Genomic DNA, 72,089 nt, shown 5'->3' with positions numbered 1-72,089 from the left:
AACCTATTTACTAAGTGACCGCTATCTGAGTGATCTCCCAGATTAGGCCTAGCCAGGGACATCATCTGCAGCCAAAGCTGCTGATGGATCCGATCCCATTGAAGAGACAGATACAGGGCAGCCCTCATCCGAAATTCCTGGTCATATTGCAGCCAGGCTGGTCCACTAAAGGCAGTATAGCCTTTATAGATAATATCCAGGTACTGCTGTGCCTTGGCAATCACCCCGGCATAAATACAGAACCCAGGAAGCCAATTCGCCTAGGTCCTGTCCACCTTCCTCTTCCTCTTCTTCAACTTCTCCTTCTCCTTATCATCTAATTCTTCCTTATCCTTTTTCTCTAGCTCACAATACAGAAAAGAAAATATGTCTACATATTCCCCTTTTAAAATCTTTTCCCTGGTGGCCGGTAGCAGATAATCCCCCAGCGGCAAAGCAACCTCCCCAAAGGGCAAGGCTACAAAAGGCACCATCCCATACGGAGAAGGTGCCCCCATAACAGGACCTGCCAAATTCATCTGCCCTGTAGCTGGACACGCCCAAGGTATACCCTGCCCACCTGGCCACGCCCAATTTAGCGGTAATCCCGCTCCAGAAGATGCAGGCACCCCTGAAGTACCCTGCCCGGACGCTGAAGCAGGCCCCCATGTCCCCCATGGCCAACCCTGTCCGGACCCAATTTGCAAGGTATCACCAAACCTACCTCCAAATCCAGCAAGCACCAATGGCAAACCGCCGCCAGATGTTCCAGCCGCCGCCACCGAACTCGCATCAGGACCACAGGGACCGACATCCCAGCCAGGCATGAGAAGCTGACAAGGAGGAGAAGCTGACAAGAGCCTCAAAATGGGATCTTCAGGGTCTCAAGCTGAGGTTTCTCACACCTATCCGCCTTATAGTTGGAGATATACTAGATCTCAGATAACAGAGATGATCCCAGCAGGTTTTGACCGCTCACGAAGCCCTGCCACCTCCCTGTCGACATCCACCTCCCTGGGAAGGGTCAGAGCCGCCCACCCAAGCTGCCCCTCGACTCCCCAAGCCTGCGCCCACTTAGAGCTCCTAAATCTCGAGCCTAACCAGCCCACATCCAAAGCCCCAAAACACTCATCCGGCTCTGCAAAATGATCAAGGTCCCACGATGCTTCCAAAGCCACCGCAGAAGCCCCCGACACGCCGCAGAAGCCACCGTCGCATCGCCAATCCCTTGACCCCAGCAAATCCTTTCAAAAAAGCCCCCCAGAGCCGGCCAGCAACAACCGCCGCACCCGATCATCGTCGAAGTGTCTAAAGGGAGCATAGAGCTAGCCATTAACACAGCTATGCTCCGCCCCTCAAATTGCGCGCCCAAACGGGCGAACTCCTCCTCCTCCTCCCAGGGAGGCAAACGGAGTGAAAGCAGCCTAGCAGCTATGCTGCAGGCTGCACGCTCTAGATTACTACTGGGAATACCATTGTTTTGACTATACGGACTTTGTTGGCAGGGTGATGTCTTCAGTTTTTATTATACTGCCTAGGTTTGCCATAGCTGTCCTCCCATGTATCCTTTAGGTAAGGCTTTAAAAAAACTGCAAGGATGGATTCAAACACAAGCAAAGTATCTAAGGAATTTCAAATAAATATAAAACATATTCTAACAAGACAAATGATTTTTCCTGAAATGCATAACAATGTTTCCTTCCTCTTCTGTTCTGGTATTAGGATACAAGCTTCCCTCTTAAAGAACATAACCTCCAGGCAGACAGGTACATTTGTTTTAGTTTTCTAAAACAAATTAAGCACAGTAGTTCATATTTAGACTAGTTGGTATTGAGTAATTTGTGGCTCAGAATACTTATGCTATGCAAGTCACCTCATATCCTCAGGCCTCGAAATCAGCTGTTCAGAGTTCAGCATCTGTTTTGCCACCTTATTGTGGGAAAAAATGTGCAAAAAGCCTGATTGAAGAGGGCCATATATCGGAAAAATTCATTGAGAGAGAAGGCAGGAAATATTGCCCTTACCCTTAGGTTCTGTGATGTCATATTGTCACATATGATTGACTGTGTGCACTGTGTCATCATCAGTTATACAGTGTGATCACCACTGGCTGACTATCACCAATGTGGTTATATTCAGATAGATACCCCATTCCAGCCCTAGCAGAAAATGGCACAGAATAAATGTTAGCTCAGAGAAATGATGTTAAAACTGAAATCTCATCAACTTTATATATTACAACTTGAAGAGATGGGAAACCAATTGGGTATGCATTCTTAATTTTCAGTATTCCAACTGTGGGCTCACTTTGGTCCCACATGCTACAAGCAAACATTTGTCTACATTACTTTCTGATGGATTACAGAGTTATATAGTAGCATAATATTCCCATCTGTTCCTTTGATCTAGTTTAAGGGAGATCCATCTTTTGGTTTGTACACATCCATGACTATCTGCAATCTTACTTCAAATACAGTTTTCAAGTTTTTATACCTGAACATCTGGTGAGCGCACACACACATCTGCCTTTGTACTGCTGTTCTCTCACTGAGAATAATAATCCTGACTGCTAAGGATTAGTGGGATAATTTATGTGAAGTACTTTGAATGCTTGAAATGCGCAATATAAATACATCAACATCATAAATAATGAGTCATTTAGGATCGATTAATGTTTCCTGATTGCTGTGCTATTCAGACTTGCACTTTAGCATGGACTTGAGCAGCTCATGACCTCAGCGAGCCATATGCAATCTGATACTGTGTATAGCAGTCAGCCACAGGCCTCCTCTTTTTGATTCCTACCTGAGACTGCATCAAGCACCTGACAGCCAGAAATACTGCAAGTTGTGTCACTTTGTTGTAGGGAGCAATCCTAAGCAGAAACACTGCAGATGTTAGCTCCATTTCATTCAATGAAGCTTACTCCTGGGAAATTGTTCTCAGGCTTGTAGCCTCGTTTCCTCTGTTTCCTACAAAAGGTGTTCAATAACCTTGCAGCCATGGACTGATTAAGGATTACTTTTAGTTGATTAAAGAGCCCCATGGCGCAGTGTTAAAGCTGCAGTACTGCAGTCCTAAACTCTGCTCATGACCTGAGTTCGATCCCTGGTGGAAGCTGGGTTTTCAGGTAGCCAGCTCGAGGTTGATTCAGCCTTCCATCCTTCCGAGGTCGGTAAAATGAGTATCCAGCTTGCTGGGGGGGGGGGGAGTGTAGATGACTGGGGAAGGCATTGGCAAATCACCCCATAAAAAGTCTGTCGTGAAAACGTTGTGAAAGCAACATCACCGTAGGGTCAGAAACAACTGGTGCTTGCACAGGGGACCTTTCCTTTCCTTAGTTGATTAGTCGCTTGGCCTTTCAAAAATGTGATTAAATATAAACAAATGTGCATATCAACTAAGTCTCATTATACATTACTTTTTGAGGATAAGATATACAATTTACTAAAAACTGCCCATCACTGTTTGAAGGAAGGACCATTTTAACTATTCTTTTCCTTTTACATGGAAATGCATACCTAAACAGACTTAACAGATAAGGAACTTTACACTTTTAACCTCACTAACAAAAATTCTCCTCAACAAAGCTTTAATTAATCTGTTGCTCAAATCTCAGCCCCATGAGATAATTCCTGTTCATTGTGTAGATAATTTCATCATGCTATGCCTCACCTTAATAATGCATGGTATCCTTCCATTGGGTTATAGAGCTATCTAGTCCCTACAATCTGCACTGAGCCCATTCTTGGGAATATCAATCCACAAAATAAATAAATAAATAACAACTGCTACATTTGCCAGGTACTGAAGAGAGCAATCCTAAACAGGTCTACTCATAATCCCACTCAACTGGGCTTTCTCTCAGGAAAAGTGTTTTTATTATAATTATTATTGCACTGTAATGACCATACATGATCAGAGCTATACTGAAAGGATTACCTGCAGCTGTACAGCTTTTGGGAATGGAAATGAACTAGCACACAGGGCTGGCCTTCTCTTTTTTCCTCTTCCTCTTATTCCCTTCTTTTTGTTTAGAGATGATGTCATCACTAAGTGCTAACCAATGGCCTAACATTGACTGCTCCCCATTTTGTGGCACTTCCACTGCCCACACTGTGCTCACTCTGCACTTACCAAGCTCCTATTGGTCACTTTGGGAAAGCATAAAATGGAGTGTTGTAAGCAACTTGCAGTGTAATTGCTTACATTTTGCTCAGGAAATGCAAAGGTGACAAGAACTGCTTGAAAGAACGCCAATATTATTCTTAACATTATTCATCTCCAGAATAATTGATAGCTCTTCTTTCTTTCATCTTAGATGTAATTCCTACTGCTGTTTTTCTTTTCATAAACTTCACAGCACAAGCAACTAATTTGTGATGTGGTGATTTATTATGCCAACCACTTTTTTTAAAAACAACAACAACAACAACCATTATTTAAAATTCAATGTAAAACAACATTTAAAAAATAAGTTTCTCTTGGTATTTTAGGCATTCCCTCATTCATGATTAAGCTGTTTTAGAAAGAAAGGTAAATCTATAGGAGGAATTGGTGGTTGAGGAATATCTGGATATTGCTTGTCACTATATTTAAAGGGGACAAGACCATTCTACAACCCAATAGACTGAGAGGTTCCAAAGATATGCATCCCAATAGGCTGCATAATTCAAACTGGCCAATTGAAAGGCAGTATCAGAGAATCCTAGGATCTGCCAATGAGTAAGCATATTCTAATGAAGGATCCAAAAATGGTGCAATGAAAGGGTGATTTCTGCCTCGTAGAAATTGCATATATTGCTGCATGTTCTGAGTGCTGTTGGAGTCACTAAATAAAGATGCTGAATCACTATGCTGGCTGAATTCACTACTTAACACTGGCGATGAGGATGGGATATTAGCCAGCTGAAGGCTGATGAAGAGGCTGCCCAGCCTGGAGTGGCTGAGGCTGCTGCCGCTGCCACCATGGCTACTCAGGGTCACATGGCAGAGTTTGACCCTGCATTTCTCAAGAAGTGGGAGACCTACACAGAGCACATTGACTGCTACCTGCAGGCGAATGCCATCACAGACAACAGCCAGAAAGGAGACATGCAGCTTAGTTTCTGTGGCAACGCCACATTTGAGATTGCCAAGGGTCTTGCAGCACCTGAGAGGGTCACTGCAAAGACCTACCAGGAGGTCATCTCGCTCCCGACTGGGCACTTCTCACCCCTGCTGTCCACCACTGCCTGCCACTTCCTGTTCCACAAGAGAGATCAGGGAGCTGAGGAGACAGCCACTGTGTACCTGGCCACACTCCTCCAAATTGCCAGCAACTGTGAGTTTGACAAATTGGAGGGGAAACTGTGGGACCGATTTGTCTGGGATATCCAGGATGAGAAACTACAACAGAAGCTCTTTGCAAGGGAAGGGCTGACCCTCCAGATTGCCTTCAATGAAGCCACAGTCTACAAGAGAGCAGCTAGAGGCCACACCACACACAGATGGAGGCCATCCACCACGAGAATGTGGCATCAGAGGAGGATGAGCATGAGGTCTTGCACAACCACCGAGTTCCTCCCAAGCAGGCAAGCCAGCCAAGCACAGCAACTGCCAACAGTTCTGGACAACAGGCCCCCAAACCACATTGCTAGGCCCTCTGCATGAGCTGCGGGGCCCCCCATTAGCGCTGGACATGCCACTTCTGTGATGCAAAGTGCTGGAGTTATAGGAGGATGGGCCACATCGCTCAAGCTTGCTGGGCCAACCCAAATTACAAGTGAATTGCAAGTTTTACAAGCCTGCCCTGATCTTGTCAGAGCTTAGAAGCTAAGCAGGGTGATTTGGATGGCTATTCTTTGGATGGGATAACTCCAAGAAATACAAGGGTTGCAATGTGAAGACAAGCCATGGCAAACCACCTCTAAATGTCTCTTGCCTTAAAAACTCTACAGGGTCACCATAAATCAGCTGTGACTTGATGGCAAAGTTGTGTCACAAGAGAGAGGGCTAGAGAACAAATTCTGAGGGAGGGCACTCACTGTGAGGTAACTCCTCACCCTGGAGTTGGAAAAGTCAACATTTTTGCTTTTATATTGGGAGCTGGTTCTGGATGTTGTGAGAGTGAGCCCATAGGGAATATTTGACAGGAGACATTTGGTAGTTATTGGCAGTCTTTAGTTCCTTTTAACATTTCACAATATAAATAGGGACATTGCCTCCCTACTACTGCTGAAGGCTCTACTCTACCTGCTATATGCTGTATGATGTTCCATTTATTGGGGAACAGCTGTCTCTCCACTGAGTTGAAAGCCAAGAGAATATTTGCCCTTTTGGTTTACGATTTGAAAAAAAAAATCATAGATGTACAGCAATAAGTCAACAGTAGTTCAAAACATTCTTTGGCAGTTACGACGGCTGCTTGCTTAGCTTGCACCAAACTATTTATATGCATTAATTTTATGAGTGTACATTAGAGACAAAATGCATCTTATTTCCACTCAGGAATTATTATATAAAGAACCAGGGGAGATAGAAAGAACCTGAGGAATATTTTCACAATTTGCACTAATAGTTTAAAATAAAATATTTTTTAAAAAAATAAAATGAGGATAGTAATCTACTACGATCAAAAACCTGAAATTCTTGCAGTTGGAGACTATGAGAGATAGACTAATGATGCACAGTCCCTGAGCTAGACACAATAAATTAACAAATCATCCAAGCACCAGGTAGGTCGGCTTGCAAATTCAACCATCTTTTCTCTGTAAATTGTCAACTTTCTATGCCACAGACATGGTGGTTCTAAGTGCCAGTTGCCTGTGAAAGCTTGATCTTTCTCTCTTAATTTAGGGGAGGGATGGTGGCTCAGCGGTAGAGCATCTGCTTGGTGAGCAGAAGGTTCCAGGTTCAATCCCTGGCATCTCCAACTAAAAAGGGTCCAGGCAAATAGGTGTGAAAAACCTCAGCTTGAGACCCTGGAGAGCTGCGGCCAGTCTGAGTAGACAATACTGACTTTGATGGACCGAGGGTCTGATTCAGTATAAGGCAGCTTCATACATTCATATTTGTCCAGTCAGCTCTGTGAAAAACTGTAAAAACCTGTTCTACCAGACAAATCAGTAATTTAGGATGTTTAATACAGAAGACAATGGGTTTATTCATACATATTCACACACACACACGCACACACACACACACACACACACACACAAATACGATGACAATGGAAAACTGTGAGACTGGAAGAAGACATTAAATGGAATTGCACCACATAATGATTCTGGGAAAACTTGAGAAGGAATGAAAAGACTTCAGGGTCTTAGCCTATTGAATATGATACAATACCAAATAGCTACAGACATTTTAAGATGTACTTATTGAACTCATTTTCATTAATGAGTCTGTTCTGTCTTTCATTAAAAAAAAAATACAGGTCCCATTTTCAACTTCCCTTGTAATCTTAGCAGAGCAGTTATTTTATGCTATCAGAAGTACTATGCAAAGTAGACATGCTGTGCATCAATGGTACTATCCTGACCTATAGGTCCAGGCCCTTCCCACTAATGTACCAGGAAATCTAGTTGCCATGGTAATAATTATCATAATTTTACACCTATTAACGTTTACTGTGGAATTAATGTCCAAAGTCTATGGTTTGAAACAAAAACACCAGGTTTGTTTCCTTGCTGGAAGAAGCAGGATTACTGCAGAATTTGTAAATGCCCCACCAGATATGTGTCCCTGTACGTGTCTGTGTGCTTCAACATTTCCCTTCCTATTAATATTCAAGCAGCTGTGAAATGGTCAGCTGGCATGAAGATTGCAAGTGAAAGTGAAGCGTCCTTCATCCAAGCTGAACAAATAGAATATTATACACAGACTTTCCAGCTGAAGCCACACAAAGCAAATTAAGAAATACCTTGGGGTATAATTTAGTACAAAAAAATGCTTCTTAAATTTCTGACACTTTCATTTAACTGACTAATTAAATTTGCTCATGGGCATTTTACTCATGAATTGTAATAACTGCACTGTCACTTGGAAAGAAAATGAAAATTACATTCGTTGTAGTATATGTGTAAATAGGCGCTGGTTTCCTTCTGTATCTCTGACCAGCATCTTTGAACCAGTTCACAAATTCAAAGTCAATACCATATGATATATCTTTTATCATCTGAGAAATGTGATATCTGTAGAGGTTAACGCCTTTGGCTGGCTTTGCTAGAAAGCCCATTACTTGTGATTGTGGGTACTGACTCTTCTCCTCCCCTGCTACTTTGGCAAATGTGGAGGGAACCCCTTCTTCAAGCCAGGGAAAAGTGCAGCCTGTTCAGAAGAAGCCCTGCTTTCCTGTCCTACTGCAAGTGAGAAGGTGATTCTATTCATTGGAAGAGTCATTCCTCTCATGGTCAGGAAATGCTAAGGCCTGGTCTTTGCACACAGCAGAATGAGGTGGAGAAATAATAATAATTATTATTATCAGGGCTTTTCTTTGTAGCAGGAACTCCTTTGCATATTAGGCCACACATCCCTGATGTAGCCAATCCTCCAAGAGCTTACAGGGTTCTTCTTACAGGGCCTACTGTAAGCTCTTAGAGGATTGACTACATCAGGGGTGTGTGGCCCAATATGCAAAGGAGTTCCTACTACAAAAAAAGGCCCAGATTATTATTGTATGGCTGTGTGGATAGTATAGCCAGGAGATCCTAAGATTGTCTGGCAGCTAGAAGTTCTAGCTCTTTTAGCATTGACAGATGTGCTGTTTGGATGGGTGGCACGAAGAATACTTTGTCCATCAGCAATTGTTATGGTTGACTCACATCAGTTCCTTTGCCTTTGGTTGGGCAGCTGACATCTGCATAATTAAAGCTAAGGCAAGGGCTCTTGAATGCAGTATATGGTGAAGACATAGCCTCTTCATGATGGCTGCAGGAAAATAGTGTGTTGTTTTGAAATCTCCACGAACATGGTTTCCCCCAGGTCTGCTGCCGGTCTTGTCTCTGTGAAGACATGAATGCAGTTATCTGCAACAAGGTGGCTGGGCAGCTGAGGGGTGAGGCACAGTCTTCAGTCCTTGCGGTTCCTATAGGAGAGGCAACCTACAGTATAATAGTCCCAGTGAGGGGTTTCTTATGCCAGGCTTGGCTCAGAACCATGGTAGTCTGAGAGAGTCAAGTGCCCCAAAAGCTGGTCTGGCATAAATGCCAGTACATGTACAGGCCATTAGAGTCCACGGCCAAGTGTGAGGGTTGCTAGAAATCATTGCTCTTTGGCAACAATCCAAATCTGGATGAATGCGCTTGGTAGATCCAAATCTGGATCAATGCACTTGGTAGCTTTATATGCAGAACTATTAGTTCTATCATCTTGTCTGGTTTGGGAAAATAGTAAATTAGTGAGTAAATGAGTAAATGAGTAAAGACTCTGGGGTCATCACAAGCAGATGTGGGTTTAGCACCCACCCCACTGATACTGTCAAGTGTCATTCCCCATTTATCCCATTTATCAGTTGTTGCTGTTCTCTTCTCTGAGAGACATAGACGTTGTAATAGCAACAGAACTGATCCAGCACCTGCACTGCATATGTCTATTTTCCTTTTGGAAAGAAAAAAGGTATTTTAATAAAGAAAAGTCATGAGTGGTGGTTATATACTTATTTTACTTCAACAGATCTGAGTTGTAGAAGCAATGCTCCATTGGCAAAGCAGTTTGTTTGCACGGGAGTGGTGAAAATGCATGTATCACTTCTGAATTCTGTGTAAATGCTTGGCTTCTATTCTAGCCATCCACAAAATTAACATATCCCAAGCCAAGCTTCACTCAAGCAATAAATATGTAGCCATGAAAAATTTCTATGACAAAACATAGTCAAGGTAGAATAACTTGGCCCTTAGTAGGAAAGAGGAGAGAGGTGGTGAGCAGGCAGTACTCTCTACTCAAATCGCCCAAACAGAAATGCATAAGAGGTTGTTTTTCAGGTAACCAACAAGCAAAGAATGCAGCTTATAAAAAAAAAAGTGTTGAAAGGAAACCAATAGCTTGCCTAAAAAAACAGATTGCAAAATGGGAAAGAGACATGGAAGTAAATGTCAATCACAAATGTGGCTATGTATACCAATTGGAGGGAGAACATCAAGAATTCTTCTATTTCTTAAAAATAAAGAATAACATACCCATTTCCTAAAGCAAGATTTTTGACTGAATGTCTAATACTGGCAAGGAAGCTTTGAAAAATGCGATCTTTTGCTTCTGTTAAAACAGGTTTTCACAAGGCATTCAACTAAGTCTCACCAATATTTGCATTAGAGATCTACTGAAGCCCATTGAGATATGTTCCAAATAATACAGATAAGTATTAGGTTCTTCTATCATATCATTTTTCAAAGGGATTAGGAACTGTCCAGTACTTAAAATTATTAACTTGCAGAACTTTTACTTAAACTAACTAAATGGGTTTTACACTTACATAGAGTTTCCAGCCTCAAATTGAATTATTCTGGAATTACAACTATTCTTCAGACTAAAGAGATGAATTTACCCACAGGAATTAAGCAAATCAGCTGTATGGGATTGCTTCTCTAATGAGCTCCTATTCCTCCCCAAACATTAACTCCAAATCTCCAAGATTTTTCCAAACTAGAGTTGGCTACCATATACCAACCTGGGGGTATGTACTACAGTTATAATAGGTCCTTATCATACACTCATCGAACTGCATGGAGGATGCCTCTTTAAAACTACCATCCTGTTGATCTCTGAAGAAGTCCTCGGGTTCTCCACAAGGAAGAACAAGGACTGGTTTGACGAGAACAATCAAGAGATCCAAGAATTACTAGCGAAAAAGAGATCTGCCTACCAAGCACATCTTGCTCAGCCCTCCTGTCCCGGGAAAAAAGCAATCTTTCGCAACCTCCAGTGCAAGCTTCGAGACATTCAGAACGAGTGGGTGGACCAAGCTTGCAGAGAAAACCCAGCTGTGTGCAGACACTGGTGATTTAAGAGGGTTCTACGAAGCCCTGAAGGCAGTATATGGCCCATCATATCAGGCTCAGAGTCCCTTGCGTAGCGCAGACGGCCAAGTGCTCCTCACAGACAAGGCATCCATACTAAACCAGTGGTCGGAGTATTTTCAGGCTCTCTTCAGTGCCAACCACATAGACTGCTGTTCTTTTGAGGGGTTATAGAGTGTTTCGAGCCCGTCCCTGTGGCATCGGTCCCATCGTTGTGGGACCCAGGGGGCCGGCGCAGCGGCCCGCCGAAGCAGCCTGTCACTAATAACACAGGTCGAGATGCAGGACAGGAACCCAGAAGTGACCGACAGGCTGCTTCAGCGGGCCGCTGCGCCGGCCCCCTGGGTCCCACAATGATGGGACCAATGCCACAGGGACAGGCTCGAAACACTCTATAACCCCTCAAAAGAACAGCAGTCTAGCTCGCTTCCCCCGAGCCCTGCCGCCATAAGCCTCAAGGGGGCTCATTTTGCAGCATCTCCCGGCGGGAGGGTGGCACCTGCACGGGACACATATCAAATGAAAGAGGGGGTGCAGGGCTATCAGAAACAGCCGGCGGAGGGAGTCGGGAGACCACCCCACTGGGGGATCCACACCCCGAAAGTGATGAAGGTGGCGCAGATAGAGCCAACAGAGCAAACAGGACAAAATAAATAGGCTGCATTATGCAGCACAGTTGAGAAAGTGCCTTATCCATATACTGATGAAGTAAATACAGAATTTGAGAACAAAATTGCACCAGAAGACACAAACACAAAGCTCTCTTACACTGAATCAGTGCTTGGGTCCACCAAAGTCAGTATTGTCTACTCCAGGGGTGGCCAGAGTTGCTTAACAAAAGAGCAACACAGAATAAAGGTCAGATGTTTGAGAGCCGCAAGACATAAACATCAGATATTTGAGAGGGAGGGAGGGAGGGAGGGAGGGAGGGAAGGAAGGAAGGAAGGAAGGAAGGAAGGAAGGAAGGAAGGAAGGAAGGAAGGAAGGAAGGAAGGAAGGAAGGAAGGAAGGAAGGAAGGAAGGAAGGAAGGAAGGAAGGAGGGAGGGAGGGAGGAAAGAAGGAGGGAGGTAGGGAAGGAAGGGAGGAGGGAGGGAAGGAGGGAAGGAAGGAAGGAAGGAGGGAGGGAGGGAGGGAGGAAGGAAGGAAGGGAGGAGGGAGGGAGGGAAGGAGGGAAGGAAGGAAGGAGGGAGGGAGGGAAGGAAGGAAGGAAGGAAGGAAGGAAGGAAGGAAGGAAGGAAGGAAGGAAGGAAGGAAGGAAGGAAGGAAGGAAGGAAGGAAGGAAGGAAGGAAGGAAGGAAGGAAGGAAGGAAGGCTGCCCCCCCGCCAGCTACCCCCCCGCTTTCGGCCCCCTCCCTCCCTCCCTGCCTGCCTGCTTACCTTCTTCCAGGGCGGGTGGCGGCTTCCCCTCCAGGCGGGCGGGCTGGCCAGGAGTCGCAGCGGCGGCTGGTACTGCTGGCGGGGCTGGCAGCGGCTGAGGAGGAGGCGGACGAACCCACCGACCCGGGCCCTCCCGCTCCGGCTGCCGCCACCTCCCCCCGCGGGCCTCCAGCGACCAGCGCCGGCCTCTCCGCCGCCTCCGCTGGTCTCTGGAGGGCCTCCAGCGACCAGCGCCGGCCTCTCCGCCGCCTCCGCTGGTCTCTGGAGGGCCTCCAGCGACCAGCGCCGGCCTCTCCGCCGCCTCCGCTGGTCTCTGGAGGGCCTCCAGCGACCAGCGCCGGCCTCTCCGCCGCCTCCGCTGGTCTCTGGAGGGCCTCCAGGGACCAGCGTCGGCCTCTCCGCCGCCTCCGCTGGTCTCTGGAGGGCCTCCAGCGACCAGCGCCGACCTCTCCGCCGCCTCCGCTGGTCTCTGGAGGGCCTCCAGGGACCAGCACCGGCCTCTCCGCCACCTCCCCGGCCTCCGCCACCACTGCCGGGCCCCACACGCGGGCGGGGAAGGTGGCGAGTGAGGGAGCCAGCGTCCCTGCGCGTGCGCACGGCGGTGTGGCGGGCTCTGCGCATGCGCAGAGCCCACCACACCGCCATGCGCACACGCAGGGACGCTGGCTCCCTCACTCGCCGCCTTCCCCGCCCGCGCGCGCGGCCCACTGGCTCCCCGCCGGCTCCCCACTGGCTAAACCGGGACTTCTAATGGTCCCGGTATAGCCAGCCCAGGAGGCAGGAATTGGGGGCCAGAACCGGGACTTTCCCGGGTGACCGGGACGGTCTGGCCAACCTAGTTTTGGGCCACACATCAGGCTCAGAGAACTTTGGTCGGCTCTCAGCTGGGACTCAGCCAACATGTTTGTATCGAGTGGCAGGGGCGCCGGGGTCTTCAGTGGCCGGGCCTGCTGCCTTTGTTATTTCAAGGGAGTATGGGCCTTCCTCCTCAAGTTTTAATTATTCACCTGTGAGGGAATAATCTCGGGCTAGTAAAAGACAAGGCATTAGTCTTGCAGGCCCATGAGGATTTTCAGTACATTAGGGAGTGATGGCCTGGGTCCATTATAATTTGGTCAGCCATGATTCCCCACCTTGTTTGGCATAGTGCTTGGGACCCTGCAGCTATTGAAAGGGCCCGCTACAAAGCTAAGAAGGAAATTAGGAAGGCATTGGAAGGGGGTTTGGGCCACTATCTGCCCCATCCGGATATTTCTACGGAATTTCCTGACTTCTACAGAGGGGATGGGGTACATCTTTCTGAAAAGGGTAATATGCTTTTCTTGAGGGATCTCTGGCAAGGGCTGCAGGTAGCTTTGGGCTTCCTGATCAGTGCTAAGCCTTAAGTAGAGCCTTAGTGGTGGCAGGTTTTACTGGGTTTAGGGTACTATGCGACTAGGGGAGGACCATGAAGCATCCCCCTTTTGGGGAGTTAGGGTCGTCTGGCATAATCAACCTTGGGGTTTGATGACCCAGGTGGGGAAAATGCAGACTGTTCCGGAGGCTTGACTAGAGGGTGCCTTCCAATGAGATGTGCGTCTGGTGGTTGGGCCCTCTGGGGCGTGCCTCCTTAGTGGGCTGGCTTGGTGGGAGCTGTGTCACACAGCTCCTGCTAGGGGCTGGGTCTCTTGCCCGTGAATGGCAGGGGAGCGATCTATTGAGGCCCCCAGCACCAGGCCACACTTTTGGGTGCCCTTGCCGTTTTTATTGTTATGCTTAATAAAGTGGTCCATAGTTATACCAATGCCTTGTGTCCAACTCTTCATTCCAACTTGGGGGGGGGGGGCAATTCATTGCTTGCAGCCTGCAGCAATGCTGCTATGCTGCTTAGGCAAGCTTTGATCCCCTGGGGAGGGAAGGGAGGATCTTCAGCCCGTTTGTGTGTGTTTCAGGGGGTGGGGCTTGGCCATTCTAACAGCCAAACCTCCGCTCCCTGCTTCAGTCCTGGACGACGATCAGCCCTCCCTCTTTGTTATGTAAGCGATTACTGGTCGTCTCATGTTTGAGGGGCCAGGTAGGAATTTTTTGCTCCCCAGATGATTGGCAGTTGCTGGGGTGTGTTTTTTACCTACCCTACATAGCAAAGCAGTGGATTGTGGCTTTGGCTATCGGGAGACGCTGTTAAATAGGTTGGTCACTTTAGTTTGGCAGGTTTTACTGGGTTTAGGATACTATGCGGCTAGGGGAGGACCATGAAGCATCCCCCTTTTGGGGAGTTAGGGGTCTGGCATAATCAACCTTGGGGTTTGATGACCCGGGGTGGGGAAAATGCAGACTGTCCCGGAGGCTCGACTAGAGAGTGCCTTCCATTGAGATGTGCATCTGGTGGTTGGGCCCTCTGGGGCGTGCCTCCTTGCTGAGCTGGCCTGGTGGGAGCTGTGTCACACAGCTCCAGCTGGGGGCTGGGTCTCTCACCCACGAATGGCAGGGGTGAGAGACCCAGCCGTGACCAGGCCACACTTTTGGGTGCCCTTGCCATTTTTATTGTTATGCTTAATACAATGGCCCATAGTTATACCAATTCCTTGTGTCCAACACTTCATTCTGACTTGGGGGGGTGGGCAATCTGTTTTAGCTTGAGAACTTGGATTTAAGTAAGCTGAGCAGAAATAATATAGTCTAAATCTAATTAAGTCTGAATTCACTTTTTAGCTGTGGATCACAGCTAAAAAGTAATATTTGGATAATGTTCTTTTTGTTATCCAGGAAAACTTGGAATTTACTGGGGGAGGAGTGGGGGTTTATGTGGAGTGAGAGGGTCACCAAAAATTGTCTCCCCACTCCTCTCTGAGTAGAAGTGCCTTCAACATGCCTATGCATTCCTTAATAAAGATTTTAAGGCTATCCTTTTTGAATGTCATATCTCCTAGTTATATTTTATGAGAGTAAAGAAATATGCACTTGTTGCTAGCCATGCTATTACTCATGGTCTTTTGATCTTTTTTATCTATTCTCTTGTCATGGATCAAATAGTTTAAGTAGAGAAAGAGGAAAAAGAAAGCTTATATGATTTTCAGCCTTGAAACACTTACTTGTGCACCTAATTAAGCCAGTCCCTTTCAGAAAGAATCAATGATCTATTCTACACTGTTAAAAGAAACAAAGGCTTTGGTTAGAGAGGGTGTGTGTGTGCATGTGTGTTTAAATGGAGCTAAACTGTCTGAAACAATAGAGAATAATTAAACGTGGGGAAGAGTTGTGAATGTAAAAATGAATGTTATAATTTGTAGATGAAACAGTAAGATGCAAAATTAGAACTGGATGTATGTGCTGTATCTGGAGATCCCTTGGATGGCACATATTCAACCTGTGCTGCACGAGCTGCACTGGCTTCTGGCAGAGCACCAGATTAGATTCAAGGTGTTGGTTTTGACCTTCAAGGCCCTTAGCATCAGGGACCCACATGTCTTTGGGAATGCCTCTCTTAGTATTTTCCCACAGAAATGTAACGCTCAGGAAGTAAGAACCTCGTGGTCATCCCCAAACCAAGATAGATCTGGCTGTCCTCAACCAGGGCCAAGACTTTTTCATCCCTGGCCCCTACCTGCTGGAACTCTCTGCTGGAGAACATCCATGCCCTTAGGGATTTGTTACCTTCCCAATGGGCATGTAAGGCAGAGATGTTCCCTCAGGCATTCAGCTGAGGACAGCAGTGATACAGCATACAGTTTGGCACTTTCATACCCTCCAATGTGAAATCTGACATTTTCTTGCTATCTTGGAATTGATTCAATTAAAGTTGATATATGCATTATGTATTTTATTTTAGAATTTTAACTTCTAGTTATTTATTGCATGTTCCTTTCTGTTGTAAGCTGGCCTGATCCCCAGAGGTGTGGCCTAAAAATTAAAAAAAAGACAAGTAACGAAAAGCTGTGGCATATTTACATGAAAACAGTGGCTCCTTTGGTAACAAATAAAAGGTAAAGGTAGTCCCCTGTGCAAGCACCAGTCATTTCTAACTCTGGGGTGACATCACATCACGACGTTTTCATGGCAGACTTTTTATGGGGTGGTTTGCCATTGCCTTCCCCAGTCATCTACACTTTACCCCAGGCAAGCTGGGTACTCATTTTACTGACCTCAGAAGGATGGAAGGCTGAGTCAATCTTGAGCTGGCTACCTGCACCCAGCTTCTACCAGGATTGAACTCAGGTCGTGACTGGACTTCAGTACTGCAGTTTACCACTCTGTGCCACAGGTCACAACTACATTCACTCAAAAAGCAGGTTTCATTTAAATCAATAAAACTTGAAGATTAAATGTGTTTGGGATTATGATTTGTCTATGAAACACTCAGCTCCAGCAGTCGACATAAGGAAAGGAGGGAGGGAGGGAAGAAGGAAGGGAGGGAGGGAGGGAACTTTATGGCTGAACAGAGTCTAGGTTATATTTAACTGCATTGGGAACAGTGGTATAACTAGGATTTGGAGGACCTGAAGAAAGATATGTTATTAGAACTCCTGCAGCTCCCATCCTTTGCATGGATAAAAAGCAAATGCATTATTTCAAAACTGTCTATATTTAACTGATAGCCAATATTCTGTATGCTCTTTTCATGCTTTACTTTTCCTCAAGTCCCCTTTTCTTACTTTTTAGTTAAATAATACCAGCTAAGACAAGAGTCACTAGAAAAGACAATAATTCTAGGAAATGTTGAAGATGGTAGGAAAAGAAAAAGACCTAACATGAGTAGGGTTGTCAAGTCCCCAGCTTCCCATAGCGGGGGACTTTCGTGCACGCTTTGCCCACGTGCTTTGCAATGACATCACCCGGAAACAATGTCATCAAAATGGTAGTGTCAAATGTGGGGCCACGCTAGGTGTTTCCAGGAAAACTCTATGGGTTTCCCGGATGCTCTAGCCATTTGGGAGGTAAAAACTCTATTGTACTTATTGTACCATAGAGTTTTCCCTCCCAAATGGCTAGAGCATCCGGGAAAACCATAGTTTCCCCAGAAATGCCTAGAGCAGCCCCATACGGGTGTCACCATTTTGATGACATCACTTCTGGGCAACGTCATTGTGCCAGCAATGTAGGGGAGGTTCCCCTTACTGGCCCAATGTGGGTTGGCATGTTGGGAACCTCCTGGGTGGGGAATTCCCCGCCTGGACCGGGGGCTTGGCAGCCTAAACATGGGAGTGGACTGACTCAATAAAGAAAGCCATGGGCTGCAGTTTGCAAGACCTGAGAATGGCTGTTAATGACAGGGCATTTGGGAGGACAATAATTCATAGGGTTGCTGTAAGTTGGAAGTGACTTGACAGCACTTAAAACACACACAGTATGGCAAATGCCGTATGAACTTCAAACACATTAAAATGCCAAAGTTATAGAACCTTCTTCAACTCATAGTTTACTATATGATATAATATGAAGAACTATACGCCTGTATTGCCAGGATCTCCTTGAATCACTGCACTAGGCCTAATTACTGCTTCTCTAACTTCTTTGAGGTAGCCTGGGTTGAATCCTAGTTTACTCTGTGGAGGAAAGGCCACTGCAGCTTTGACAGCAGCTCCCACAACTGCAAAATATGTGTGACTGAAGGTAAGCTGTAGCAGCTGTTTTGTGCCTGGCTCTGCCTCCTGCTGCAACCCTTTTGTGGCAGCCATTCTGTGAACCCACCACACTTTTGTCCGAATTCCAAAGGTGCCCACAGACTGAAAAAGGTTGGGGACCCTGTTACAGATCCAGGGGGATGGATATTCCACTGAAACAAATGAAAAATAATAGACAAAATAGAACTATGAAAATGAAACAACAATGCCAAAATAAATAATTTTCAATAAAATCGCCCAATAATGAAACAATCTCTATCTGAATTACGGTGGGGTGTGTGTGTGCAAAACCAGGGCTTTTTTTCTGGGGGAAGGCAGCAGAACAGAATTCTGGAACCTTTTTGTGGCAACAAAATTCTCAAAAAAAAGGTTTAAAAGTTAATGAGGGGCATCCATGTGTTCCTCCTTAACTTCCCTCTTGAGAGTTCTGACACCTCTTTTCCAGAAAAAAAGCCCCGAACAAAACAAACTCCCATGCACAAGTCTGCTTGTTACACATGTAGTTTAACCCCTAGTTGTGTGTGAGGCATATTGGGACCCTATGCTTCTAGGGCTGCCAAGTCCAATTCAAGAAATATCTGGATACTTTGGGGGTGGAACCAAGAGACATTGGGATGGAGCCAGGAGCAAGATTGTGACAAGCATAATTGAACTCCAAAGGGAGTTCTGGCCATCTCATTTAAAGGAGCCACACACCTTTTAAATGCCTTCCCTTCATTGTAAATAATGATGGAAAGGGGCACCTTCTTTGAGGGTGCATAGAATTGGACCCCCTAGTCCAGTCCTTTTGAAACTCGAGTCTTTTGGGGAGAGGCACTGGATATGCTGCAAATTTGGTGCCTCTACCTCAAAAGATAGCTCACTAGAGCCCCAGATACCCATGGATCAATCCTCCATTATACCCATAGGGAATAATAGAGTGCCCAGTAGACATTTCCCTCCCCTCCCCCCCTTTCTGATGACTCTGAAGTGGGGGGAGGGCATCCAAACCTGGAGATTCCCTGCCCCCACCTTGGCAATCCTATATGCTTCTCAAATTTAGTTTGCCCCCATGTGATGCTCTCTCTCTTTATGACAACTCAATCCAAAATCTGATTTCTTCCATGTCTTAGAAAACTAAGCGTAGATTCAGCCCTGAACAGCTTCCTTCAGTCATTCATCAATTCTTATTACAATCAGTGTCTGTGTAATTGAAATTCTTTATCAGCAACTGCTCTACATACCTTGAGCACTTCCTGATCTAATTTTTCAACCATTCAACTCCGCAGCAGTTTCCCTCAGAACATTTTTTACCCATTTTTAATTACAAGTCAGCTGTCTAAAATTTGGCAACCAACTTCAATATAGTGTAATGCATAGTTATGAGACCCAGTCCTGCAATGCTCCCATTCACTTCAATAGGAAATGTTGCTTGAAAAAAGGAGGCAGGGAAGAGAGGCCCATCTATCATAGTCCTTAGTGTGTCTCCGCCAATTGAATCCTAAAATGAATAGAAACAAGGTTATTTAAAACTGATGGATATTGGTAGGGCTCAGGTGAATGTTTGGAGTATCTGTGAGCTTTGCCTTTACGGCCAATTCAAGAATACAGCCCTACTTTATGGCTTGTAAAACTAAGCAAAGGTGTCTGCTGTTAACGCAAATATAAATGATCCATTGCACCTTTTATTCACTCTTTCTCTTACCATCTGCTGTGGACTTTGCTGAGTTTTATCTTTTTACTGCATCCCCCCTCTTCCTGCTTCTCCACCCCCTCCCCCTTTTTCAGTATATATTGACTAGGAGCCTACAGCCAAAGAATTGGCTTGTTAGCACAAATCAATATGTGACATTCCAAACCCCACATCTCTTGCCTTCGCTGCCCCCTAGCACTGCCAGTTGACAGTGCTGCAGTGATAGTGGAATCCTCCATTCTGATTCAATTATTTATTGAACACAGCTCTTAAAAGATCAGGAGCCTTCTCAGGCCTTGAACACTGTGCCCTCACAACCTTAGCCCACATTCTCCAAGCCCATTTCCAGTGATGCTTCAATTCTGCAAATAACATATTTGAAAATCTCCAAGGTGTACTCTCCACTTTATCATATTGATCATTTGTTTACTATGTTTTATAGAGTGCTTCAATTGGTTCTATGCTTACACAGGTAGTGTGATAGATGGCCATTTAACTGCAATTGGGTCCTGCTAAAAATTTATGAACTGATTGGAGTACACATCATCATGGGTCAGTCATCTATCTGTCAAATCAGTTACACATTGAGTGTATATGCTGCTCTTGTGCAGTCAATGGCATTCAGCTGTTGGTAGCATACATGATGTTGGCACATATTCAAAAGTTACTGGAGCAAACTTCAACGGAAAATCCAAATTATTACAGACGTAAGGTTATATGGATCATGGGTCCACAAGTTTTTTGTTACTTTGTATAAGGACATGCAAAGTATTTAGGGGACTTAGGGGATACCACCTTTACCTGGATAGCCCTGAATCTCAGGGCCTTGCTCCAAAGAAGTCCACTGTAAATCTCAGGACTTTGCTGCTGAAGACAGAGAACCACCATAGCAGACTGAAGACAACTGAAGAAAGCAGTGGCAGTGTGCATTAGAAATTGGTGCACCGGCCATAAGTGGTGAGACCAGCCAATCTCAACTATGGGCCCCACCATAGTTATGGGCCTGCACCTTAGGGTTGCCAAATCGAACTCAGAAAATATCTGGGGACTTTGGGGGTGAAGTCAGGAGACTTTGGGGGTGGAGCCAGGAGACTTTAGGTTTGAGCCAGGAGACTTTCCCATTCCCAAAATAAATGCATAAAATACAGCAGTGCAGTTCCCTTCTGAATACTTAATTTCCTCATACCCAAGCAGCCCATGTCCCTGTACGCTCTCTCTCTCTCACACACACAAACACACACACACACACAGAGAGAAAGAGAGAGAGAGAGCTTGGAACTTCAGCAACTCATGAGTAAATTGCCCCAGTGTGACCACACAAGTGTGGGATTGCAGTCTGTTTATTTTACTACTCTCTCTCTCACACACATAAACACACACAGAAAGAGAGAGAGAGTAGTCAAAATAAACAGACTGCAATCCCACACTTGTGCAATCCCACACTTCCCCCCACTGGCCAGCTGACTGGGGGCAGGAAGGAGCCTGCAAAACCAGGGAATCCCTCGCTGGGACCTGAGGATTGGCAAGCCTACTGCACCTTATTGATCCTGTTCCTCATTCTTTTTACCTCATAACGTAGGGTATACCTAGCAGCTCTCATAGTAAACTCCTAGTAGACCTGCAGAGCCATCCTAAATAGAATTACTGAAGTTAATGGGCTTACAAAAGTGACCTCTGTTTAGGATGGCACTGTTAGTGGTTGGTTGATTCTTTTCTTTGAGCAGTTGCCAGAGCCTGCATATTAATTTCCTTCCTATTTCTTTATCTGGGAATCTCCATTTTGAAATATCTTGATGTTCTCACAAGTTTGTACCTTGTTGGCAATAAGGGTTTAGGGCCACTCAACCTTTCAAAGATGTTTATATACGGCAATGTGCATTTTTGTTCTTTTGCAATTTTTTAAAGTTCATGTGCCTTTTAAATGCAGATGTTCTTTATTATATATATTTAATTATAATTATAATTATGTGCCTTGGTTCTTTTCTGCTTGCCTGAGCCTGATTTAGCAAATATTAGCAGAATTAATTTCTAGATAAGATTAAGGTTCCTTCTTTTAGAAAGACGATTTGCAATGCTATCCTAAATGATGCTACATCATTTTAAGCTCATTGTCTTTAGAGAGATGTAACTCTACTAAGGACTGGAGAATTGGAAAAAGAAGTTGGATTTTACACCCCACTTTTCTGTACCCTGGCAAGTCTCAAAGTGGCTTACAATCACCTTCCCTCCCCCCCCCCCCCCCGCTACAACAAGCACCTTGTGAGGTAGATGGGGCTTAGATAGTTCTGAGAGAACTGAGACTGGGTCAAGGCTTCATGTGGAAGAGTGGGGAATCAAACCTCAGTAAATGTCTGCTGCTCTAAACCATAACATCTCACTGGCTCTTGCCAGAATGCACTGCAGTTAGGTGTCTCCACCACAGTTTTGTTGAACATTTTAAATGGAGGCAGGCTATGAAAGATTTTTAAAGGGGGAGGTGGCCACAATGGAGCAATGAGACAAACTACAGCTCCAACTCCTCCTGTTTACCATCCATGAAAGCATGCCCCTAGGTGTCTTCTGATTGTTGGTGGTGGTCTTTCTTTAATAAACTTAATTTTTATTTTTATTCTGACTCCCGCCTAGCTTGTTTCTAGTAGTCCCTTTCCCCACCTTTTAAATTTGTATTTGTTATGATGCTAGGGTCATGTTAGGAGATAGTGAGGAGAGTCATGCTTTCATTTCCAGGCTTCATAGTCCTCTGTAATGCTTCAATACAAAAGGTTTTGTTATCAGGCTCTGTGGCTAACCCATAGCTTGAAAAACAGGGCTCTGGCACTGTGCTGCTGAGGCCAGCTCACATTAAACCCTGCCTACACACACCTGCAAAAATGATACTGAATATTTCTTTTAAATACCCATTGCTGTGGATAAAGCATCATTAGCAACTTAATTTAGCCTGTTCCTGGGTTCACACAGTTCTGAATTTTCATTGCTTCTTATCTTCGGTGCTGTTCTTCTGTGGACAACAGCAATGCCTGCCATTGTTCTTCTCAGCAACCCCATTTCTGCTGCTTACAAGGATGAGGAGGTGTTGCTGACACATACTGTCTTTGCAGGTTCCTGCTTGGATAAAGGGGGAAAAATGCAATGGACTCTGAAGCACTCATGGGAAAAGGTCACAGCATGCTGTCATTATTTCCTTGCATCCTGAAGGTGAATTCTCTGTAGATATATATAGATGCCAATACCCTGAAACAGTATGAAAAAGCGTATTAGGTCACTGCCACAAGAGGAAGGTTCTCTAAGGCGCAGCATCAGAAAAGCAGGAAACGTTCAATTACTGCCATCCTTTCTATGCTGCCAATTCCATCTTGAAAAATAAGGCTCAGGAATCCTTTCTTTAACTCCTTTCCCCTGCTATACTTCTTCACTCCAAGTGAAGGAGAAGGTGTTTTCAAAAGTTTGATGCTTTTGTCAATTTCTACCCTACTTCCTTTGCATTGTTATTTCATTTAAACTACAATAGAAATAGTCATGCTAAGAATGATTTTCAGTCTGGGTTATGTCACCTGATTGTCAGTAGATGGGGGAGAATGGAGCAATGGGAAAGGCCCATTTATAAATCGTACACACACGCAAGGTAATACGGAAATGTCAAAAAGGTGCTTTTCTGTAACAGCATCAATAGATATTGCAGTTTACATTAGCAGGTTTCTTGTGGACAGCTAGCCAGTGCATCTTTGCAGACTACTCAAAATATAGGCCTTGTGTGGGCATATAGTTATTTCCTGAAACTTGATATGTTCGTTATTTTTAGATTGTCCACCAAGTATCATGTGTTGAGCTTCCTATTAACTGCAATATCTCCATGAGTCATTCACTGCTGTAGCAACTGGATTCTGTTAGATTCATTCTTCATGAGTACAACAAAGGGAAGCTTTACATGACAAAGAATATTGTATACATGGAAGGATAAATATGTATGTATGTTACCCACAAACAATTTTGTTTTATTTGTTTGTTTGTTTCGATTTATAACTTGCCCTTCCCTCAATGGGCTCAGGGCGGGGAACAACAATTAATAAATATACAGAGTTAAAATCAATTCATACAATAAAACAATATGACAATCTTAAAAACAAGTCAAATTCTGCAGATGATATCAAATTGCATCCACCCGTCTCATACATCCCCAGCTGGTATAAGTCAGAAGACATAGCCTTAATGTAGTGGGTCAATTCAACAGAATGATTTCAGCAGAGCCACTGCAGCAGGGAGGCCACAGATTGACAAAAGTCCACCACCTTAATTAAAGGCCTGGTGGAATGGCTCTGTCTTACAAGCCCTGTGGAACTGCAAGAGTCTCTGCAGGGCCCTTATCTCCAGCAGGAGCTTGTTCCACCAGGTAGGGGCCAGGAGAGAAAATGCTCTGGCCTGGGTTGAGGCTAAGTGGACTTCTTTTGGGCCAGGGATCACCAGCAAATGTTGATCCATGGAGCATAAAGCTCTCTGGAGGAAGAGGTGGTTTCATAGATATGCTGATCCCAGGGCTTTAAAGGTCAAAGCCAAAACCTTGAACTGGATCCAGAATTGGTAGCCAGTGTAGCTGGCAGAGCACCAGATGCATACGCACCCATAGAGGCACTGCAGCAATCAGGCATGCTGCCACATTCTGCACCAGCTGGGAGATCTTCAACCTCCACCTGAAAGTTTCCTTCCTAGGCTTAGCAGCACCCTCTGGGTGAATTCATGCCATCTGACTGGCATGACTTAACTAGGTCTGGCTGCTTACTACTGTTCAGCAGCAGCCCCCTATGACAGCCACTGTGACATGACAGTCAGAGCTTCAGAGCAGGGTTTTCCAAACCTAGATTCCTACTGTGGAAGCTGCCTGGGTGTTTTTGGACCATTCACGTATTTTCAGGCTAATCTTCCTCACAGGATTGTTATGTGGATCAAAAGGGAGAGAGGTTCCCATTGTGGAAAAAGAATGTCCTTTTCCTAGTTGGAGTTTGCATGGATGCAGCCTACCCCATCTCTTTTGCCCCATCTCCTTTTTCTCAATCTACCTTCCTTCTCTGATAACCTGCCCCACATTTCCCCATTTTTTACACTTTCCTTCCCAACAGTTGCCTTCTTAACATACCTTGCCTCGCTCTATCTTTCCCTTCCCTTCCCAGCACCACCCCCCACTCCAGACCATGACACTCATCCACATCAAATTTCTAGTCCCCATTGTATTTCTCCCCACAATGGGCATTATAACTAGTAAAGAAATAATGAGCTAAGAAAACACATGAACATCCCTATTCCAATCATTGAAGCAGCCTTTCATTGGTGGGTGAGGAATTTCCAGTGACAAGAGAGAAAAATTGTCATCCCCATATTGCTATGGACTTCCTGATTCATTGCTCATAGTCTCCTATAACACCATATTCTTAGCCACACAGCTAGGCTGTCAAAGTCCTGATTCTTTCTAGGCATAAAAGGCTCTGTGCCCTTACCAAGACAACTGGGGAACAGTAGATTGCCTACACCTTTCCATCCTACTTTATATATATTCCCCTGGGTGACATTTACAAGACTGTTAAACAAGTATTAAGATAAAGAGTTGACTCTGCCAAGAACAGAGTGTTGTTGTTTTTTAAACCAAGTCTCCTAGCAGTATTATTCTTGCTTATGATAAATGTGCAACATCTCCCAGTGCTTGATAACAATATGCTGTTATTTTGGATTACTCTCTGACTTTGAAAAGAAAAGAACTATAGACATATACCAAAGCCATTCACCTAACATCTATTAACACTCCAAAAGTAGGTTACAAGTACCATGTTATTCAAAGTCTACTTCACACAGGCTTGTTAACTAAATATTGCATGTTTCTTGTTATGCATCTGACGTTCATGCTTTGTGGCTCTTGAACTTCTGACTTCGGACATTTATTCTATGCAGCTCTTAAGTTAAGCAAGTTTGGCCACCTCTGCACTACACCATGCTGGCTCTTGTGATCGAGTAGTGTGTTGGAATTTTTTTTTCTGGGATGGCTATGTGTGTGTGTGTGTGTGTGTGTGTATATATATATATATATATATATGGCGATATATTTGTGGACTTTTTCCAATGCTATCTTTTTTGATGTGCTGCTGGTGCGTCTCCTCAAAGCCCTCTAAGTTTAAAAAAGATTGGACCAGGGGTCCAGTTTTGTCCCAGAAGAAGGTGCCCCATCTGCCATTTTATCCAATGGATGGGGGAAAGGAATTTTAAAGGAATTTAAATGCCTTCTCCAAGCCATGAGTGCACTCCAAAGTATACATGCACACAAAAGCTTATACTTTGAATAAAACTTTGTCGGTCTTAAAAGTGCACTGGACTCAAACTTGGTTTCACCATAGTTCACTCGCAGCTTGGAGAAGGCATGTAACTGGGCCAGATGTTGCTGCAGCCCAGCTGCTAATGGAAAGGTTTTTGAAGAGCACTTTACCAACCACAACTCCTGTCCTGAAGTCCAGAGTACCACTAGAAGCGCATTCCAGAATGCACAAGCAACAAGAACATTAAAAGGCCCAGTATGATAGATCTGCAGCACCTATGCCTTCTTTTCAAGGAGGGAACTGGATAAGGATTTAAGGATTCAAACAGGGGGTGGGGGGGGGTGGGATGCCAGCATCAGAAACTGGAAAGAGAAGAGAGCTATGCTCATACATGGTCATGACTACTCAAGGCCACAGCTATTGAATGAAGAAAAGGCACTTTTGGAGAGACTTAACTTCTTCTGACAGGCACCCAGTCATAGAAACTCAGGAGCCAGAAGGCAAAGAACCTCTTGCTCAGACATTGCTCTCATCAGAAGGGGGATCTGAGCAGGAGATGGATGCTCCCCTTGCAGTTGTAGAAACAACTGAAGTAATTAGGCAAACATGAAGTAGGTGTAAGGTGAAGTTGCCTGCAAAATTCAAGGGCTATGTTATGAGACAGTAGTAAAGACTTATCCCCAACAGTGAGTTATGTACTAGTGACCCCTGACTCCCACTTTTGAAGTGGTTGATATGGTGACAATTGATAACAGTATTAACTTGATGAAGAGAAGTGTGATGTACATGTGTGTGCCTTTAAGTCAGCCCTCACAAGTCAATTTCCATTTCTCCTTTTTAGGCCTATATGAGAGGAGCCTCACTTAGCTCTAGATCTGTGTGTATCAGTCCTAGTACCAAGTGTACATGAAACAGGGGTTGTTTTGTAGAAAAAAAATAGGTGGTGGAGCTCATCCAGGGATTGTTATGCAGCTGCACCTATTATTAAATGGACAAGGTAGGTAGGTGGGGAGGAAGAAGGGGGACCCTCAGAAAGGTTCAAGAGCTGTGCTCCTGTGAGCTCCTGCTGAATTCAAGGCCTGGTATGAAGCAATAAAAAAGCATGTTGTTGAAGCTGTCAGTCTCCTGTGTGCTATCTGGATAGGTAAGCTTAATCCTACACACCAGACCCCAGAGGATACTACAATATTTGGCTGCCAGAATTTTTCATGTTCAATTCAAGGTGCTGGTAGAAGAAGAAGAGATTGGATTTATACCCTGCCTTTTACTACCCAAAGAAGTCCCAGAGTTGCTTACAATCTCCTTTCCCTTCCCATCTCCACAAGAGACACCCTGTGAGGTAGGTGGAGCTGAGAGAGCTCTCCCAGAACTGCTCTTGAGCAGAACATCTTTGAGAGAACTTGTGACTGACTCAAGGTCAAATCAGCAGGTGATTGTAGAGGAATAAAGACTCAAACATAGTTCTCCCATTACACCAAACTGGCTCTAGAATCCACACATCTGAAGAACTGGCTTTCCCCTTATGTCAATGTACACCAAGTATGGTCCTTCAGTTGCCACATTTTGGTTGTCTCTGCTCAAGACTGCCTCCTTGGTGCCTGCTAGACCACAGTCCTTTTCAGTAGTGATTTCTACCTCTGGAAAAGGCTCACTGTTGTGTCTTGTGTTTCGGTCCCTGAATTTATAACACAGCGTGGCTACGCACGCTAAGGTGACCAGCAGGAAACAGTGGGCCACCTGACTGTAAGGGACGGATGCTAACCACCTATGAAGATCTGTGGTGCAAAGTCTGGATTGGACCAGACTGGAAAGTGGGTTGTTCTGGGAAATATATATAATCGGGGACCCGGAGCCACCATGTTGTCTCTGTGATGTACTATTCAATAAAGCATGTTTGCTGTTGAACGTCTCTGAACCCAGTACATTACACTCACTGAGGAGGTAAGTAGGTGAGTTTTTAGCAGGCACCATAATTTTATTTGCTAGGTTTTAAATGAGGTTCAAATCCCAATGATTTTCTCAGGGTACATGGCTAATTGGGTTTTATTGCATTGTGCTTGGTTTTAGCTTTGGAACTGTAAGCTTCCTTGTGTTAATGGAAAGGCAGGGTCCACAAATTTAAATAAATAAATGGCCACCGTCTATTGCCCACTGGATTCATAGCCATGGAGAACAAATGTATATATTGCACTTTGATAGAAGCATAAACTGAATGATGCAATTCCATCACTTGATGGATCATTGCTTTGATGTGATATAGCAATGCAGCAGCTATTCCAATATGAGCAGCAGCTGTCACCCTTTCCCCCACTCTGTTTTGATTACATGCTGCCTTAACAGGCACATGATACTGAACTCACAGGACAGAAAGAGAGTTTCATCATTATTATTTTTACCCTTTCGTTTCCATTCAAAATATTACATTCAGCACAAGCCGTCCAGACATATATTCTTACACATCTGCACATTCTCAGTGTTCACATGGAACTGCTGCTTGCATTTTAAGACACAGCACACTAGCATTATATTTTATGCAGGGTTTCCCTAAATCTCATTTATTTGGATTAGTACTGATTTATTCTAGCTTTATCTTCACTTTCTTTTAATGAAGTTACACTAATCACTTTTAATCAAAATCAAGAATGTCTATATAGGTCTTAATCCAATTTAACTCATGCAGGTTTAAAATGTATACCTGCAGTTAATCTAGATCAATAATTCCATGTAGACAAGCCCTGAGCAAATGTTATAGGATATATTATCTATCCCTACTTCTGCTCCCCACCCCCTTCCTCAGAGGTGAGTACAATATTTCCTTTTTACTGTATTCAGAACACGTCTTTGCTTAATTCCAGCACAGCCAAAATTAACATAACAAAGTAATCTCTGTGTTGTAGGTCAATACATTGCTCAGCTATTAACACTGGGGAAGCCTAGAAGTCCAAAGGAAAAATCTTGAGAAACTTGTCGGCATAAAAGGGACCCTTTGATTGTTGTTCGAAAGAAAAGAAAATAGGAGTTTGCATCCCTCCCACCCCACAAAATCCAAAACCATCTTGAGCTGTATGTGAAAATTATTTCAGTTTCTTATGCTCTGTAGCAATGTTTCTGTTCCTCATTTTTTTCTTTTGCAAACCACACAGAGGTAGAATAAAATACTGAGGGGAAAACGTGTTCTGGAAAGCTTTTCATTAGGGTATTTAAAAAAAAAAGCTGTTGCTCTAGCACATGAAAGCTTCAAGGCTATACATTACATCGAGAGGGAAGAAAAGCTTTAAACTTTACAGAACTCAAATAGGTAAACTATATCTCAGTGCTAGGCAAAAGAAAAGAGATGCCATTTTTTCATAGGGATGTACAAATGGAAATTGACTAAGATCCAACTGGAACAATATTGGACAATAGTGGCGTACAAATGGCAGCAGTTTTTGCCATAGAAACTAGGTAGGATAAAAGTGGTCTTCTTGACATGCTGTCATAATTTAGTTTTCTAAAACTAAAACAAGTTTTGAAACTTATCAAATGGCATACAAAAAAATTAAACTGTATAAATGAAAAGTCCCCTTTGAGTTTGAGCCCTGCCTGTTCCCTCTGATTGGGTCTGCATATGCATCTAACAAACATCCTGTTGTAAAGTGAGTTCTTTATTCAACAAAGCTCTTTATTAAGAAGAGTCACAAGAACAACAGGCAACAATGAGGAACAATATGCGGTTTGAGCAGGCTATAACACGCCTAGTAGGAAAGCACCCACCAATCCTGTTCTGCTCTCTGGGATCCTTCATTTGCATTTCCTGGTGAAATGCCTCACATCCCGATTGGCCAGTTCCAAGAGAACAGCCAATCAGAATGTAGGCATCAGGATCCTGTTTAGCACTGGGTGCCTGCCTTAAGTTCAGATAATGCAGAACTCAGAACTGAATACATAACACATCCAAACACCCATATCATCCCTCTTCCATGAGCCATTGGGATGCTCCTGGGCGCTCCTTTTCCAGCTGGCTGACTTCTGGGTCGACTTGATGCCGCCCTGAGCTGGCCATCTGTATGGACACGCAGGAAGCACCCAGAGACACCCCAGTGAAAATGCACCACTTTTAAAGTGGTGCTTTTTAAAGCTGGCTCCTGGTAAGTCAGTGATGGCTCAGGGGTAGGAGGGGGATGGCAAGCAGATGTACACATGTAGACACGCTTTTTGGGGGCACTCACCTGCCATCCCCGGGGCAGCTTAAACCGCCTGCCTGTAAGCAGCCAATGACTCAGTGTTGTCAGATGTGGACTATGATTTGACACTCTGATTTAAGAGCCTTGTGCAGTGATTCTATGCATACCATAACTGGGCATAACACCTCAAAACACTATCCCAAATTATGAAAGTATAAATGGAGATGTGTTTCCAACTTAAAGAAATATGCCTATTGGACTGATTTCCTGTAATCATGAATTATAAACAACTGTACTTCATAAGTAATAAGGAATGAGATTCATTTTTTTTAAAGCAATAAACAGTTTGCTTGTAATCTGGTGTTTCCTTTTCAACCCCACTATTATTGTTCTGCTCTTTGGAGTCTGAAATCTGCATGGTTTGATTTTAATCATGAATAGTAATTACTGTGCAATGAAGGTCAACTATAAATGTCTGACTCACCTCCTGCCCTGCAAACAACTGTAAGAAGCTGGAGCTTTGATATGAAGGGAAAAAAATCAACATTTTGCCTGTCAGAACAGACATTACCTGGTAAAGTTTAGACTTGGGGGACATGAAATTTGTTCATGGCCTAACTTTAAATAAGATGTTTTTAGAGGAATGGCAAAGAGTTTACTGTTGACTTGGCTTGGTTATTTATGTCATCCTGGTTGTTTATGGTAAACTGTTGAAAACAAAGATGACATAATGATTTTAGTGACCTGCTTTAATCTACTGGACCCTAATCTGTTCCTTAATTTTCCTAGAAGTTAGACTAGATTTATACTTGAGCATAATTGTAGGACAGTTTGAATGACTCTGTAGGATAAATCTGAATGAACATGGCCATGCATATCTTTGGGCCCAGCATGGCTTTCATGGCAGCAAAGCCAAGTATTTTTCTGCTACATATTGTGCAAAAACATCCAGCAGAGCTTTTTCAAAACTGTGAGGCATCTTCTCTAAATATATCCTTGTGATGACTGCCTAGACCAGGGGTGTCAAACTCATTTGTTATGAAGGCCAGATCTGACATAAATGAGACCTTGTTGGGTCGAGCCAGGTTGGGCTGGGCCAGACCATGTGTGTACCTATTTAAGATTAAGTAGCAGAGATATAAACTTTATAAAGAACAAACACAATTATTATTTTTTAAAAAAACTCTTAAAACATGATTAAAATGTTAGCATTCATTGGTTTTAAAGGTGCTTTCTTTGTATTTCTCCCATGGGATCCATGGAACTGGACAAAGGAATTTCTGGCTTTCCTTCCTTCCCCAGGGGACTGGTGGGGGAGGAGCCTCAACTAATAGAAAGAAGAGAAGCTTAGCTCAGTAGCTCTGCTGTGTGATTAAGAGAGCCTGGAAAAACAAGCTCTGCCTCAGAGAAGCCTCAGCTAATGGAGAAAATAGAGGTTTTGCTCTGTAGCTCCTGTGCAATTGAGCAAGCCTTGTTAAGCAAGCTGTGATGCAGAAGGAAGCAAGAGAGAGGGAGAAGGAAGCAAATGACAGCCAGTTTCTTGGGAGCCTGATAGGAGCCCTCTAGGGACCTGATTCATCCCCCAGGCCACATGTTTGACACCCCTAGCCTAGATTATAAAGAAGCAACATGTGACTGCTTTGGAAGGCAGTTCATTGATCTCTTGGATTTTCCCATGATTCTCAGGATAATCACTAAATGTTACAAGTGCTCAGTCTAATTGTGGATATGTGGCCTAAAAATGTGGACAAATTTCTTTGAGAGAAGAAAGAGATAGATAGATATCTTTTTTATTCAATCTGGCTGGTTTCAGGATGCTTTAAAAGAGGTAATGATGTGCCTCCTGAAGAAGTCTTTCCTGTATCCAAATGATGTTAACTATTGAACGGCTGTTTGGGAGGAAGCAAAGAGGTGGCCTAGAACTATATATGTTCTTGGATGATATGGATTATTTCAAACCATCTCAATCTGACATCCAATCCTGAAGACTTTTCCCACAAGAAATCCAGGGTGTCTTGATTATGAAGTAGTTATTAGAGTGTCAGATCTGGGAGACACAGGTTTGAATCCCCACTGCCATAGATGCTTCTGGAGGACCATGTCCAGTCACATACTATCAGCCTAACGGTACCCACCAGGATTGTTGGGAGGATACAAGACAGAAGAACAAAATAATGTAAGCTGCTAATGGTCCTATTGGGAAGAAAGGAGGGTATAAATGAAATAAATAAAACCTTTCAGTGTCTTTAAATATTATAGTTTGTGGTAAACCTCTGGGCCAGCTGTTTGAGATGGGGACTGGCAGCACTGTGCTCTGGAAGTCCCTTTCCTGATGCTGTTCTCAGTCTTTGGTGCTGTTCTCAGACCCTGACATTTATGCTATGGTATATTGCAGAGTTCTATAATGTCTCCCATGCTACTCCGTATCTTAAATGAAATGACTGAAAGATTCTATTCAGGTATTTCCAGTAAAGCAGAGGTGTCAAACATGCAGCTCAGGGGCCGAACCAGGCCCCTGGAGGACTCCTATCAGGCCCCCAAGCAACTGGCTGTCATCTGCTTCCTCCTCCCTATCTCTTGCTTCCTTCTGCATAACAGCTTGCTTTGCAAGGCTTGCTCAATCGCACAGGAGCTACCAAGCAAAACCTCTATTTTCTCCATTGGCTAAGGCTTCTCCCTTGGAGATGAAGAGGGGATGGCAGAGCTTGTTTTTCCAGTCTCTCTCAATCACACAACAGAGCTACTGAGCCAAGCCTCTCTTGCTCCCGCTCCTGGTCCCCTGGGAAAGGAAGGAAGGAAGGAAGGAAGGAAGGAAGGAAGGAAGGAAGGAAGGAAGGAAGGAAGGAAGGAAGGAAGGAAGGAAGGAAGGAAGGAAGGAAGGAAGGAAGGAAGGAGCCAGAGCTTCCTTTGCCCAGTTCCCTGGATCCCATGGAAGAGATACAAAGAAAGTGCTCACGTTTTAAGCATGTTTTAAGGGTGTGTGTGTGTATATATATATATACACACATATACACACATACACACACACCCTTAAAACATGCTTAAAACGTGAGCACTTTCTTTATATTAAAACATGCTTAAAACATGAGCACTTTCTTTGTGTCTCTTCCATATGTATATATTTAATTGTGTTTGTCTGTGTCCTTTATAAAATTTATATCTCTGCTACCTAATCTTAAATAGGTACACAGATGGTCTGGTTCGACATGGCCCAGCCCAATATGGCCCAGTCCAACAAGGTCTCATTTATGTTAGATCCGGCCCTCATAAGAAATGAGTTTGACACCCCTGCAGTATAATCAGTGTGCTGATAACATGCAACATTGTTGTTCCTGCAGAGTGTCTGAAGATCCTTAATGGGCTAAGTGGAGGCCAATTCAGACAAGAACAAGAAGCTGTAGTTGATAATATAGCTACCAAAAGTTTGAAGTGTCTAGACGGGGTTGCACTCTCCATAAAAGAGCAGGTTTGTAGTTTGGAGACCCTATTACAGCCTTTCCAGCAGATGGATGTTAAGCTATTATCCTACATATAGCATATGTAGCACTTTTAGCTGACTTCAGTTGGTTTACTGCCTGAATTAGTAAGACCTAACTACAATTATCTGTGTTCTGATCAGATCGGAGTTCGATTACTACAATGAACCATACTGTGGGTCTTCCATTGAAGAGTATTTGGAAATTTCTAGTGTTTTCAAAGGAGCATGTTCTTACAAAGCATAAGCCAACATCACAGCTGCACATCAACTGAAAAAAGTTTGCAAGAAAGCATCCTCCACATAGAAGCTGACCAGCTGAGACTGAATTTCCAGTAGTATAAGTGGTAAAAGGAAGAAGCATAAACAGTTTCTCATTGTCCCTTCTGGTCCTTGTACAAGAAACTGAATGTAGCTAAAAGACTGTGGGCTGACACAAATATCAGAAGTAGGGATGGGTACAAACCAGTTCATGAGCCAAAATTGGGCACAAACTTGGCCTGGTTTGTAGCCCCAAAACATTTACCAAGCTTTTGTCTGGTCCAGCAGTTTGGACCATTTAAACCTAACAGTTGAAAGGCACAGGTCTGCAGTGAGCCATTTCAGCATTCAGTTTTGTTTTTGCCCTCTTCAAAGCAGGGGAAGCAAAACAGAGCACTGAAATGGCTGCCAGCCAGGGCTTTTTTGGTAGGAAAAAGCCCAGCAGGAACTCATTTGCATATTAGGCCACACACCCCTGACATTGCCATTGTTTCACACAGGGCTTTTTTGTAGGAAAAGCCCAGTAGGGACTCATTTGCAGATTAGGCCACACCCCCTGATGCCAAGCCAGCTGGAACTATGTTCCTGTGTGTTCCTGCTCAAAAAAAAGCCCTGCTGCCAGCCATTTAAATCTAAGCAGGTGGGTCAGCTGTTAGGTTTAAAAGGCTGCAAGCCATTTTAGTGCTCCATTTCACTTCCTCCCTCCTGGAAGTGGGGAGAAACAAAATGGAGCTGCCCACCATTTAAACTTAACAGCATGGTGGGTGTGCCTGTTAGCTGTTAGATTTAAATGGCTGCAAGCCATTAAAAAAGTCCATGTCTGTTTCAAAGTGAAACAAAAAGGTTAAATGGTTGCCAGCTACTTAATCCTTTCTGGACAATCCACCCTCTCTCTCCTGACCATGGCTTGCCTTGACCAAGAGAAAGAGAGATCCAAACTGTCCAATTTGGTTTAAGAATCGTTTTGTTCAGGTTCAGTTCCAGAACCACCATGAACCTGAACTGAACCAGAAGTTTTAGGTTCATGCCTATCCCTAATCAGAAATACATGGAGGTAACTGCAAGAGCTGCCAGTTTGTGGCCAGGTCCAATCCAAATTGCTGGTTCTTTCCTCTGAAATCTTGAATGGCCTGGTACAGACGTGTTAAAGATAATGCGAAAGGTGTCTGAGTCCCCGAAGAGCTTCTGGTAGTCAGAGTAAACAGCTCTGACCTTGGCAAACCAATACAGCAGCTTCATTTATTCGCCTCCTACAGATTCAGTACTCACCCACAGTCTATGTACAAGATGAGAAAAATTACTACTTAACCTATTAAATAGGTACCACTGGAGAATTATTTTTTACACTGACTATTACAAAAGATTTATGCAATTCAAAAATCGGGGGGGGGGGGTTGAGCAGGAATGCACAGGAACGTCATTCCGGCTGGCTTGTTGTCAGGGGTGTGACCTGATATGCAAATGAGTTCCTCCTGGGCTGTTTTTACAAAAAAGCCCTGTCAAAAATGTTCTTTGTTATATTAAACATATGGCAACTTATTTTTATCCCACAACCATTGGAAGCTTGCCTAGAAAAAAGTGCATTAAAATATATAATTTTGTTTGTAAAAACTAAGAATTAATTTTAGTAGTTTGTTATGAATCCAAAGCACAATAGTCTTGGTTATTTTTGCTTATGTTGTTACTGTAATATACATTGGTCACACTGCTTTTAACAGAAAAGCAGCAAAACTATAACATTACTATTTGTTTTTCAATAAAATATGTTTCACCGTCAAAGAGTTCAGTCACTTTTACAACTGAACTGTGACTTATCTTTTCAACAATGAAAACTGCTTCAATGAAAATTGGAAGCAACACATACATAGTTCTCTTTTCCTTGTCCAGCCACAGGGCAGGATGTAACGTTGGGGATATAGCTAGCAGATCTGCTGTTCCACAGTAGAATCACAAGATGTCTTTGGGCAAGTCCTTATCTCAGAAAATAATAGTCACTTCTCAGTGTTCTCACAAAAATAAACAAGATAAAGACTGTCAACCAGTTTACTCATTAAAAGAGCCCTTTAAAAAAGCCCCCCCCAACCTAGTTCAAATTAGCCTCATAAAGCTTTATAAGTTTGAAAATATCCTTTAGAACCAGTTTGGTGTAATGGTTAAGAGCAATGGACTTGAATTTAGTAGAACGAGGTTTGATTCCCCATTCCTCCACATGCAGCTGCTGGGTTACCTTGGGTCAGTTACAGTTCTTGCAGAGTTGTTCTGTCAAGAGAAGTTCTCTGAGAGCTCTCTCAGCCCCACCTACCTCACAGGGTGTTGTGGTGAGAGGAAAGGAAATTGTAAACTGCTCTGAGACTCCGAGTGAAGGGTGGGGTATAAATCCAATCGGCTGCTCCTCCTTCTCCTCCTAGTAAGTAGTACACATTTAATCTAAAGGTTTTGTATATTTGGAAGATTTGGGGAAATTTTTCTGGCTTTCCATACCACAGGTCTTGGTTGTTCTAGTTATTCTGTTATCTGGAGCTAAAATATACAGGAAAAAAGGTATTGCTTGTATCTGTTGGCAGCTCCATAGGCACAGCTCTGTGATGGACAAGCAGCATCAGTCTACATCTCTCTCGGCTTGGCTTCGCGAACAAAGATTTAAGAAGGCTGCAATAGTCCACGTCTGCTGCAGGCTCGCTGGTGGCTGACAAGACCAATGCGGGACAGGCAGATCCGGCCACAGTGGCTGCAGGGAAAAGTCTGATTTAGGGTTGGTGCTGTAGCAGTGCAATTCTTCCTCAATCTCCTTTTGTCCTCAAGACCAGCTATGCGTGCGGTCTCAAAGGAAGAGACAGCCTGGTGGATGGTGTGCCTCCATGCTTTGCGAACTGAGGCTAGGTCAGACCACTGGTGATGGTTGATGCGACAGGTGCCAAGGGATTTCTTCAAGGAGTCCTTGTACCTCTTCTTTGGTGCCCCTCTATTTTGATGGCCGGTGGAGAGTTCGCCATACAGGGCAATCTTGGGAAGGCGGTGGTTTTCCATCCTAGAAATATGCCCTGCCCAGCGCAGCTGCATCTTCAGCATCAGTGCCTCGATGCTGGTAACCTCCGCCCGCTTGAGGACTTCAGTGTTGGTCACAAAGTCACTCCAGTGGATGTTGAGGATGGTGCGAAGGCAGCGCTGATGAAAGCGCTCGAGGAGTTGCAGGTGATGATGGTATAAAACCCACGATTTGGAGCCGTAGATGAGGGTTGTCATCACAACCGCTTTGTAAACATTGATCTTTGTGCCTTTTTTCAGATGCTTGTTGCTCCACACTCTTTTGTGCAGTCGGCCAAATGCACGGTTTGCCTTTGCCAGCCTGTTGTCAATCTCCTTGTCGATCTTGGCATCTGAGGAGATGATGCACCCCAGGTAGCTGAACTGCTGGACTGTCTTCAGAACTGATTCACCCACGGTGATGCAGGGAGGGTGATAATCTTCCTGGGGTGCAGGCTGGTGGAGAACTTCTGTCTTCTTTAGACTAACTTCTAGGCCGAATAGCTTGGCAGCCTCTGCACAGCAGGACGTCATATGCTGCAGAGCTGATAACGAGTGAGAGACGAGTGCAGCAGCATCAGCAAACAGTAGCTCTCGGATGAGTTTTTCCATTGTCTTGGAGTGGGCCTTTAGTCGCCTCAGGTTGAACAGGCTGCCATCGGTGCGATAGCGGATGTAGACACCATCGTCATCATCTAGATCTACTGCGGCTCTTTGAAGCATCATGCTAAAGAAGATCGTAAAGAGAGTTGGCGCGAGAACACAGCCTTGCTTTATACCTGTGCCTATTGGGAAGGGCTCCAAGAGGTCATTGCAGTGTCTGACTTGGCCTCGCTGGTCTTCGTGTAGCTGGATGATCATGCTGAGGAACCTTGGGGGACATCCTAAATGTTCCAAGCTTTGCCACAGGCCTTTCCTGCTAACGGTATCGAAAGCTTTGGTAAGGTCGACAAAAGTCACATACAGAGCCTTGTTCTGTTCCCTGCATTTCTCTTGGAGCTGCCTGAGAACAAATACCATGTCGGTGGTGCTCCTGTTAGCTCTGAAGCCGCACTGGCTCTCTGGGAGGAGTTCTTCTGCAATGGTGGGCACCAGTCTGTTCAGGAGTATTCTGGCAAGGATTTTGCCTGCGATGGAGAGCAGGGTTATCCCCCGGTAGTTGGAGCAGTCTGACTTTTCCCCTTTGTTCTTGTATAGGGTGATGATGATTGCATCGCGAAAGTCCTGTGGTAATTTGCCTTGTTCCCAGCAGGTGACAAGTACTTTGTGAAGTGAGCTATGTAGTACTGTGCCCCCATGCTTCCAGATCTCTGCTGGAATTCCATCAACTCCCGCTGCCTTGCCACTTTTCAGTTGCTTGATGGCTTTAACAGTCTCTTCTAGGGTGGGGATCTCATCCAACTCTGTTTTCACTGGTTGAAGTGGGGTGAGGTGGATTGCTGAATCTTGAACTACGCGGTTGGCACTGAAGAGAACCTGAAAATACTCCAACCACCGGTTCAGTATGGATGCCTTGTCTGTGAGGAGCACTTGGCCATCTGCACTACGCAAGGGACTCTGAGCCTGATATGATGGACCATATACTGCCTTCAAGGCTTTGTAGAACCCTCTTAAATCACCAGTGTCTGCACACAGCTGAGTTCTCTCTGCAAGTTTGGTCCACCAATCGTTCTGAATGTCTCGAAGCTTGCGCTGGAGGTTGCTACATGCAGCTCGAAAGGTTGCTTTTTTCCCAGGACAGGAGGGCTGAGCAAGATGTGCTTGGTAGGCAGATCTCTTTTTTGCCAGTAAATCTTGGATCTCTTGATTGTTCTCATCAAACCAGTCCTTGTTCTTCCTTGTGGAGAACCCGAGGGCTTCTTCAGAGATCTGCAGGACGGTAGTTTTTAGGTGTTCCAGAGTGCTTCTGGAGAAGGGTCTGTGGGGCAACTGGGGTCCTCAATTCTTGACTGGAGTTTTGCCTGGAAGGCAGCTTTAACTTCGGCTGATTGGAGACTGCCAACCTGAAACTTCCTCCGAGGGATACCTCCTCTCCTGGGTGTGGATTTAAAGTGAAGACGGAGATCAGTCTACATAGTGCCAGAGGAAAATAAATTTGCTTGTGGGTAGCTGACACAGTAAAAAGGCTACAGACACAGAAGAACAGAGACATGTCCATGTCATCTCTCATGCCTTGCCCACACATTAGGAGAGATATTTTTAAAAATTATTTAATCAATAAATTGCAACCTCAACAAAGTTCATGAGAAATAGGATTTTTAAAATATATATATATATGGTTTTATAATTGTTATTGTATTATAAAGCAGTTAGCTGCCCTGAGCCCCATTCTGGGGGAGAGACAGGATAAATATCTAATAAAATAAATAGATGGCAAGGGTATTTCCAGACTACTGAGAGTAAAAATATATATGTGTGTGCATACTGTGAACCAAGTGAGATGTGTGAAATCGAAGAATAAGATCATCTCTCTGTGATTCAGCTGATTCAGAATCTGATCCAGGATTTAAAGATGTGATTTTTTTAGTTTTATGTAAAAGCACTGAACAGCCATACTTTTACTGCAACCCAAATTGCTTTTCTCAGCTGCAGTTAGTCCTGGTCCTAGCAGAGCAAAAAAGGCAGGAAACCTCTCGAATTCACATGTGCAGGGAGCAGTACATATATAATCTATTTATAGCAGAAGTGGAGTGTTCTGGGGTTTGGACAGCTGACTCCTGCTCCACTGAATGCCTGAAGCATTTTTCTTCTAGCTATATCCTAATATGGGAAGTCAATTAGGATGGAAGAAAATGCTAAAAGAAATGAAACAAGGACTTTAGCTGTCTTCTCTCATGTTCTATTTCGGTAAAACAAAAAAAGGAAAATCACCACAACCACTTTTTGAGGATTCTTGGAAAGCAGAGAAATGCTCATCCACGCAAACGTATCCCTACCTGTACCACTCCAAAATTAAGAATTGTGTTGCTTATGAAACAGGGATGCTATTTCAGATCTGCTTGAAACTTGGGTAGGAGGCTCTTTGAGTGAGGGGTGAAACCCCTCATAATTTCACCTCAATGGAGCAGGGAGCAGGAGTTACACCCAGAAATGCATGTTCTCAATGAAACAAATGAAATCACTGCTCAGATTGTTTCTCTAGCTTTAATTCTGATATATAGAATCCAGCTCAAATTTTTAAATGCTACTAACAAACTACGAATCCACCTTTGTGCGCTAAACCAAACAAATTAAGTACAAAGTCAAACAACAACCCCCCAAAAAACAGCCCTTGATCATCTTGTGACTCACCAAGCAGAACAGAGTCCCTCTTCCCATTCACTATGCAGAGTAACCCATTAGGTGCTCAATAAAACTACTGTTGTAGCTGTCTCTTAGCACAATTCCAAACAAGTGAGATTGAATTGTCAAGTGCTTAACAGGCCACAATACACTGCAACAGAGCAGTTTTCATCCTCATTAGGTCACAAATTGTGTAGGTTTGTCATAGTAAAAAATCTTCTCACCACCAAGATGGACAAAACAGATGGCCAGCTCATCCTCAATAATGAGAAGAGTGTTATTAAATAATACATATTAAGGACATAATGTGTAGTTGAACTGAAATAGTATTCATTTGAACATGATCCATATGGCGGTGAAAGCTTGAGAAACACCAGGAGATATCTTTTCACCTAGTAATTTATTCCCGCAATTTCTAATTTGGATGCTCAGATGTACTCTCACTCTCATATACACAAAGGAATAAAACCCAGGAGTAACACATTCACATAACTAGGAATTGGGCTTTTAGAAGACATTAGTATCATAGTCTTCCTTCAGGACATAGTGAACAGGAGAGTAGGGAAAGGAAGACCAAGTTAAATACAAAGTCAGATGGCCGTGTGCACTGCTGAAATCAGAATCTTTGGATACTACACTGAGGATTTTATCTAGAATCCCTTATTTTGTCCATGATGCTGAAAAAGATGCTTTTTATTGGAAGCATCTTTTGTCATATGATTTACTATCCAGGAAAAAAATTAATGACAGGAAGTAACAATCTAACAGATGTTCTGACAATCCCACAAAGAGCTGAAATGCACTGGAGGCTATGGGTTCAAAAGGCAACTGGTTCCCTGTTGTTTGAAATGAGCCCCATGGTACCAATGGCCCAGCCAAAGGTAAACGTGGCTAGGAAGAAAGTTATGAAATGTGGACACCAACCATCTGGTGGCCTCTCCCCAACACTGCCAGAATAAAGGAGCCAGCAGGATAAGCTGCAAGAAAGATAAGTGGAAGACACCTGAACCAGTTGAAGCAAAGTTCCTTAAACCCTCCTGAGAGCAAAGACAGCCCAACACAAATGCACTGAGTCTAGGGAGAACAAGAGGAACCACTTGTCTCTCTTTCTGGTGACTCTATCAGTCCTTCCTGAATCAGAAGTGTGAAGGGCTGGAGAATCACAGAGGATGAGGCATACTTGTTGGTCCCTGTAAAAGAGAAGACAAGAAGGGCAGGATTAAGACATGCCAAAACCCTACACAACAGCAGATTTAAGAAAATCCAGAGTATTACCATGAACACATGAAGCTACCTTATACTGAATCAGACTATCGATCCACCAAGGTCAGTATAGTAGGAGTCTTTCACGTAACCTGGGACTTCCTACATGCCAAGCAGGTACTCTACAGGTGAGATGCATACCCTCAAGACCAGTGGTCCCCAACCTTCTTGGCACCAGGGACCCGTTTTGTGAAAGACAGTTTTTCCATGGACCAGGGGTGATGGTTTCAGGATGATACAATTGTGCACTTTATTTCTATTAGTTTGATCTGGTAGTTAAGTGTGTGGACTCTTATCTAGGAGAACCGGGTTTGATTCCCCACTCCTCCACCTGCAGCTGCTGGAATGGCCTTCGGTCAGCCAGAGCTCTTGCAGAGTTGTCCTTGAAAGGGCAGCTTCTGGGGAGAGCTCTCTCAGATCCACATACCTCACAGGGTGTCTGTTGTGGGAGAGGAAGGTAAAGGAGATGGTGAGCCACTCTGAGACTCTGAAATTTGGAGTGGAGGGCAGGATATAAATCCAATGTTGTATTATTATTATTATCACTACTACTTTTACTACTACTACTACTACTAAATTGTAATATATAATGAAATAATTATACAACTCATGGTCCGGTACCAGTTCATGGCCCCGGGGCTGAGGACCCTTGCTCAAGACAACTGAAAATTGTCTCTCATAATCTGAAACCACTTGGAATCTGAGGCTGTAAAATGGATCTTACTTTGTTTGTGCATAAATCCAAATCTGAGGATAGGGCCTGAACTTGTTTGTTTAAGATACTGTGAGTAAGAATGTTCAGAAACCTACTCAAACACACATTCTGCTCACCATCACAAACAGGGAACTGTTTTTTTTTATTATCAGTTTGATAGTTCATCAGTATTTGACTGATTCACTGTATTCCTTCACTATTGCGGCTCCCAACCGGAGGCAGACTGCACAGCCTTGTTTCCGGGGGCCGTTTTGCCCCTTCATAAGGAGGAGGAGCGGGCAGGGCATTATGGGAGGTGAGGACAGAGCAGGCATGCCTTAACGGCTGTCTCCGCTTCTGCCTCCCATCTTCGTTCAGGGAACGGAGAGCTTGGACAAGCTCCTCCTGTCCTACCCAGCACGGGGCTTTTTGACGCGTTGGTTTTCGTGCTGCGGCAATGATCCATCGGCTGAGCTTCTTCAGAGGAAAGGGCTGTAGTGCAGTGACAGCGGTTTCCTGGTGGCCGCAGCCGCTTTTGAGCACACAGCAGCACTTCGGAGCGTCGAGGGACAGCAAACACCCAGTTTTCGGCTGTGTGGAAGCAGTGGGAGTGCTTTTTGGTGCAGCGGTTTGCTGCTGGCTGGTTTTTAGCTCAGCCAGCGTTTTTCTTTGCCTTTTCCTGGGGTTTGTTCCCCTTCTGTAGCTGGGAATATCAGGGGTGGGTCTGCGGTCAGAGGTGGGCACTGCAGCTTGGGTTCTTCGGCCGCTTGCTCCCCACCAATGTTCTCTTTTTGTGGGCCAGCTTTCCTGGCTGTTTAGGGGGTCTAGCTTTGGGGTTCTCTGCATTTCCCCCGTCCTGATTGGTGAGGTGGTCTGCACTGTTGTTGGGCAGGGAGGTGGCCATTTTCCCTGTTTATTACTCCCGTTGCTGGGCGAGGTGGCAGCCATTTTATCTGCTTCTTACTTCCCTGTTGCTGGGCAGGGCAGCAGCCATTTTATCTGCTTATTACTTCACTGTTGCTAGGCAGGGCGGCAGCCATTTTCTGGCCATTTTTGTTAGTCTCTGCTTAGAGCCCCCTCTCTGTTTTTTACAGGCTAGATATTGGGCTCGCTAGCCATGCCTAAAGAGCAAGGAAAATCAAAGGCCAAGAGCCCTGCACCAAAATCCCAGCCTCACTGGCCAGTTTCTTATAAGCGCTTGGCGCCTCAGCCTATGTCGTCTGATGATGAGGATGACTCCTTTGAGCAGTCTGTATTAGCCAGGTTGGCTGCTTTGGAGGGTTCTAGTGGCAAGCCCCTTATCACAGAGGTTGGGGGTAAGAAGGGCGTTTCATCCAAAGCTATCAAGGCTGCTGATAGGAAATGTTTGCAAGAAGAGATTCTTAACCACTTGTCTTCTCTTAAGAGCAGATCCGGCCCTGTTGAGACGGATGGAGTGTCACCTCTTCTGGTGGAAGTTCCTGATAAGGACTCCCGGCAAGGCGTGCAGTTTGGTAGGTACAATGCACTAATATAGCTTGGCCCTGGGGGCCGTGAGATACATTTGGGCCTGTGGCCATAGCCAGTCTGCAGCATTTACTAATTCTCAGCATTGGGCTTGGGGTTTTAATTTGGCTAACCCTCTAGCATCTTGGGATGGCCTGCCTGGCCAGTTTCCTGGACTATCCATGGCCCCTTGTGGTGGCTGGGGTTTTCCTTATCCCTGGGGCCCATCATATTCTTCAGTGCCTTCTAAGGCCTTACCTTTTGGTGATCTGGCTCTGCCCAAAGAGGATCACTTGTTGCCAGCCACCAAGGATAAAATATTAAAGGGAGAATTTGTGGACCTTTTTTCTCTGCTCTACAGGGAGCTGGAGAAAAAGGATAAGGAGGATCTTGTTGATAGGGAAAAGGAGAAAATCAAATGGCATAAAGTTAATAGGACCTGGGCAAATTGGGTGCCTGGTTTCATTATTTACGCCGGAATAATTTCCAGGTCTCATCCATGGAGGACCACTTCCCTTTTTCAGTATTTTGATATCATATACAAGAGCTACACCAGCTTTAGTGGCCCTGCCTGGCTCCAGTACAACAAGGAATTCAGGATGAGGGCCACCTTGAATCCATCCCTTCAAAGGGATCAAATTCAGCCATAGTTGTGGCTGCAGGTTATGTCTCCAGAGAGATCTAATCTCGGAGATAGGTCAGACAGTGGCCATGTTGTGTAGCGCACAGGCGCTGCTTCTGGTTCCCACGGTAATGCAGGGCTCTGCTGGGAGTTTGGGTCGCAGGGGGTGTGTGGAAGGAAAAACTGCCCATTTAAGCATGAGTGCCCTCTGTGCGGAGGGTCTCACTCCTTTACAAATTCTTCCCGGGGTAAACCCAGGAGGGGGTTGCGCAAGCAGGGCTTTGGTGGAACAAATAAGCCTTTTGGAAAAGGGCCCCAGCCCAATAAGGGTGACAGTGCTTGAGGCCTGGCTCCGTAATTATCCTAAGGTTGAGGACAGAGTTTACCTGTTCAATGGTTTTAAGTTCAGTTTCAGAATTCCTTGTCAGGGTCCCAGAAGGCCATTTATGGCCAATAACCTGTAGTCAGTTATAGGTATGGACCATATATTTTTACAAAAAATAGGGAAAAAATTGGCTGAGGTCAGGGTGATTTGGCTCATTCCCTGCACCTCCTGTGAGTTCTCTGCGGGTCTCTCCTTTGGGCATTGTGCCTAAAAAGATACCAGGGGAGTTTAGATTGATCCGCCATTTATCTTACCCTCATGGGGAGTCGGTGAACGATGCCATACCCGAGGTATTGTGTACCATGCGGTACACATCTTTTGATGCAGCGGTTCACATGGTAAGGCGCTGTGGGGTGGCTGCTGAGTTGGCGAAATGCGATATAAAGTCTGCCTTTCGCCTTCTCCCTGTTCATCCTTTGGATTTTGAATTGCTGGGTTTCCAATTTGATGGGCAGTTTTACACAGATAGGGCCTTGCCCACGGGGTGCGGCGTTTGAGCATTTAGCTCTTTTTTAGAATGGGGGGCATGCCATAGGGCTGGTTTATGTAATGTGGTGCATTACCTTGATGACTTTTTGTTTGCCGGCCCCTTGGGCTCCGGCCAGTGTGCCTGCTTGCTGGCAGCCTTTACAGCGCAGTCTGAGGAGTTGGGCGTCCCCCTAGCCCATGAGAAGACAGAGGGCCCTACCCAGCAATTGACATTTTTAGGTGTTGAACTAGATTCCTTGCAGCAAACCTCTTGCCTCCCAGGGGAAACAAATTTAAGGCTCCAGGGGATGGTTGCCCAGTTTTTGCTGCGGTGGAAGGCAACCTTGAAGGATCTGCAGCAGTTAGTGGAACACCTAAACTTTGCTTGTAAGGTGGTCGCTCCTGGTCGTCCTTTCTTGAGGAGGCTGGTCTACGCCAGCTGCATCACAGAATTAGGATTTCCGGATGCATACGGGAGGACCTTTTCTTGTGGCTAGAGTTTTTGACCTAATTTAATGGTGTCTCCCTTTGGAGGGATGATTTGAGGTTGGAAGCTGAGACTAAAATTACGTCTGATGCTGCAGGGTCCTTGGGATTTAGCATCTATTTTCTCAGACACTGATGCGCGGAAGACTGGCCTATGGAATGGGTAGATGCCAGGTGGACCAGGGACTTGACCTTCTTAGAGTTCTTCCCGATCTTGGTAGCTGTTTGGTTGTGGGGAAATGAGTTGGCGGACCACACAGTCCACTTTTGGTGTGACAATTTAGCTGTGGTACATGTCATTAATTCCCTCACTTCTAAATCACCCAGGGTTATGAAGTTAGTTTGGGCTTTCACACTGCAATGCCTGCGGTGGAATATTTTATTTTTTGACAGGCATGTGCCTGGGGTGGATAATGGGGTGGCTGATGCTCTCTCTTGCAAACAGATGCAGAGGTTTCGTCAGCTCACCCCAGATGCAGATCTTCTTCCTACAAGGATGCCTCTGGAGATTTGGAGGATTGGCGGGTCGAGGCTGGCAGAGTATCGCTATTGCTCCTAGCACTAGCAAATCATACACAAGGGCAGTGAGCCAGTTTGAGAATTTTAGGAGCACTGTAGGTTACAGCATGGAATGGCCTCTTCCAGTGGAGCATTTACTCCACTATTGCATATCATTGCAACACAGGGGCCTGGCAGTTCGATCCATTCAGGGCCAGTTATCTGCTTTGGTTTTTGCCAGTAAAGCCAATGGGTTACAGGAACTAACTAGTGATTTCTGCATTTGGAAGATGCTTGAAGGGTGGGCCAGAGAGGCCGGGGTTAGGTTGGATGCAAGGCAGCCAATTTCACCCATAATTCTTAGGGGTTTACCGTCAGTTTGGGGCTAGGTGTGTCGGTCAGAGTACAAAACACTTCTCTTTCATGCTGCCTCCCTGGTGGCACTTTTTGGGGCTCTCTGGGTGAGTGAGCTGGTAGCTCAGTCCAGAGGGGATGTTTCTGGAAGGCCTTATTGGCCCAAGACATTCACATTGCTGATGGAGCAGCATATATTACACTGCATCATTCTAAGACTGACCAGTTGCAGCGGGGGAACACTATTAGTTTGGCGCCTGTTCCAAGGGGGAACTGTGTTCTGCAGCGGCTTTTTCCGAGGGGGAACTGTGTCCTGTAGCGGCTTTTTCTGGCTGCCCGCGGTTCTGAGGCTGGTTTGTTGTTCCGGCATGGGGACGGTAGTCCCCTGACGAAGCATCAGTTGTGGTCTCGGACTGTCAAAGCTCTCGCCAGGCTTGGCCTGGTGGGGGTTAAGTTTGGCACTTATTCTTTTCACATGGGGCGGCTTCTATGGCAGCAGCTCTGAGGTACTCCCTACCATCCATTCAGAAGCTTGATAGGTGGTGTTCCTCAGCCTATAAAGGCTATGTCCGCCCTCTGGCACTGCAGTAACTGGCATCAGGTTATTGAGGGTGTGGTTATTCACTGTTTTTTTTCTTTTCTCAGGTGCTGTTGTCCATTGGGAGAGACGACACGTCCTCATATGTAGGCACAGCTTCGTGTTCTGGGCTGCCCAGCAGGCCAGGAGGACTTTGGCCAGGTCACAGCTGGGGCTCAGCTAGTGGGCTACCATAAAGTAGCGTGGATGGCGGGGCCTCCGTTGGTCGGACCTGTTGCCCTTGCTTTTTGAAAACATTCATGCGGTGGTGATACATTTGGGAGGAAATGATCTAGGCTTGCTCAAGGGTAAAGCCCTTGTGCTTCAGGCCAAGGATGCCTTTCGAGTCATTAGGAGTTGTTGACCTCAGGTTTTGTGTGGTCAGCCATGATCCCGTGCCAGGTATGGTTTGGGGCATGGGATCCACAGGCAATTGAGCAAGCTCACCGCAAAGCCAATTTAGAAATTTAAAAAGCCCTGGGGGGTGGGCCACTTTCTTCCTCATCCTGGGATCCATGCCGATTGCATGGATTTATACAGGATTGATGGGGTCCATCTTTCCGATAAGGGAAATGACACTTTTTTGGATGACTTAAAACTTGAGCTTTTAGGCGTTTTGTGGGCGCAGCTGCCTAAGCAGAGGCTTGACCTCGCGGTGGCTGGGTTTTTTGCCTAACTTCCATTATGCAGCTCAGTGAGCACCAATAGCACCCCAGTTTTGGGGCACGGGATCTAGCTAAATCATTCCTCGGCCGTGCGGACTAGTTGAGTGATGAAGCGGACTGACTCAGGTTTTCATGGATTGATCCGCCCTTCAGCCATGTGGATGAGGGTTGGAACTCCAGAGCATAACCTTTGCTAGGCCGGTCAGGTACAAGTCATGCATTTTGGCTATACCTAGGGGCAGGGTGGCTCTCCTGTCATGTGGCAGGGGAGGGGTATTTCGTCCCCTGGCCCTACCGTACTGCCTGTTATGTTTATAGCCCTTATTGTTAATTTAATAATAAAGAAAGTGGCCCTTAGTTACCCAAACCCTTGTGTTCGTCTCTTCCTTCCATCTGTGGGGGCAATGTGGCTCCCAACCGGAAGCAGACTGCACAGCCTTGTCTCTGGGGGCCGTTTTGCCTCTTCACAAGGAGGAGCATGCAGGGCATTATCAAAGGTGAGGACGGAGCAGGCACACCTTAATGGCTGTCTCCACTTCTGCCTCCCAGTCTTCGCCTTGTGCTCGGCCCACACCCACCTTTGAGGCAGTGTGGGCGATAGCTGGTTACTCTTAATTTATAGGGGACCCGGTAGGAATTTTTTCACCTCTTCCTGTTTGGCTGTTGGAAGTGGTGTTTTTCGCCTACCTCACACTGCTTGTAGAAGGGATTGTGGAATTGGCTAGGGTGTGGCTGGTTTAAGTAGGCTGGTCATTTTCAGGTTGGCTGGTTTTTTTGCCTAACTTCAGTTATCAGCTCGGTGAGCACCAATAGCACCCCAGTTTTGGGGCACGGGGTCTAGCTAAATCATTCCTGGGCCATGCGGACTAGTTGAGTGATGAAGCAGACTGCCTCAGGTTTGCATGGATTGATCTGCCCTTCAGCCATGCAGATGGGGACTGGAACTCCAGGGCATAATCTTTGCTAGGCCGGCCGGGTACGAGCCATGCATTTTGGCTATACTTAGGGGCAGGGTGGCTCGCCCATCATGCAGCAGGGGAGGGGTATTTCGTCCCCTGGCCCTTCCGTGCTGCCTGTTATGTTTATAGCCCTTGTTGTTAATTTAATAATAAAGAAAGTGGCCCTTAGTTACCCAAACCCTTGTGTCCATCTCTTCCTTCCATCTGTGGGGGCAAAACAGAAAAAACACAGTATTATCACTTTTTTGCACATATGTGTGCTGACACAGGCCAATCAACTTCTCTTACTCCCTCATTCTTGCTGTGTAACTGCTGTGCTCAGGAAACAACTGTTTACATAGACAATTATCACTTGCAAATTACATAAATCAGTCATAAATAAATGCTGTGTTTTTTTAAAAAAAAAACCCTTCCTTTTGGAGTTTATCTAAAGTCCTTGGTGACACTAATGGCTGCCAATCAGTTTGACTTGACAGTGTGTTTACACACACACAGCTTTGCAGAAATCCAGTGCAAACCAGTTCTGTAGGGATTGCCAGCTGTTCAACACAAACCAAAATGATCAGGCAATTGATTCAAATGTGACCAACATCTTCAGACATAATACATTCAATGACTGAATGCATTCATGGTGAAATCTGCAGCATTCCTACTTGTAAGAGGCAGACTTTCTCTGCAGAGATCACATAAACAGAGACCTAAGTGTAAGCCAACAGCTCGTGATGACAGTGATCTCCTTATGCTCTGAAATGAAGGAAGTGGAAGAACTGACCCAAGCCACTCCACAGTCTTTCAGCTTCCACAAGCAGGGGGTATGTGTCACACACACTCAACTTTCTTTTGGATCACCTGGAAATATAACAATAAATGCCAAGTAATGCAAAGATATTGTCCGTTTAAAGCACACACACAAATTACACTAGTCAGTAGTTGATAACACAGGCAGGATTACAACTGAGACCTGTGCTGAGTCTGAGTTGAACCAGTGTGTATAACCCTCACTCTGCCTAACCACTAAACTATCCTGAATAAATCACAGCATATGTTACAAGCGGCCTCCTGGTCAAGAGGCATACTGTGAGACGTTCTGCTTTATGGACCACAAAGCTGGATCAATAGAAGAAATCTATCTGGTAAAATTTATTTAAGAGGAAAGCACGGTTGTGTATTAAGTTAAAGCCTGTGGCTAAGATTTCATATGTGGGGAGGGGGGGGAGAGAGATAAAAGGGAACAAGAGGCTTTGTCAATTATCCAAAGAGATTAGAGATGTCGGAGCACCACCTGCTGTCCCACAGCAGAAGTACAAGTTGTACCTTTCTCATTTCAAGAGGAGGATCCTAGTAATTTTGCCCTCTTTCTCACATATGAGTGATAGATAATAATTCTCCCCCCCCCCTTCAGATAAATATGTCAGCACATGCAACTGGAATTTTATAGCAAGATTTTGCAACAATTATGGCATGGTCCTCTTTTTGGCTACAAAAGAGTGAATTTTAAGAAATAAAAGGAAGTGGTCTTTAAGCTTAAACTGCTAGCAGTGCAATCCTGAACAGAGTTACACCCTTTAAGCTCATTGACTTCAGTGGACTTCAAAGGACATAACTCTGCTTAGACTCAGAATTCTTTCACCTGGGGCTCCATTGACCTTGTGAATGAGCCCTTTGTCTAATGGTAGCTCTGGGGTATTTTTTTAAAAAAATATTTGAACGAATAGCATGCATTTCCTTTTCTTTTGTGATGCAGCCTGTGCTTTGTAACCACTCAAGTGTATTCAGAAATTGTGTGCTACCAGCAGTCTGTCTTCGTAACATGGAAGCACAGCAGGCTACAAAGAGTTCCTGACAGTTTTGAGGGCAAATTCGTATTTGATAAACAAGAGTACAGCTGATCAAAAGCATCAAACACTCACTCAGAAAGGGGAGAGGGAACCCCCATGCTCCACCTCATGGTGCTTCTGTTATTCTAACAGTACTTCAGCTGGAATTTTGCTCAGTCTTTAACAAGGAATTCCACAGCTGTGGTATGCCAAACCTGAACCATTGTGTACAAGTTGGAAAGTAGGCAATTACGTCAGAGAAATATATCCTGAATCTGTCTTTTGCCTGTGCAAAGCATTACTTTCCTGATCACATAGGAACAAGAATCACAGTCTCAATACATGTAGGTGTGTTGCTATATTACAAACAGTTCATCAAGGATGTATAAGTATAAAATTTAAATCTCAGTGAAATCCTACAACTGGGACATTCTAGCTGGTGTTCACATTTTACTACTTTTAAAAAACAATTAAAAACCTTATAGGCAACTGAGAGTTTTTATGCTAAAGTACAAGATGATAAGGAGTGGGGGAAGGACATCAAGGTCCATCACAAATCTGTTCACTGAAATGTCAACTCAGACCTTTATTGGTTATCCCCCAAAAATGCTGATGTAAACTAATTTTTATCTAGTACTAGGAAGATATATGAAACTGTCTCATAGTGAGTCAGTAGATCAGTATTTTATACCTTGGCTAGCAGTAACTCTCCAGGATCTCACTCAGACCTGCTACCCATAACTACAGATGCCAGGGCATGAAACAGGCACGTTCTACCAAAGGTTTGTGCCAAAGGTAAAGGCTGATTAAAGAGACACCGCCATGTCCATGGATAGGACAAAAACTGTCTTTTCAGTTTATAGCCAAGCATGCAGTCCAATTGTATCATAGAGATGAGGATGAGACATTTGTATTTTTAATACTACTGCTGACTAGGGGTGTGCATTCGGTTCAGCCAAACTGAATTCAACCCTGCTGATTTGGCTGTATTCTAACCATAAGAGCTGAATCAGATCCACTGATTGGATTTGGCTGCCGAACACAGCAGCTGTGAAAAGCCGCTGAAATTCAGTGGCTATTCGGTTCCATTATATCCTACGAGCCATTGAAGTAAATGGCAAAAATAGGATATAATGAATTGCAGCTGTGGGGAGGAGGGGTGTGAGGTAGAGGCTCCAAATTTGCAGGTCAGCTGCAGGAGCCTTTCCCGCACAGAACCCCCAAGTTAAAATAAAGATTGGACAAGGAGGTTCAATTTTAGGGGCACCCAAAGTGGGTGACCCCATTCCCCATGCTTTCCTATGGCAGGGGAGAAATGTGGTCCAATCATTTTGGAACATGGGATTTCCTTGGTGGAGAGGCTCCTGCAGCTGCGCTGCAAATTTGGTACCTCTCCCTCAACCCCCCTCCTCCTCAGTGTCAATTTTCCCACCATGCAGATCTCTCAGCACAATAATTATATGATCCCTGTATTCCTTCCCGATAGTGACCTGGCTGCTACCTTGTGGGTGTGCTGATGTTTCTGAAATGGTTTCAAAGGCAGCTTCACATACAGTACATTATATAGTAATGCAATCTGGATGTGATCAGATCACCATAGCTAGATTGCACTTCTAGAGGAACAGCCATAGCTGGTGTTAACAGCCAAAGTTTATAAAGGATGTTACATGTCATGGAGGAGATTTGAGACTCCAGCTATAGGCCAAAATCCAGCAGCATCCCCAGACTAGAAACCTGCTCTTTCAGAAAAATGGAACCCCCTCCTGAACTGGTTGACTCCTCAGTCCTTGAGCAGACTATCAGGGGCTCAAAAGTGATTATACTGAGCAAAGTAGTGTTACACACAAAAGAAATGTGCAAGTTTCAATCCTTACAAAAATGTGACATTCTGTAGGCACTCTAGGCAAAAATGTGACATTCAGTATGCCATTCTACAATAAGAGTATGACCCAAATCTTCAGATGAAGAGAAAAATTGTGTGTGGCCTTACTGAGCCACAACTGTGAGGCTTCAAGAGACACACAGCAACTTTATTTTCTGCCACGATACTCCAGAGATGCCTGGACATTTTGTCTTGAAGGCCTACCTCAGAAACATTGATATTTTCTACAGATAGCTGAAGCAACTATCTTATGATCAGCTCTTGGGCAAAACAACACACATTGCATAAAACTTTATAAATGGTATTTGGTGTGCATGCAAGTCACCTTCTGCCTCCTGCATAAATGCCAATAGCTGGAGAATTATTTTCATTTGTTGCCAGACTCTGAGATTGTTGGGGGGGGGGGGGTTGTTAGAAAGAAGACAGACAAGTAGATCTTTCCACATTACTCTCAAAGCACAAAAAGAGGAAGCATAATTCCTCTTTTCCAACTTCTAGAGTAATGAACAAAGGGAGCATTTGCACATATCCCCTGCGGAGTGGCAGCATGGGCTGTTCCAGAATTCAGAGATATGCAATTCCCTGCACAGGAGATTTGTGAGCTTCAGCTCTGGAAGATATTCAAAAGTATAAAAAGACAAGACATAACTCACACGTCCTCTATTACCAATTCTTATACTATGTTAAATAGCAGTTATTTGGAATACTGTGCATCCTGATCTTATTTTCAGTACTCCCTATTTTCAAACCAAACAATATAATAGGCAGCCATTATTTAGCCTCTTCTGCACTTGTCAGCTGTGCATGTGTGCCTGGCTATTAATGAGAATATGAGATAGCACTTCAGTGCCTCACACATTCACATTTCTATTATTCTCTAGGCATGTTGTAATTCTTTTAAGAAAAGCCTGCAAACTCAAGCCTTGGGGAAGAAACAGGTAGCTAGCTGGATGCTTTGCTAAGTGGGCAATTAGACAACCTTGATTAAGTGACTCCAACACTTGCTAGTGACAAAAGCAGAAATTTATTGAGTGGACAAGCTTAGCAAACTGTAGGCACTCTAGGCAATTCCTTCATGTCTCTAAGGTAAGTCCTCCCAGTCCAGGCTTCCCTTTGGCCTCCTCAGTGTGGAACAACTTAGAATCCTCACAAATATTGCTTTTGCAATATTTCTAGCACATTTAATACAGCTGAGAGATAGCAGCAGAGGGAAGAACTCACTGAACTTCTTATGAGAATGTTCTTCCCATTTGTGTGCAAAGAATGAGCTGGTTCAGAGGATAAGAACCAAAATGTATCTCCCCAAAGGCACCATGTTTTTAATCCATTTCTGTTTTCTTTAGCTTAGCTGTTTTCTAGGGACTGTTTATTTGAGAGAACTCTGTTCAGTGTCTCTGTGAGAATCCCAATGTGAGGTCTTTCCCAGTGACCTTAACACATTGTCTGTGTATTCCTCATCTGCACCTGAGATTTCCACTGCTATTCCAGAGGTGCATTCTAGTGTTGCAAAACCCTTTCCTGCCTGGGGAACACAGAGATGAGCAGTGAGGCTGCATTGAAAATATGCTGCTGCTTGTCTTGTAAGGTTGCCAGGTGTCATTCTCCCCAGCAGGAGGATTTGAGGGTCATTTCAGGAGGGTACAGTGCTGTCCTCAATGTGACGATGTCATGCAGGATGATGTCATCACACTGGGGATGCAGAGCCACATGCACACACTCCCCCCCTTCCCTAACCATTTAAATCAGGGGTGGGGAACGTAAGGCCTGAGGGCCATTTATGGCCTCGAGATCCCTTGGTCTGGCCCTTGGGGATTGCTGGGCCAAGACCCGCCCCCCTCTCATGGGCATTGTGAAGGACTGATGCTGGGGTATGTGGGTCCCTTTAAAGGTCTGCTGCGAGCAGCTGAAGGGAGCGAGGGAGGGCTGGCAGGGGTGGGGGGTGGAAGTCAGCTACCACCAGTTCAATTTGCATGTGATTATCCCAGATGATGTGGCCTAATATGCTAATGAGTGTGTGACCTAATATGCTAATATTAGGGGATGTGGTCTAATATGCCTGGATCTAGGCATTTGCCTAGGGCACCGGGCTGGGGTGTGTGTGTTTGTATGTGCTGAATTAGGCTCTCCCCACGTGACTTCAAATAGAAAAACAATTATTTGCATTAATTTTGATGGCCTGAATCATTCTCCCTTGGCGGAGCACTGTTTTTTAAGTTGATGATTTTGTATGGCCCACAAATGATGTTACAAATATCCAAATGGCCCTTGGCAGAAAAAAGGTTCCCCACCCCTGTTTTAAATGATGGGAGAAGGTGGGCACTGCGTGCTCTTGCTCTACTTGCTTGGAGAGAGTGGATGCTGGGTGCTCCTGCCCTAAAAGTTTGGAAATCCATCAAATGGCTGGTGTTGGAGGGAACCCCTAAAACCAAGGGATCCCCCTCAGGGACTGGCATTCCTATGTCTTGGCTGGAAGAACTAACCATCCTGATGGCAATGCAATAATGCCATTTCAGGCAAAAAGCCAAGATTACAATTCACTGGACATAGTGAAGTCAGTAATTTGCTCACTTAGAGAGACATTTTCATAGATGGCCACCACTAAATCCATATCTGCCCACCTGTATGTCTGCCCACAATAGGTAGTAGGATTCTGGACTGTACTATTTCAGGTGGTATAATCTGGATGAGTCCTGTGTCATTAGCTCCCTGCAAGCAATAAAGTAGTGCATCAGGCTGTACTAACATTCATACATAACACACTAATTTTCTACATGCAGAGATTTTTGCATGCTATGCAGTTAAAAAAAAGCCCTTAAACTCCTTGGACTAGATAGCTATCCCAACAAGAATCAGGTTGGGCTAGAATCTGTTGGGGGCTGAGGCCATGTTTCTTAGTTACCAAGATTTACAGATCAAAATCTTAACTGCAGTTACATTGCTTCAAAATATTTCTGTAAAGCTTCCCAAGTCAGATAGCAGCTCATCTTCAGGGTTAAATGAGAAAGGTTAGCCTGCTGATAGATAGGTTTATAAATCTACCATTGTGTGGTGGTATATGTCAGATCACTTTTTAAAAGCATTACAGTTTCAGCGTTTTGGTCTATGGAGTTCTGCCAGTCCATGGGTTTCTGAACTAAGGAATATGCATAAACACAGAGATCATTGGTATTCCTAATACACAGGGTTTTCAGATGTCATGTTTAAATTGTGGTGAGGCAATGACAAATCACCTTGTGATATCCCAGGGATCTATTTATACAGGGTAGTTGTTCATACATTTTTAAAATCTGGTACCAATTTCATTTTGGTCTGCTGGTGAGAATGTTTTGCATGAAATATGGATTATTAAATGAAATTGCACACTGCTCTGGTTGTCTCTGCAAGGACCACAAAAAAAGTTTCTGGAAAAAGCTAAATTTCAAACCCTTTGAGCCTAGTTCTCCATTTCTCCATGCTAAATGAATGAACTAAGACTTTAATATGTTACCAGCAATTCTACCTATCATTAACAGGAACTGTGGGGCCACTATGAGACATGTGGCAAAGCAACCCTCACATAGAAACATAATGAGAATTGATACTTGTCCACTGACACAGCTCCATAGAGACTGTCTACATGGTCACCACACAATGCTAACCAGAAACAATGCCAGCAACAAGATAGAAAATGTACTGTGGAATAGTTAGAAGTGTGGTCATGTGCAAGCAAACTGTGAAACTCTAGTGAGGTTTTGGGATGTTATGTGAAGCAGGGAGTAAAATATTATGATTTTTAATTGTCTATGCTTAACCAAAATGTCCCTGGCTAGACCCGGCAAATGTATCTGAGCAAATGCCTGATCTAGTACCTGAATAAAAGCCAAATTGGTGGGTGTAGACTCACTTTCTTCCAGATTGAGTAGATAATTGTTTCCTTTAGAACTGGAATTAAAGCTTCCAAATTTCCTCAGTTTAGACTGGTACTCTAAAGCTGTTTGTTTTTTTAAAAAAAAAATCAATTGCTTCTTGGCCCACAGTGTACTTTTCAGCTTGCCTAATATAAAAGGATTGTTTAAAACTGTCAAAATTTGCAAAATAATCTTTCCTGAGTTTCTTTGCATTTTTCAGTAAATCAGGATTGGCTAGGCCTTATCTAGAATTCTGAGTTTGTACAGGTATAAACCAAATCTGGAATAGAAATTGGCCAGTCCGGCATAACTAATGAAAACTAGGTGGTAGATGTGTTATAGAATACACTATTACTGCTTACACAGAGAGAAATTTTCACCAGGTGAACCCAGAATCCCCCCACTTTGGGGGGGGGGACTACCACATGATATCATGTTCTTTCTGTGGGGGAAGTGCCAAGTTTCTCAACTGACCAGCATTTCTTTGTTGATGCTGCGGAAGGGTGTGTGTGACTGGGGTGAGCAGCAAACAGTGCAGGGCTAAGACATGTGGGCTCCATCCCACTCCCATGTGGAAACAGCCTATACAGCCTGCTCCACTGTTAGGGTCTACATTTGGAAATACTTGGACAGCATTATTTTTAAAGTTGTGAAATTATCCCACCAGTAGTTAAACTGGACATACCTGCAAGCAATAGATTGCAAATGTTAAATCCAAAGTTTTAAAAATCCAGACTCTCTTTCTTTCTCTCTCTCTCTCTCTCACACACACAAAGCACAAAAGAATTCACAACATATTCCTCTAGAAAGGAAAAGGAGTAACAATAAAGGGGATGTTTGTATAAGGTGTTGCTGATGAGAACAAGAATAATATTTCTTCTCTTGTTTTGAAATGTTGCATTTCTAGTCTCCATGCCTTAGTGTATGTCAGCCTAATGACAGCACCTCCAGTCTCTTTCCAGATCATCAATCACAGCTGACATGAAGAAGAGTACTTCAGTTTCTCATACTTTATCCATCAAATGACACTAGAAAATACTCTTAGGATACAGAACACTGGTAGCTTAAAAACTTGTATTAAGACACACAGTAACTTAGAAGTCTGATATGTAATACAGGTTTTTCCATCACCACTCTATATTCTCTAGTGTAGGCAATTGCTATGATAATCCAGAGAGTAACAGGTAAATTTCTTGTTTATGTTGCTTTATTTAAAGATTCAGAGCAGTGCAAGACTATTTATTTATTTATTTAGGGGATTCCTAAGCCTCCTCTCCAGAGGCCTGCCTGAGAAGACTTGCAAGTACAAACAATAACATAAAATCATATATGCCTCACAAATATAAAAACATTTTTAAAAGTAATCAATCTTTGTAAGGCATCATTTTGTACAATCACATAGTAGAATAGGAATCATTAAGGTATTGCTTTATTTGTTTTGTATCCAACATTTTCTGAAGAACTGGGCAAAAATAAGAAAAGTATGAGCTCTGGGAGACTGAATGCAGCTTTAGCATTGGACTGGATATTTCTTTGTTATGGGCATAGACGATCAGGATGAACAAAAATCTAATCTTTTACTCTAACAAATTAAAGACATCAGTGGCCAGTGAGGTAGTGCAGTAGGTAGGAAAAGCCTTCTATCACTTATTGGTGACTGAAACCAACCCAATACTTTTAGCAATAGGAAATGCAGGGAGCAACTGGAGTAAGCACTGTGCAAGTGTGCAGCTGCTGGCTTTCTAAGAATACCTAGTATAAGAGGTTGATATCAGCTCAAAGTTTTGGTAGATACAAAACTGGGGGGGGGGGGGGTGCAAATCCAGCCTAGTACTTCTTGCTGTTAAATGGTCTAGGCCCCTGGGACTTGAAAGACTATTTCATCCCTTACTGTTGAGCCCCTCCCAGTTAAGATCCCACACATAAGCCCTGCTCTCTATGCCTTGCCTGCAAGGTGAGAAGGACTGTGGCCAGAAACAGTGTTTTTTTTCCCCAAGTAGAAGCACCTTGAATTTATGAACTTATGAAGCTGCATTATACTGAATCAGACCCTCAGTCCATCAAAGTCAGTATTGTCTACTCAGAGTGGCAGAGGTTCTCCAGGGTCTCAAGCTGAGGTTTTTAATGTCTATTTGCCTGGACCCTTTTTAGTTAGAGATGCCGGGGATTGAACCTGAGACCTTCTGCTTACCAAGCAGATGCTCTACCACTGAGCCACTGTCCCTCCCCACCTCAACCTTCCCTTTAAGGATCACCTAGCATTCCCTGCTCCAGGTTAGGAAAATTCTGGAGATTTCAGGATGGAACCTGGGGAGGGCTAGGCTTGAGGAGAGGAACCATCTCAGTGGAATGTAATACCATAGAGTCTACCCTCTGAAGCAGTCCTTTCTTCCCAGGGAACTGATATTTAAAGATTAGATATGAGTCTGGAAGATTTCTAGGCCCCACCTGGAGACTGGATGCTGTGTCAAAACATTTTTTTTTACTCAAACTTTCAATGAAAGAGTTGCTTTTTAAAGATAAGTTGCAGTCTACTTTTAGCCTGAGATAAGAAGTCAGGCTAGGGTTGCCAAGTCCAATTCAAAAAATATCTGGGGACTTTGGGGGTGGAGCCAGGAGATGTTGGGGTGGAGCCAGGAGCAAGGTTGTGACAACCATAATTGAACTCCAAAGGGAATTCTGGCTGTCACATTTAAAGGGACCACACACCTTTTAAATGCCTTCCCTCCAATGGAAATAGAGGCATCTTCGTTTGGGGTTCATAGAATTGGATGGCCTGGTCCAATCCTTTTGAAACTTGGAGGGCATTTTGAGGAGAGGCATCGGGTGCTATGCAGCAAATTTGGTGCCTCTACCTCAAAAAACAGACCCTCTCAGAGCCCCAGATACTCACAGATAAATTCTCCATTATACCCTATGGTAATCAGTCTCCATAGGGAATAATGGAGTGCCCAGCAGACATTTCCCTTCCCCCCACTTTCTGATGACCCTGAAGTAAGGGGGAGGGCCTCCAAACCAGGGGAACCCCTGACCCCACCTGGGGATTGGCAACCATAAGACAGGCAGTGTCTGGCAATCAATAATAATAATAATAATAAATTTTATTTGTACCCCGCCCTCCCCCGCCGAAGCAGGCTCAGGGCGGCTAACAATACGGTGACCAATGGTGCACCAACAATAAAACAGTTACACTAGAAACATTAAATTAACATTAAACTAACCTTAAAAGCCTGAATTAAAACAATTAACTAAAACATTTTATGACGCTATCCTTGACACTCTTCTAGTTGATGCTGATGGCGGATTTTCAGTTATTCATAAGCTAATTTAAAAAGGGTGGTCTTGCAGGCCCTGCGGAACTGATCAAGGTTCCGCAGGGCCCGCACCTCCTCTGGGAGTTGGTTCCAGAGATGTGGGGCTGCGGCCGAAAAGGCCCGAGAGCGAGTATTCTGTAGTTTAATTTGTCTTGGCCCAGGGGTAGTCAGTCTGTTCTTTCCTACTGACCTCAGTGCTCTCTGGGGTTCATACGGGGAGAGACGGTCCCTCAGGTAGGCTGGTCCTCGGCCATATAGGGCTTTAAAGGTGATAACCAGCACTTTGTACTGGACCCGGTATACAATCGGTAACCAGTGCAGTTCGCGTAGCCCCGGCCGCACATGTTCCCATCTTGGGAGACCAAGTAACAGCCTGGCCGCCGCGTTCTGCACTAGCTGTAACTTCCGGGTCCGGCACAGAGGCAGCCCCATGTAGAGGGCGTTACAGTAGTCCAATCGTGAGGTGACCGTCGCATGGATCACCGTTGCTAGGTCCCGACGCTCCAGGAAAGGGGCCAACTGCTTTGCCCGCCTCAGATGGAAGAAAGCTGACTTGGCAGTGGCTGTTATCTGGGCCTCCATTGATAATGAAGGCTCCAGTAAAACACCCAGACTCTTCACCTGCTGCGCCGCCTTTAGCTGCACACCATCGAAGGTCGGGAGGGATATTTCCCTCCCTGGAGCGCCGCGACCCACACAGAGAACCTCTGTCTTTGCCGGATTCAGCTTCAGCCCACTCAGTCTAAGCCACGTTGCGATAGCCTGTAACGCCCGATCCAGGCCTTCCGGGGGGGAGGCGGGCCGGCCGTCCATTAGCAGATAGAGCTGAGTGTCATCCGCATATTGGTGGCAGCCCAGCCCAAACCTCCTGGCAATCTGGGCAAGGGGGCGCATATAGATGTTGAATAACATTGGGGAGAGGACTGCTCCCTGAGGCACCCCACAATCTAGTGTGCGCCTCTGGGATCGTTCACCCCCGATCGCCACCCTTTGTCCCCGACCCATGAGGAAAGAGGAGAGCCATTGTAAAGCAGACCCCTTAACCCCAATGTCGGCGAGGCGGTGGATCAGTAGCCGATGGTCGACCGTATCAAATGCAGCCGACAGATCTAATAACATCAGCACTGCTACACCGCCTCGATCCAGTTGCCGTTGGAGGTCATCTGCCAAGGCGACCAAGACCGTCTCCGTCCCGTGGCCCGGTCGGAAGCCAGACTGGCACGGGTCTAGGATAGAAGCGTCATCTAGAAATCTCTGTAGCTGCAACGCCACTGCCCTCTCGATGATTTTACCTAAAAATGGTAAGTTAGACACCGGTCGATAGTTCGCCAATTCGGCCGGGTCTGCTGTTGATTTTTTCAAGAGGGGGCGGACCAAGGCCTCTTTCAGAGGCGTTGGAAAACGCCCCTCTAAGAGGGATCTATTTATGATGTCCCGTAGAGGACATCTAAGCTCCCTCTGGCAAGATTTAATCAGCCAGGAGGGGCAAGGGTCCAGATCACATGTTGTTGGGCGAGCAGCGGAGAGAATTCCATCAACTTCTTCCAGGCTGAGTGGGTCGAAGTGGTCCAGCAGTAAATCCGAAGACAGGCGCGGAGCCTCAGTCTGACTTACTGTATCTAATGTGATAGGTAGGTCTTGGCGGAGTGATGAGATTTTATCTGCAAAATATTTCGCAAATGCCTCACAGCCTATCTCCAATTCTCTAACGTTTGGTTTGCCTTGTGGCAGTGTTATAAGATCGCCAATTACCCTAAACAATTGTGCTGGGCGCGAATTTGCAGATGCAATCTTGGCTGCAAAGTATTGTTTCTTTGCAGCCTTGACTGCCATCTCATATGACTTCATAAACGTTCTATAGGATGTTCTCGTCACTTCGTCCCGAGTATGCCTCCACCGCCTCTCTAGTCGTCTGAGCCCTTGCTTCAGCTGGCGTAGCTCCAAGGTATACCATGGAGCCAGCTTCATACGAGGGCGCAGAGGGCGCCGGGGTGCGATTTCGTCGATGACCCTGGATAGCTGATCTTGCCAGACTTCCACCAGGTCATCGAGGGAATCGCCAGTGGGCCAAGGGTCCCTCAGGGCCGTTTGGAACCGTTCCGGGTCCATCAGGCCCCGAGGGCGAGCCAAAATAGGCTCTCCGCCCATACAGGGTTGGGGCGGCATCTCCATACGGGCCTTAAGGGCTAGGTGATCCGACCATGGGACCGCTTCATCTGCGATATCGTTCACCAAAATCCCAGACGCAAAGATCAAGTCTAGTGTGTGTCCGGCCTGATGCGTGGGTGTTGTAACAAATTGAGAGAGTCCTAGTGTCGCCATGGAAGACACTAGGTCCATCGCCTGAGTGGAGGCCGTGTCGTCAAGAGAAGGATGGGGATGGAGGGCAGATTCCCAAGAGAAAAATGAAAATGAAAAACAAGGCCTTGATTTTTTACCAGTAGTTCTGGTCATAGAGTTCCTGACAGTTTCTTGAGCTAGATGGAAATAACAAGAAACAGACCTTCCACCCCCCACCCCCCCCTCTCCGGTGGGAGTACCTCAGCCTTCCCTTTGAGGCTCACTTAGCATTATAATCCCCTATTCCAGGTTGGGAAATTTATGCAATTGCCAGAAACAATATGGTTAGGTGACCATTGAGTTTCTGATGATTGCTAGAGCTACTGTTGTCTCTTCCAAGTAGTTCTAGGAATCATTAGGAATTCTATGGTCAGAGCTTCCAGGAAGTTCAAGAAGCAGTTTTCTCCAGACCAGTTTGGTCATGGATCCTGGTGAGTTTTTTTCCCCCATGCCATCTTCCTGGCATCAAGCAAGAGTAACTGGGAGTAAGGGAGAGGTATTTGTGAATTCCCTGCATTATGCAGGAGGTTGGGCTAGATGGCCCTGGAGGTTTATTCCAACTCTATGATTCTATGAAATAGCCAAGGTCTTGCTTTTCTTTTTAAATTTGTCTCCCTAAAATGATTTCATCTCCCTGCCTTCAGGTTCTACTCATCAATCAGCTGAGCATTGCCACACAAGGGTTACAGTTGGTTGAAGGTCTCCCACCATGAGCAGACAAATGGGAACCCTAACATGAGAACTGTGTTATGAGACCCATTTAAAACTGCTAGATGCTTTTGTGTCCTTACTGGATTGTTAGTGCTGGGTTAATCTATTAATTTTTAATGATTTTATGCCATTGTTAATATCCAGGAATCTGAACAATCACACTTTAAATAAGATTCCATCTGTGTTTATAATTTCATTTTTTAATGTAACTGGGATGGGGTGATCCATTAAGCTGAAATGATGGTGATGATTTTATTTATTTATTTGCTTTGGATTTATATGTCGCCCACTCCACAAGCGGACTCTGGGCAGCTAACAATCATAATAAAACATTTTAAAATTACAGTTGTAAAAAGATAAAAAAACATATATAAACAATTTTAAAAAACAAATATTTGGTGCTACGGAAAAGATTTTGTTGACCCAGGTGATTTATATAGATATCTCAATTCTCAGTTCTTCTGTTCATCTGTTAGCGGTCTGAAGATAGTATTGCTCAATGACATTGATTATGAGGAGAAGGAAGAGGGTGGCGGCTTTTTTGAGCAGAAACACAGGAACGTGGTTCCTGCAGGGTTGGCAACAGGGTGTGTGACCTAATATGAAAATAAGTTCCTGCTGGGCTTTTTCTAAAAAAAAAAAAATCCCTGATAATGTTTGTATGTTTTAAATCATATTTTAATCCATTACCCAGCTCAGACAGGTTCTCTAGATAGTGGCATAAACATTTTGTTTTTAAAAATGAATAAATAGATCCCAGTCATGTATAGAGTCTTTAAGGAGCAGTTTTGCTCACAAATACAGTATTTGTTCAAATGCAAAACTAGGCTATATCACAGGTATGCCATTAAAAAGACGGGGTCCCCTTATATCTTCATACATGTTACAGTTATGCCCAGTAATATTTTTGTACGTGTAACATTTTTAAAGTAGTCAACTCATATTCAGGGTCATCATGCTTTCAAGTAAATAATGGCAACATTCACTTCACTTCAGGCCTGCACATGGGGCTGCCAGGTCTGGGTTGGAAAATACCTGGAGACTTTTGGGGTGGATCTGGGAGAGGTTTAGGGAGGGGAGGAGCCTCAGCAGGGTACAATACCATAGAGTCCACCCTTCAAAGCAGTCATTTTCTCTTGGGAAGCTGATCTCTGCCAGCTGGAGATCAATTGTAAAAGTGGGAGATCCCCAGGCCCCACCTGGAGGCAGGCAACCCTACTTGCACAATTTATGGCCTACACACCAAATGATGTATACTAGCCATGTTTGGCAGTTAATAGGGGTTCAACAAGCATTCTGCCTTTGTTGCTTACCTAGGGCTATGATAAAAGGGATGTTCAGGAACCTGGCAAGACACAAACCATGGCTTTGTTCATAACTTATGAATTATGTCTCTCAGCTAGGGTTGCCAAGTCCAATTCAAGAAACATCTGGGGACTTTGGGGGTAGAGCCAGGAGACTTTGGGGGTGGAGCCAAAAGACATCAGGGTGGAGCCAGGAACAAGGGTGTGACAAGCATAATTGAACTCCAAGGGAGTTCTGGCCATCACATTTAAAGGAACCGCACACCTTTTTAAATGTCTTCCTTCCATAGGAAATAATGAAGGATAGGGGCACCTAATTTTGGGGCTCATAGAATGGGACCCTCTGGTCCAATCGTTTTGAAACTTGGGAGATACTTTGGGGAGAGTCACTAGATACTATACTGAAAATTTGGTGCCTCTACCTCAAAAGCCGTAGATGAGGGTTGTCATCACAACGGCTTTGTAAACATTGATCTTTGTGCCTTTTTTCAGATGCTTGTTGCTCCACACTCTTTTGTGCAGTCGGCCAAATGCACGATTTGCCTTTGCCAGCCTGTTGTCAATCTCCTTGTCGATCTTGGCATCTGAGGAGATGATGCATCCCAGGTAGCTGAACTGCTGGACTGTCTTCAGAACTGATTCACCCACAGTGATGCAGGGAGGGTGGTAATCTTCCTGGGGTGCAGGCTGGTGGAGAACTTCTGTCTTCTTCAGACTAACTTCTAGGCCGAATAGCTTGGCAGCCTCTGCAAAGCAGGACGTCATATGCTGCAGAGCTGATACCGAGTGGGAGACAAGTGCAGCATCATCAACAAATAGTAGCTCTCGGATGAGTTTTTCCATTGTCTTGGAGTGAGCCTTTAGTCGCCTCAGGTTGAACAGGCTGCCATCAGTGCGATAGTGGATGTAGACACCATCGTCATCATCTAGATCTACTGCGGCTCTTTGAAGCATCATGCTAAAGAAGATCGTAAAGAGAGTTGGCGCGAGAACGCAGCCTTGCTTTACACCTGTGCCTATTGGGAAGGGCTCCGAGAGGTCGTTGCAGTGTCTGACTTGGCCTCACTGGTCTTCATGTAGCTGGATGATCATGCTGAGGAACCTTGGGGGACATCCTAAACGTTCCAAGATTTGCCACAGGCCTTTCCTGCTAACGGTATCGAAAGCTTTGGTAAGGTCGACAAAAGTCACATATAGACCCTTGTTCTGTTCCCTGCATTTCTCTTGGAGCTGCCTGAGAACAAATACCATGTCGGTGGTGCTCCTGTTAGCTCTGAAGCCGCACTGGCTCTCTGGGAGGAGTTCTTCTGCAATGATGGGCACCAGTCTGTTCAGGAGTATTCTGGCAAGGATTTTGCCTGTAATGGAGAGCAGGGTTATCCCCCGGTAGTTGGAGCAGTCTGACTTTTCTCCTTTGTTCTTGTGTAGAGTGATGATGAGTGCATCGCGAAAGTCCTGTGGTAGTTTGCCTTGTTCCCAGCAGGTGACAAGTACTTTGTGAAGTGTGCTATGTAGTACTGTGCCCCCATGCTTCCAGATCTCTGGTGGGATTCCATCAACTCCCGCTGCCTTGCCACTTTTCAGTTGCTTGATGGCTTTAACAGTCTCTTCTAGAGTGGGGATCTCATCCAACTCTGTTTTCACTGGTTGAAGTGGGGTGAGGTGGATTGCTGAATCTTGAACTACGCGGTTGACACTGAAGAGAACCTGAAAATACTCCGACCACCGGTTCAGTATGGATGCCTTGTCTGTGAGGAGCACTTGGCCGTCTGCACTACGCAAGGGACTCTGAGCCTGAAATGATGGGCCATATACTGCCTTCAGGGCTTCGTAGAACCCTCTTAAATCACCAGTGTCTACACACAGCTGGGTTCTCTCTGCAAGCTTGGTCCACCACTTGTTCTGAATGTCTCGAAGCTTGCACTGGAGGTTGCTACATGCAGCATGAAAGATTGCTTTTTTCCCGGGACAGGAAAGCTGAGCAAGATGTGCTTGGTAGGCAGATCTCTTTTTCGCTAGTAATTCTTGGATCTCTTGATTGTTCTCGTCAAACCAGTCCTTGTTTTTCCTTGTGGAGAACCCGAGGACTTCTTCAGAGATCAACAGGATGGTAGTTTTTAGATGTTCCCAGAGTGCTTCTGTAGATGGGTCTGTGGGCAACTGGGGTCCTCAATTCTTGACTGGAGTTTTGCCTGGAAGGCAGCTTTAACTTCGGCTGACTGAAGGCTGCCAACCTGAAGCTTCCTCCGAGGGATACCTCCTCTCCTGGGTGTGGGTTTAAAGTGAAGACGGAGATTGCAGCGTACAAGACGATGATCTGTATGAAATTCCGCACTGGGTATTACTCGGGTGTGTAAGACATCTCGAAGGTCTCTCTGGCGCACCAGAATGTAGTCGATAAGGTGCCAGTGCTTGGACCGTGGGTGCATCCAGGTTGTCTTCAGGCTGTTCTTCTGCTGAAAGATAGTGTTGGTGATGGTGAGCTGGTGCTCCGTGCAGAATTCTAGCAGGAGGCACCCGTTATCATTGCAGTTGCCAATGCCGTGTTTGCCAAGTACTCCTTTCCAGGCTTCCAAGTCTTTACCTACTCTGGCATTGAAGTCGCCAAGGATGATCACCTTGTCCTCTGTAGGGGTCTTCCGTATGAGGTTGCGTAGATCAGCATAAAACTTGTTCTTTTCTGCAGGATCTGCTTGAAGGGTTGGGGCATACACACTGAAGAGTGTTGCATGCTGCTTGTTTTGAAGTGGGAGGTGCATGGACATGATGCGATCTGAGTGACCTGTTGGCAGGTTTTCGAGTTTGGAGGCAATGGAGTTCCTGACCATGAAGCCAACGCCAGAAAGGCGGCTCTCAGCCTTTGACTTACCCGACCAGTAGAGGGTATAGCCAGCACCATGTTCTTGAAGACTACCTTCCTCAGGGAAACGGACCTCACTGAGAGCTGCTATGTCAATATTCAACCTGAGAAGTTCGTGGGCAACTAGAGCAGAGCGTCGTTCAGGGCGACCACTGTCTACTGTATCAAGCATGGTTCTGATGTTCCAACATGCAAGCTTAAGTCTTTGCACACTTTGTGAGGCAGGTGCATGCCTTTTCTTTGTTGTTATTTTTTGACCGCAAGTAAGGATGCCCGTTGACCGCGGCTAGCCAACTGGGGTGGGGGAGATGAGCTTTGTTTAGGCCACCTTTTCTAGGCCCCTCTCCGTGTGGAGCAAGCAGTGCTGTCCCTAGATAAGGCTGCTTGGTCGTTCAGGGTGCTGCCGAAAGATGCTTTCATCTCCAAGTCAGCATCAGGCGACCAATACCCTGAACCGCCTACATGCAGGATCGGGACTGCGGCTTCCAGTGGCATCTTCCACCTGCCGTTTCGCCCCTTGCCCATCGCTGCAGGACTTGGTGTGTTGTGGGTTGTGGATGTGGATATGCCCTTCAGGCCTGCGCAGAGGAATTTTTAGGTGAAGCACAGTGTGCGTGGTACTGGCTCCACCCTTTCACCTTGGGGTCATCTGCCATGGCCCAGTAAGCCAGGATGCCGGCAGCGAGTCCTCCAGGTGGTAGGTGTTACATTAACGAGCTCTATCTGCCCGGGTTTGATGTTAGAGTTTTCCTTCTCTTGGCTGGCGAGGTTGGTGAGCCCAGCCTGCCCATCCGGTTATACCGCCAGACATTCGGTTGCACCATGACGTGGCAAACTCTGTGAGAAACGGGGGGGGGGGGGGACCAGTGGGAAGGTGTTGCCACGGATGCAGTAATGCAGGAGAGGCCATTGCAGTGACCATCTGCCAGGCATAGCCGGACAGTGACCACGCGGCGTTCACTACACCGGGAAGGAGAGGCTATGTATTGCGCATACACTTTCCCTGGGGGGGCAGGATACCCAAGAGGGAGCCCCCCCTCCCCCCCATTTTTCTACACAGTGGGATAGAATGCCATAGTCCATCCCCCCCCCCCCCCAAAAAAAAGCATAGTGTTTTGCATTTATTTGGTTGGTTCAATAAAAGGTATTATATGGATTTTGATTTCAGATGGGGAGATTTTGCATGGACCAATATGGCTATGCAACTTTTTTTTCATCTATTATGCACACTTGCTCTAGAAATTACAACCATGTTTGGAAGGTCTATAAAACAATGATTATAAAGAAATGACTATAGGGCAGGTATGAAAATCAAGAAAAGAGAGCATACTACAGCCTAGGAAACTCTTAGGCATTTTCCCAATGATGTCATATTGCTGGAACCACAGCACTGAAGAAAAAATCCAGCTCCAAATGCTAAAAATTATTAAAATCTTCCTTCTCCAGCTTATTTCACCATTACATTCTTGCTTTCACTGCTTTCTGTTCCTCTTAAAGTGTTGCATATCTGCATGCAAACTGTAGCCAATAAACTCCTGCCTTGCTGTCACAGCAAGATCATTTTTTTTACTTGAAGTTAGTGACTTTTCTTGCCTAAGCAAATATTATTATTTACTGTTCTGGCAACTTTACTGGAAACTGACTGCATTTGAGAAATGCAGAATAGGGGACTTGGCTCAGCTAAAATGCCACATCAAGACTTTCAATAAATATTTTTAATGAGTTTGAGGAAAGGTAAAACTGGTATTGTGGATCTTGGTTTATTTTCTGCAGCTTAATTTTGAAAGTGACCCCTTCAGTTCCTTCCCAGGCCCAATATCCCTAGGCATGGCCAGAAGGCACAACCATCCGCCATCATAACCTTGTTTCATCACATGCTTGCTCTTTCCTGATGGTCAGTTCCTGAAATAATCCACTCAACAATTTTCCTTGCCCCACTTTTTAACAAATATGTTTTCTTATCTTCTTATGTAAGGAGTCCTTCCCCCCCAACCCAGCTTTTTACACAGTGGAAAGGCAAGTCCATTTTACACAATGGACTCTTTAAAGGAAAATATAAATGTATACTCTTTTTGTCTGAATATCCTTGGAAATAACAACTTGAATACATAATTCATATTACAAGTGGCAACATAAAATTTAGGAATAAAATTTTGAAGAAATTGATGAAGGATATGTCAGTTACATAATATGGATGAGGGGCAGGAGTTTCATAAAACCACAGCAATTCTTGCCCCACAAAACCAGTCTTTGCTAAAATGCCAATTTATATCACTTGGGAAAGAATGGAGAGGGAAAAGCTATAAAATAGGGTTGCCAGGTCCCCCTGGAGATTTGGGGATGGAGTTTGGGGAGGGAACACTGTGGGATAGAATGCCATAGAGTCCTCCACCCCCAAGGCATCCATTTTCTTCAGGGGAGCTGATATCTGTAGCAGGACCGGATCTACATGTTTTTTGAGGGGGGGCAAAATTAAAAAATGGCACCCCTTATGGGCCATTCTATATTATAGTCCCATAGAATACAATGGACTCCATACCCAATTTGGCGCCCCCCCCTCCATCAGCGCCTGGGACAAGCACCCCCCTCTGCCCCCTCCCCCTAGATCTGGCCCTGGTCTGTAGTCTGGAGATGATTTGTAATAGTAGTTAGAGTGACAGGCTAGGCAGTTTGAAATCACACCCCTCATTAATATCACCCCCCCCCCAAAAAAAATTGTGTACTATACAGCCTGGCCTGGAAGTGGAAACAAAATTTAGCTGTTACAAATGGATGTTGGCCAGAGACTAGCCTGAGAAAGTATTTTTGGAAGGTGAACTAGAGTACTGACTTGCTAATAAGTTTCCTCTCCACCCTAACAGAGATACTTGATCTCAACAATGGTCCTGAGAGCACCTCCCCACACCTGGACTTTACCCCATCCACACCCAGTTGTGCCTCCCCTTACTAATTCACCTTAATTAATGGGTTATTCATATAAGTTCTGTAGCCTCTGCCATCCTACATTTGAGGGTTATCAGAAAACTTTAATACTTTTAGTTTCCATCTAGCAATCTATTCAAGGAACCCTAGCCACACTCATGCAAACTGTCACAAATTTCTTCAGTCTTTGTCCATTCATGGGAAAACCATCAAGCTTCTCACAAAACACTGTTTTCCCGCCAAACCCAATCAAGCAGTTGTTTTAGGCATATACATGTCAGACTGTCACAAGGGTAATTTTTTCTATAACTGGACACACTCTGCCCAGTGCAGGTTGTGTGCTCCCTTTGAGGGGAATGGATTTTGAATTCGAGCTGAAGTAAATCAAGTGGAGTAAGGATTAACCTTAGCCAACACAGTTATTTTGCAGAAGTGAAATTTTAATGATGCTGAATACTTTAGCTAGACACTGTAACAGACACCACTTGAAGCTTCAAGGCTGAGATAAGATAGAAGGAGATTTTGGCAGGCAAAATCAAAACGGGGGGAGAAGTCAAGAGCTGAAGGGGGTAGATAGGAACTGAGCATGCTTCATGATTTTATGAATATTAACTTTCATGCCCAGCATAGGTAATTGCTTCATTTACATGGTCATACACTGTATGTTAAGGGGATGGGGGTCATATTAAGGAGCTGATGTGTAGTTATATGCAGTAGGCAGACTGGAACCCTGTGACCTCGGAATACCTTAGCCAATGGAGAAACGGGGAAGAATTTGCTGGCTGGGTTTAGGAAAAAAATGTACTGCTTGTATACATTGAGCTGAGCTTGTCTTATGTACCACTCCTGCTGATCAGTAAAACTTTTAAAATAAAACCACCTGACTAACTTGATTTTTCTTTTGGGTTCAAGGAGAACCCCATTTCTAACACCTCAGTGCTAAACATCACACCCCTGCTGCTTGTGGGCTTCCTCCTTTTCTCCAGGAAGCACAAGCTGTTTCTCTTACTATCTTCCATGGACTTTGACCTCCAGAATTTGGTAAATATTGCTGTCACAGGGGACTAGGAAGGGCCTCTACAGGCTGCCACCCCTCTGATACAGGTCTGTCTGGGAGGACCCAGAGCACCCACCTGAACCCTGTGTCTTCCTTCTCAGCAAGTTCCTTTTATTCATGACCAAAGAGACATGAGAACCCAGGCAGTATAACAATACATTTATTGTAATTATTCAAGAACCAGCAAGTGAGTTGTAAAATTATTAGTGCAATGATGAAATAGGAAAAAGCAGTAAAGGTGATACAAAGAAAAATAAGAGCCTTGGCACAACTAACTATATGTCCTCTCCTGATTCCAAACTGACTTGCCCCTCTTTGGATGAGGGAACTCTCCCAACTGCAGCCTCTTCCCAGATCAGCTTTTCCAGACAGAACACTTTCCCCTCTCTAGCTAGGCCTCTTATACTTTCCTCTAATGCCCCACCCTTCTATTCTCCACTGGGCAAGTTTTTCCTCCTGCCCACCCAATCAGAGGGACAGAAAGGATCCCGGGAGATGTAAGCCTGGTTACTATTCTAATACAGGCTTCTCTGGAGAATGTAGGCCACACTAGGCCTAAGATCATGACAATTGCTCTCCCCAAATCACTGTCTTGGCTACTTCCTTTTTTATTTTCCTCTTAGTTTGTGTGTCCCCCCCGCCCAGGAGCTTTGTATGTATGTTTGCTCTTTAATATTTTTTATAATAAAATACCTATCCCATTGTATTACAGCCTGGTTCATTTGAGAATTTTCAGAGAACAATGTCCATTGACATTGATGGAGATTCCCTAGTTACCCACTCTTGCTAGTCAGTCAGTCAGTCAGTCAAAAATGTATTGTGTATAGCCACTGGCCATTACAAAACAGAACACAAACAACAAAGTTCCCAAATAACATCTTAAAAGTTCCCCAGAAAGGCTAACCTCAAGAAGTTACAGTGGTTTCAGAGAAAAATGAGTCTCATTTTTGGGACTTCGTTTCAAATAGAAGAGGAAATTCCTGCTCTCAGATGGACACTCATGCTAGTCTCCAATCTCATTAATTCCCCCATTTAATTTGGAGATCCTCAATTTAGGTAAAATAGTTGGCCATGAAGTTAATTGGAAGGCCTTACACCACTGTTATCTATCAACCTACCTCACAAGATAGCTGCAAGGATAAAATGGAGGTAAAAAAAACATGCCTAGCTGCTCTGAGTTTCTTAAGGAAGAGCGAGATAACAATGACAGGTTTGATTTGAAACTGAGGTTTCAACATGTATTGTTGACCACTAAAAAGGTAAAGGTAGTCTCCTGTGCAAGCACCAGTCATTTCCAAATGTCGCATCACGACATTTTCATGCCTTCCCCAGTCATCTATACTTTACCCCCAGCAAGCTGGGTACTCATTTTACTGACTTTGGAAGGATGGAAGGCTGAGTCAACCTTGTGCAGA

This window comes from Heteronotia binoei, chromosome 4 (genome assembly GCF_032191835.1).
Source record: "Heteronotia binoei isolate CCM8104 ecotype False Entrance Well chromosome 4, APGP_CSIRO_Hbin_v1, whole genome shotgun sequence".
NCBI classification, from domain to species: Eukaryota; Metazoa; Chordata; class Lepidosauria; order Squamata; family Gekkonidae; genus Heteronotia; species Heteronotia binoei.
Note: the sequence above shows the minus strand (reverse complement) of the source record.